This window comes from Geotrypetes seraphini, chromosome 2, assembly GCF_902459505.1.
Source record: "Geotrypetes seraphini chromosome 2, aGeoSer1.1, whole genome shotgun sequence".
In the NCBI taxonomy this organism is placed as follows: Eukaryota; Metazoa; Chordata; class Amphibia; order Gymnophiona; family Dermophiidae; genus Geotrypetes; species Geotrypetes seraphini.
In genome coordinates, this window is record NC_047085.1 from 123,569,560 (window position 1) to 123,641,648 (window position 72,089).

The window sequence follows — 72,089 nt, forward strand, 5'->3', positions numbered from 1 at the left end:
CTCTGCTGTTGTATATTGCTGATATTGTGCTGAAAATATGCAACCCACTGCACGGGTACTGCAAGCCTCTGCTGTTGTATATTGCTGATATTGTGCTGAAAATATGCATCCCACTGCACGGGTACTGCGCTCCAAATATATATGCAACCCACTGCACGGGTACTGCGCTCCAAATATATATGATATTGTGCTGAAAATATGCAACCCACTGCACGGGTACTGCGCTCCAAATATATATGCAACCCACTGCACGGGTACTGCGCTCCCAATATATATGCAACCCACTGCACGGGTACTGCGCTCCAAATCTATATATGCAACCCACTGCACGGGTACTGCGCTTCAAATATATATGCAACCCACTGCACGGGTACTGCGCTCCAAATATATATGATATTGTGCTGAAAATATGCAACCCACTGCACGGGTACTGCGCTCCAAATATATATATGCAACCCACTGCACGGGTACTGCGCTCCAAATATATATATGCAACCCACAGCACGGGTACTGCGCTCCAAATCTATATATGCAACCCACTGCACGGGTACTGCGCTCCAAATCTATATATGCAACCCACTGCACGGGTACTGCGCTCCAAATATATCTGCAACCCACTGCACGGGTACTGCGCTCCAAATATATATGATATTGTGCTGAAAATATGCAACCCACTGCACGGGTACTGCGCTCCAAATATATATGCAACCCACAGCACGGGTACTGCGCTCCAAATATATATAAGCAACCCACTGCACGGGTACTGCGCTCCAAATATATATATGCAACCCACTGCACGGGTACTGCGCTCCCAATATATATGCAACCCACTGCACGGGTACTGCGCTCCAAATCTATATAAATCTATATATGCAACCCACTGCACGGGTACTGCGCTCCAAATATATATGCAACCCACTGCATGGGTAGTGCCGTGGAAGCCTCTGCTGTGATAAGCCTAGCCAATGTAGAGCATTTGTGATGTGCTGATAAGCGGTGCCAATGATAAGCCTGTGATAAGCCTAGCCAATGTAGAGCATTTGCGATGTGCTGATAAGCGTTGCCAATGTACCGAGGAGCCATGCCATGTGCTGATAAGCGTTGCCAATGCTGTTAGAGCCGCTGATGTTGTATATTGCTGATATTGTGCTGCCGTAGAGAGGCCGTGGAAGCCTCTGCTGTGATAAGCCTGTGATAAGCCTAGCCAATGTAGAGCATTTGTGATGTGCTGATAAGCGTTGCCAACGTACTGAGGAGCCAGGCAATGTGCTGATAAGCGTTGCCAATGCTGTTAGAGCCGCTGATGTTGTATATTGCTGATATTGTGCTGCCGTAGAAGCTGGCGCTGCAGATGAGGCAGTGGAAGCCTCTGCTGTTGTATATTGCTGATATTGTGCTGCCGTAGAAGCTGGCGCTGCAGTTGAGGCCGCGGAAGCCTCTGCTGTGATAAGCCTAGCCAATGTAGAGCATTTGCGATGTGCTGATAAGCGTTGCCAATGTACCGAGGTGCTGAAAGCCTAGCAACTGTATGTGCTGATAAGCCTAGCCAATGTACACAAGCCTAGCCAATGCACCGAGGAGCAAATGCAATGTGCTGATAGGCCGTATAGATAAGCCTAGCAAATGTACGGGGGAGCAAATGCAATATGCTGATAAGCCTAGCCTAGCCAATGCACCTTCAATGTACTGATAGGCCTAGCCAATGTAGAGAGGAGCATATCTAATGTACTGATACAGAGGAGCATATCCAATGTACTGATAAGCCTAGCCAATGTACAGAGGAGCATCACCCATGCACCGATACAGAGGAGCATATCCAATGTACTGATAAGCTTAGCTAATTGTACATAGGAGCACAGGAAATGTGCTGATAAGCCTAGCCATTGTACAGAGGAGCATATCCAATGTACTGATACAGCGGAGAATATCCCATGTACTGAAAAACCTGATTCCATCTATATCCCTCTAAAGCCCTGTCCCTTCATGCATCGAACTTACCTCCCAGATGCTGATTATCGTACTGCCGCTGATTGCGAGTACAGGATTCCAGATGTCAGCTGTTGTGGTCTCTGGTAATGAGGTCGTAAGCAAGAAAGTATGAATAGACTGTGTGGGAAAGAAGACCGTTAATACCTGAGGTGTGCAGGAAGTGAGGCTAATGGAGCTCGTATAGCGTCCTCGTATAATGGGCCCGCAAAGGTCCAGAAAGAAAATTTAAGGAAGCCCCGTCAGATAACCCAGTAATGCTGTAACGGCCTCCTCCTTACCTCCACGCGAAAAGAAGATAAAGTGATACCATTGAAAAATGCCTGGATCTAGGTTGTAGGATTCATGAAAGACGAAACCACCCAACTACCTGTGCTCCCGTATGGAGCAAGTGTGAGATCCTATCCAAGGCTAAGCCATTTGCCCTATGCAGCTACAGTAGCTGCCGTATGTCAATGACTAATCAATGGACGAATACAGGATGTCCGGGGCAGTACAAGGGGAGATGAGAGAGACTTGTGTAGCGGTGACGAAGAGGGAAATGAGATGCCTCTATGGCGGAAGTCGGGTGTGTAGGGCTTGATGTATCTTGCCCGTAGCTTGCGGCAGGTAAAGAACCCGCTAATAACGATCATGGCTATCGTTTGTTGTACCGTGGATCGTAACTTGCGCCGAGAAGCGAATGGAGTAGGGTGGGACCAATAAGCATGGCATGTACAAGAAACCGAGAGGCCTCCAACTTGTGGCTTGAGTGATTGGGAGGTTAAGTTATATAGCAGAAACGTATTAAGGAGAACCCCTGTTCTCAATCATTAAATAGATGTAATGGCAGACGTTGCTTTAAATATTATATGTAAGAGCTTATGCATGTAAGAGCTTATGCATGTGATTTTAATGTAATCCGCTTAAGTTTTAAGCGGAATAGCAATTTAAAATTAATAACTATCTAGAAGTATGAATATCTTGTAACCAAGTTATATTCTTTTTAGTTCTATGTCCTTAACGATCATAACTTTTCTAACTGCAGAAGAAACAAAACACAACAGTGATCCCATTATTTAAAAGAAAGAGAGCGATTAATTGTTGAGCCAAAGTACTTTTGGCATATAATCATTTTCAACAATATATCGAGCCGGCTCTGCAAAGCAGCCTTTCCCTTTCTCCCTGTGGTTTACAGTAAATTGTTTATTAGAAATGTTGTGCATTATTAGAAAAGAAATTGTTGCTCGCCATTTTAAGGATGGTTGCAATAAAAAATTTAGATTATTCAGATTTATCAAGTTCATTGCAGGAGGCAGTAACCGGCACTTTTGTAACACCGTATGGTGTATACTTGAATGTTTGCATTTCATTTACAGACATAAATGAGAAGGTTGCTTACAAGGGACTTTGTTAAATATTATGGCAGCTTAGTGAATAATCTTTTTTCATGTATATTTTGAAACAATTAAGTAAGGCCTCGATTCTGAAAGCAGTACAGTAATAAGTCAAGGGAACATTAATTTAATATACTATTCAATTTTCCACAAAACTTTCATCATTAGGAAATAGCTTAGGACTTCTTGAATTCTCAAAGCCCTGGGAATGATTGGGTGCTCAAATTTAGGTGCATTCCTAAGAAGCATGTACGCGGCCAAAGCTTAGTCTACCACTGTGTCACATTAATTTAATTTTTCTAAGACAGATTTCCAGAAAATAACTTTCACATTGATTTTAAACAAGTTTGCAGGGCTTTTTCTAATTTGCTAGCAGGCTGTTTTCTCCTACTCCTTCAGGCTATCTGTTCAGTGAGAAGCAGAACTGCGACCTGGCTAAAAGAAAATTAGGACAAGTTCCTGGAGGAACAGCTCATGGCTGCTACTGAGACCGACATGGAGAAACCTGGGATTTGGCAGCACGGAATACCGTCACCACTTGGGTGCCCTCCAGATACCTGCGACCCAGACAGACCACTGTGGAAACAGGACTCCAGGCCAAATGGACCACCGGTCCGACCCTGCATGGCCACCCCCATGCTCCCACTCTGAAAGTGCACCCGCCACTGAACCCAGTCCTTGGGACGCATATCCAGGCATATGTATAGATATGAGTTTCTTAAATTATGCCGACACATTCTCTAGTACAGAGGGGGCAGCTGAATGCAGTGGACTTTAAATCAAGGTGCCAGGGTTAAAATTCAAATTAACTCTTAGTTTGTAACTATGAGTTCCAAGAAGAGAAATATATATAAAATGAATCTGAATGTACTCGCTTCGGTGCAGGTAACTAATATATTTAGGTTCAGTAGGTATTTGCTGTTTATGTACTGTGCACAATAAAATTATTATGTATTTATTTATTTATATTTATTTATATAATTTTTTTTTTTTTTTTTTTTTTTTTGTGTGTGTACTTTCCTCTCCTGCGTCCTCTCTCCGGCAGGTGCACACCGGAGTGTCTCGGACCGGCGTCGGCCTCCCCACGGGACTTCGGTGCAGCTGCCGGATGGGGGAGTCCTGGCGGAGAGGTAGCCGGGCCGCCGCACACGCGGCCAGGGGGCGCGCCGCCCTGGAGCGAGTCGCCGGCTCCGAGCGCCGGCGCCCCGGAGCGCCGGTCGGAGGCGGCAAGCGCCGCGAGCCGCCGCCCCAACGCGGCGCGCGGCCTAGGAGGAGGGGAGTCGTTGGCCTTATGGGCCGGCGCCCCGGAGCGCTGGTCGGAGGCGGTCAGTGCCGAGAGCCGCTATCCCCAACGCGGCCCGCGCCCCGGTCGGAGGCGGTCGGCGCCGAGAGCCGCCTGCCCCAACGCGGCCCAGGAGGAGGGGAGTCGTTGGCATTCAACGCCGGCGCCCCGGAGCGCCGGTCGGAGGCGGTCGGCGCCGGCGCCGCTTGCCCCAACGCGGCCCGCGGCCCAGGAGGCGGGTAGTCGTTGGCCTTTAGCACCGGCGCCCCGGTCGGAGGCGGTCGGCGCCGCGAGCCGCCTGCCACAACGCGGCCCGCGGCCCAGGAGGAGGGGAGTCGGTGGCCCTGAGCGCCGGTCACTGGCCGTCGGCGCCGCCGGCCCCGACGCAGCCCGCGGCTGGGGAGTTGAGTCGACGTCACAGCTCGGCCGGTGCATCCGCCCTCCCCGTCCGCTCGGCGCGCGGGAGGCCGGGCGGCGCCCCGCACTCGGACGCCCGGACCTCAGAAAGGCAGGAGAGAGAGCAGCAAAGGTGGCCCAGTGCGGCCGCAGGCTGCCATGCTGCCATGCAGCCTGGTTCGGGTGTGAGCTGCGCGCCGCTCCGTAGGGGTGAGTGCATGCCGGGAGCGGATCGAGCCGGCGATGCACGTGAGGAGACAAACCTGGAAATTAGGAGACACGTTGCCATGGTCTCCCGCGATCTCCCTTCCGCTCCCCATGGATAGAGGACTACTCCTTGCCGCGTGTGCAGCGGCCCCAGTCCGAGACACCCAAAGGACGCCCTGCCAGCCAGGTGAGAGACAAATCTATTATTGCAGTGGGTGAGCGGAAGGGAAACCGCGTCCGCCTCATGTGAAGCCGGATCGAAAGGGGCGACCTCCCCTCCGCTCACCCTAATCTATCCTACCCCCCCTTCCCCCCCCCCCCCGCACCTAGCCGATTGGCCCCCAAGGCTTCGGCCGATTTGTTATCGCTCCTCCCTATGTGGTTCGGAGCTTGTTCTAAACCCAAGGTTTAGTTTAGTTTAGTTTAGTTTAATGTTAGTCTATGGACACGTTAGCATTTAGCATGCGCTAATCGGTTAGCATACCTTAGTAAAAGAGGGGGAAAGTACCAAGAAAAGTGTGGAATAACTTGTTAGTTTCATAGCTCCATATCATTCTCTTCTTGAAGTTTTCAGCAGCCCCTTGCATTACAAACACAACTTTCATTAATATACTGTTAGTAGACATTATTAGTAGTAAAAAGCAAGCAAGATGCTTATTCAATCCCTATTTAGCCTGTTTGGAAATTAACTAGAGGAAATCTATTTTTTTATCTTTAAGAAATGTTTCCAATGAGTCAGATCCAAAAACAAATAAGACTGTCTCCCATGTGACCAAATATTTACAGGGAAATTTCATTTAAAAAGTGTCTCCCTTGCCAAAACTGTAGGTTTAAGGACACATCAGGAAACACCAATATTGTTTGACCATAAAACGGTACTGCCTATTTTTTTTAAAGCAAGTTTTCATAATCAACATGTTCTTGTCCACTGAAGACATAGTTGCCTAGGGTTACCAGACATCTGGGAAAATCTGGACATGTCCTCTTTTTAGAGGGCTGTCCGGGTACCTGGAGGGATTTCCAAAACCCGGCAGTTTTTGTGAGCTTAAGGCCACTTCTGGAGGGTCTCTGGGCATGTGCGGATGTCAATGTGATGATATCACATGCATGCATTTATACGCATGACATCATGCTGACGTCCGCATATGTGCGGAGGTACTCCAGACACGGCCCTGAGCTCAGGGAAGGAGACACGAGGTTTGTGTTTGGTGGGGCAGAGAACGGAGTGGGGCAGGGCTGGGGCAGGATGGGGTGGGGCTAGGGACAGAGTGGGGCAGGGCCAGGTGTCCTCTTTTTTTAAGAGGAAATCTAGTAATCCTATAGTTACCACTAAAGTAGATCATTTAGATATAGAATCTTGTGAAGACTAAAAAAACTTTGTGAGATTTTTTTTTGGGGGGGGGTTTAGTCTTCACAAGATTCTTATTATGACCGGGGTTGCCATTCAACAAATTACGTACAATTGGAAAAACTGGAGTAGGCTAAACTATAATTTTTGGTGGAATTCCCTATGTCATATATATAAAATGGAAAGATATAATGCAATACAGCGAGGGTGTTTTAGAAAATTTCAAGATGTGTGGGAGCCATTAACAAAATATTGCAATGATTGAATGATTCTTTTCCCTTGATTTACAGGTTCAATTACGAGGGGGGAGGGGGGATAATTTTATTATTTTGTTAATGTATATTGTACATTGTATTTGATTATATAATAGGAAGGGTTGGGGAGGGTAGGGGTTAATAGCATTCTATGTATACTCTTGATGACTATTAAGTGATATATTTATGATCTATTTGTTATATTATATTGATGCACTTATTGAACGTTTAAAAATGAATAAAGAATTAAAAAAAACAAAAAACAAAAAAAACCTTTGTGAGATCCAAACTATCAGGAGAGTTTATGTTATCTGTCTCTCCTTCCTGTGCTACCACTCTTGATCCCCCTGGCAAAATAATATACAATCACAATGACTTTATCATCAAGAATCAAAAGATGTCTTTACATATAAACAAATTATTCTGCAATGTTTGATCCATCTTCTTGATAGCCATCATTACATCTTTTAACAAAATCAGCACTCTCTTCCTAATCACTCCCATGGATAAAAAAAAAATTACTGCTGTTTCTTGCACAGCTAATCAATTGTAGGTTCTGACCCCCTCCCCCTCAAAAAAACAAAAAACCCACAAACCTCCTATGCCATAATTTCCCTTGAAAAGCCATTAAAGATCTGTTTAGCATTTGAGATGATTGCCAGCGCTCTGTTTTGGTTTGAGTACATAGACCCAGCTGCAGCTGCCATTGCTTACAGAAATGTAAGTGTTTACCAGCCACTTAAGAAAAGTTGAAGAAAACGCTCTATGCTGGCCTTCTATCAGTATGATATTCATGTGACACTTTAAAAAAAACAACCAACAACCTGAAAACAGAGTCTCGTGGGTCTTAGATGAATTGAATGACAACATTATCACATGAATAAGGGTGTAAAACCAGAAACCCTAAAAAATTAAGCAAGCTGCATTTGGTCATACATAAAATAGAAAAAGTGTTTAAAATGCCAGTGAACATCTGTCTAGTGTTTATGTCTTCTGTTTAATTTGGATGCTTAAGTTTAGTTTTAAAGATGGCAGTGCATAGAAACAAGTTAAGCCCATCAATTTACTTTAGTTTAGAAAATCTAGTTTTGTTTAGAGTTTCTCATATTAATGCCTCCTCTACTTAGACAACATGTCTCATGAAAATACATGTCTAGCACCACTCAGTAGCAAGACTGTTATTCAAACTTGGAAACGTTAGATACATTTCTCATACCTGAAACTTAAGTCACCTGCTTTAATTACTTCATTTCAAACTTCACCTTTATTTGATATACCGCAAAATCAAAGCAAATGTCTAAGTGGTTTACAATAAAATAAATGAAATAAAAAAAAGAGGACAAGATAAAGCGGATTACGAGGGGGGGCCGCTCAAAAGTTCTCAGTCCAACCAACAAAGTTGGGGGCAGTCAGCATTGAGGGTTATACACTTAAGGGCTGATTCTATAAAGGGTGCCTAACTTACTCCCCCTCCTTTTACAAAACCACAGAAGTGTTATTTTTTTTTTTTTTTTGGGGGGGGGTTAACGCCAAAAGGCAGAATATTAATAACTTAATTTTCTTGCTATTGGGAGCACACAAAAGTTGTCAGTGGAGAGTCCAGCTTTGAACAGCACGGATGGGGAATGAAGGCAGGCCACCGTGCTGAAAGCTCTGCATTGCTCCCAACACTCAGAGAGTTCCTTACTCCTCTGTCCTCCAACCCAATCCGCTGATTAACCGTTCCCCTTAACTGTATCCATGACATCCTGTTTGTCTGTCTTGCCTGTTTAGATTGTAAGCTCTTTCGAGCAGAGCCTGTTTTCTTATTCTTCACCCCCCCCCCTTCTACGAAACTGCGCTAGCAATTTCTAGAGCATGGAGCTGCGCTGAATGGCCTGCGTTGCTCCTGATGCTCATTGAGTTCCTTTGAACGTCGGGAGCAGCGCGGACTATTCAGCGCAGCTCCCCGCGCTAGAAATTGCTAGCGCGGTTTCGTAGAAGAGGGGGTTTGTGACTCTGTGTAACGCTGCGTGCGTCTGGTAGTGCTATAGAAATAATTAATAGTAGTAGTAGGTGTAGTAGAGCATTCAACGCACCAGCCTGCGCAAAAAAACGCTTCCATGGTTTTGAAAAAGGAAGGGGGCGGTTAATTGGAAAAATACCCTTAATAATTGGTAAAAAAAAAAAAAAATTAATTGGGTGATAGGCACCTATCCGATTCTATAAAAGACAAATACCTATCGCATGGTGCTTAGCAGCACCTAACTTTGACAGGCCTTGCTTCAACGTACCTTACCTCAGAACACCTATGCAGGGCAGAATTAATTCATCGAGGGCCCCTAGGCACACAAGTACACTGGGTCCCCTGCCCCGCCCCACCCCACCATGCGCCCATGCGGAAACAGGAAGCTGCGTCAGAGGGAAGCTTTGGGCAAGCAGCACCGCTTGCAAAATTACAGTTCCCGTTGCCTTTCTTACCCGCGTTCCTTGCTTGTCTTTCTTTCCATCGATGGGGAGGCCCGCATTGCCGATCGATGCTGGAGGGGCCCTTCGCCGTTTGGAAAAAACAATGTTGATTCCTTCCTTCATTGGGCCCCCCTGACCATTTCAGGCCCTAGGCACATGCCTACTTGGCTATGCCTGCTAACCAGTTCTTCTACTGTTCACTGCACATATGTTAATACCCATTTGTGACTCTATGATTTATTTTCTTAGATTCTGCAAAGTATGTGTACTTTGTCACATTCTCTCTAAGTTGTTAGGTATTGATTCTATAGCTTTGTGTTTTGATCCTGTAGCATGTTATTGACTCTGTAATGTATGTATCTCTGTTCCTAAAATCTTTGTGTATGTATTGTATCCTTGTAACCTGTTCTGAGCTCCTGGGGAGAAAGGGCTATAAAGATGAATAAATAAATAATGCCTAAGTGGGTATTTATATGGGTGGAGCATGATTTTGGTGCTGCTAAGCGTGATTTTCCAAAACCTTAGCCACCTGAAATATAGGGCTTTAAAACCCTCACTACATTTCAGGCGCTTACATTTTTACATAGGCATCACTAACTACGATTCTGTAAACAATGCCTAAAGATGATTAACATGTGAATGGTGCAATTTGTTCTAGGTTCTGGCTGATTTAGAATCAGCCTCTTAGTCCAGTAATTTTCCACTTATTTTGTTCCAGTGGAAAAATCCTGATACCACCAGATCCACCCAAAAATTCAAACTATCCTTCCCATGCTGGAAAACTAGGGACATCCCTCTCCTTCAGACTCACAGAGCTCTGGAATAACCTTACTATCCCACTTCGGAATCTGGGCTCCCTCCAACTATTCCGAAAACATCTGAAAACTTGGCTATTCTCAAAAATGTAATACTTCCTCTCTCTGTGGTATTTCATCTTTATACTAAGTCCCTCTAAACCAGCGGTCTCAAACAATCGGCCCGAGGGCCACATGTGGCTCTCCAAGTTTTATTTGCGGCCCGCGGTCTGGACTGGATCATTCCCTTCCTTTTGGAGCAGCAGCGGGTCTGGACAGTTCGTTCCGTTCAAAGCCGCGGGTTGGCGGCTCCTTGCGCAATTCACTCCTGCATCGGAAGCCTCTCTGACATCATAACATCAGAGAGGCTTCAGACGGAGGCACGGATCTCACAAGGAGCCACCAGCCACGGCTTTGAATGGAATGAGCCGGCCAGACACGCTGCTGCTCCAGTGGCGTACCAAGGGGGGGGGGGGGCGGTCCGCACAGCTGGTCACCCTCCACTGTTCTTCCTAGAGTGCAGCTCGCGGCTCGTCTAGAGCAGGGGTGCCCAACTGCTTCCCTTCCCTTCTCACCGTTGCCATCGGGGAACAGGCCGGCACCATGCTCTTTGATCTCCCTGCTTCTCTCGCCGCCCGACCTCAATTCTGACATCGAGAGGACGTTCTGGCTAGCCAATTGCTACCTGGCTGCCCGGAACGTCCTTTCCGACGTTAGAATTGACGTCGGGCAGCGAGAGTTGGTCGGCCCCGTGGAGATCTCGGCCTGTTCCCAATGGCGGCAGCAGCAGCCTATTCCCCGGTGACGGTGGCATGGGGGAGGGCAGGAAGGAAGAAAGAAAGAAGGGGGGCAGGGAGCCAGAAGGAAAAAAGAAAGAAGGGGGGGGGACAAGGAGCCAGAAACAAAGCAAAAAATGGAACAATGAATCAGAGAAAGACAGACATAGAAAAAGAAAGAAAAAGTTGGGGGAGGGAATGAGGTCTGGAGGAGAGGAAGCATACAGGAGGCTGAAAGAAGAGAAGAAATATTGGATGCACAGTCAGAAGAATAAAGTGCAACCAGAGACTGATGAAATTACCAAACAAAGGTAGGAAAATGATTTTATTTTGAATTTAGTAATAGAAATGTGCCAGTTTTGAGAAAGAAAAGATATTAAACTTTAAATGTGAGTGCTGCAGAAAAAATAGAGTACTTGGAGGGCTGCAGAAAAAAATAGTTAATGTCTTATTAAAGAAATGACAATTTTGCATAAGGTAAAACTGTTAAAGGAAAGTTTTATAAACTATAAAGAGTTTAACCTAATGCAAAATTGTCATTTCTTTAATAAGACATTAACTATTTTTTTCTGCGGCCCTCCAAGTACCTACAAATCTAAAATGTGGCCCCGCAAAGGGTTTGAGTTTGAAACCACTGCTCTAAACCTTCTTTATACTAAGTTCCTGTAACCCTTACTTTGCAGTTCATTCTTTATACTAGTTCCTGTAAACTGTGCCGAGCTCTACGATTGCGGAAATGATGCGGTATACAAACTTAAGGTTTAGTTTAGTTTAGAATGAAAAAAGTGGAAATTCGCCGGACTAAGAGCGGGAGGGGCAATCAGGGGTTCGGGAGAGGACAATGAGGGAGGGGGTTGTGTCGAGGGCAGGAGGGCCTGGGATCCCTCCTGCCCGTATTGTAGTGGGGAGTGGGGTATAGGGGGGTCCGCCTGGGCAGGAGGGGTTGGGCTCCCTCCAGCCCAATCATGTAGGGAGGTGGGGGGTAAGAGGTTAGGAGGGTTTGGGCTCCCTCCTGGCCTGATCGTAATTGGGGGGAGGTCCGCGGGGCAGGAAGGCTTGGGCTCCCTCCTGCCCCAAACGTAATCGGCGGGGGGGGGGGTCGCGGATCACTGGGGCCAGGAGGGCTTGGGCTCTCTGCTGGCCCAATGTTAATCGGCAGGGCAGGAGGGCTTGGGCTCCCTCCTGCCCCGATGTTGTCGCGGGGTGCCTGGGGCAGGAGGGCTTGGATTCCCTCCTGCCCGACCCTAATCAGGGGGGAGGGGGTTAGGGATTTTGGGGCAGGAAGGCTTGGGTTCCCTCCTACCCTGATGTCGGGGGGGGGGGGGTTGGGGTGGATTCTGTAACCAGTGTTGTTTTTGACAGACACCGGTTACAGAATCCAGATTTTAGGCGAAGGACTGGCTCCTCCTTCGCCTAAAAGCCCTTGTGTTGGACGTTTGGGGCTTAGGCGTTTTTTTGGTTCATTATGGAGTATAAGTGTAGACGTAGTGGTGGTTTGGGTGTTTAAACAGCTGAATGTAGAGGCAGGCCATTATCAAAACAAGGACATTTGTTTTGGTTATAGACACTTTCCCTGCTTCTGCTTTCAACATTTAAGGCCTTAGGCCAAAAAGGGACTTAGACATTTTTTTTTATTATGCCCCTCCACGTGTTTACAATAAGACTCCTGAGGCAGGCCACTTTGGCTGAAACACGTGCGTGTCGAGTCATCACACAAATAAAGCAGAACATTGAAATAAACAAGCACACTTGTGTTTTTGGACAACCCTAACTGTTTGTTTGCTTGTCAGGGCTTTATATCCTGTCATATCCCTATTATTCAGGTATAGAGCAGATTACATACAGTAAATTCATGGGTACAAATAAAATAATAATAACCCATCTAATCTATATGCATTTTTCTGATCTTAAAAATTATTCAAAATATGAAATACTTCATACAAAGAGATCAAATGAATATCTGATGGGAATAGATTCTGAACCTCAACTGTGTTATAACAGTAAGATCTCTGATGTATATATTTGTACTTTATAACAAGTAGCATAGTGAGGGAGGGAGGCACTTGGGGTGGTAGTGCCTAGTATTACCGAGCTGTGGGCCCCCTACTCTTCCCTACTGCTCAAGTACCCTTCCCGTGTGCCTCTTGAAATGTTCACTAGCACGAGCAGCATCTTCCACCTACTTTTTGACCCTGCCTCAGCCACCTTCTGATATCACATTCTGGTCCACCCTATCTGTGAAAAAGGAGGAAGGAAGACCAAATGGCAGCCAACATGGTTAACAAGTGAGGTGAAGGAAGTTATTAAAGCTAAAAGAGAATCCTTCAGAAAGTGGAAGAAGGATCTGACTGAAAATAATTATAAACAGCACAAGGAATCACAAGTCAAATGCCAGGTGCTAATAAGGAAGGCAAAAAGAGACCTTGAAAAGAAGATTGTATTGGAAGCAAAAACGTGTAGCAAATACCTTTTTAGGTATATTAAAAGCTAGAGGTTGAGAAAAGAATCAGTTAGGCCGCTAGATGATCAATGGGTATAAAGGGGTCTCAGGGAAGACAAGGCCACAGTGGAGAGATTAAATGAATTCTTTGCTTCGGTCATCACTGAGGAAGATGTGGGGGAGATACTGGGCCAGAAATGGCATTCAATGCTGATGAACCAGAGAAACTCAAACAAATCTCTGTAATACTGGAAGACATAATAGGTCAATTTCACAAACTGAAGAGTAGCATATAGCCTGGACCAGACGGTATACATCCCAGAGTGCTGATAGAATTGAAAAATGGATTTGCAGAGCTATTGTTATTTGCTATTGTTATTGTTTGCTTTGAATTTGCAGAGCTATTGTTAGTTAGCTATTGTTAAAATCCAGCATAGTACCAAAAGACTAGAGGGTAGCCAACGTGATGCTGATTTTTAAAAAGGATTCCAGAGGTGATCCAGAAAATTATAGACCAATGAGCCTGACATTGGTGCCAGGCATAATGGTAGAGACTATTATAATGAACAAAATTATAGAACATATACAGAAGCATAGATAAATGAGAGAAAGCCAACAGATTTAGTCAAGGGAAATCTTGCCTAACCAGTCTGCTACAATTCTTTGAAGGGGTGAATGAACATGTGGATAAAGATGAGCCAGTTGATATTGTGCATTTAGATTTTCAAAAGGCATTTGACAAAGTACCTCATGAAAGTCCTGGGGGACCACCGCGGGAGCGGACTGCTGGGCGTGATGGACCTATGGTCTGACTCGGCAGAGGTAATGCTTATGTGCTTATTATCGATTAAGAACTAGTTGAAAGATAGAAAACACAGAGTAGGTGTAAATGGTCAATATTCTCAATGGAGAAGGGTAAATAGTGGGGTTCCAAACAATACACAGACTAGAGGGTCCAATATATAACCAACACCTACAAAAAACCCTACCAATAAATATGATTAGTTTAATTTAAGTTTTGGCCTTATTCCCAAAGAAAGCCTATGATTGACAATTTCAACAAAAATAGTTTCAAAATTTTTGTTCACTGTTGTACGTTGAGTGACTATATTTCTTTGTAAGAGGAGGAAAAATCTCAAGCTCTGACCTGTTGCAATCAGTTTTTATGCAGACAGATAACAAAGGGAGAACTCTCATTCGCAGAAAAACCTCCTCTTTGAAAATATGACCCAACCTCATCTTATGTGAAAACCTTAAAATACAATGTCTGAAAGACATATAAAAATTGTCATTTATCAAAAACATTTGTGAAAGATCCTGCAAAATGCTGTATGGCCTCCATCTTTCACAAAAGTTGCTGATTTAGATTTGCCTGAATTAGAGATGAATCCTTTATATGCCCCACCCACACGTTTATGGAATTTTCCCTACTGCAACAGAGGTTCCAGAGAAATTAACATCTCATTGTTTGCTGTATGATGGAGAGAGATGTGATCCAGGAAAGAAAATACGCTGATGGGTGTTCCCTAGGTGTCCCGGAGCTCCAATTTTCAACACAATTACGCTACAGTGCCATATACAATTTTATTGGATTATGAATCAGAAGCTGCATTCACATGGGAAACATCAAGAAATGGTTCCATATATTTAGAGAATTCATATAATGGGGAAGAGATGGCCTGTGAGATCACAGGGAGATGGTATTATACAGTAGAATTTCAACTAAAGATGAGAGTAGAGCAGCTTACAGTGGATGTTATGGATGCAGATTGGTGTTTACTGCAGAGGTGTCAGATCTCTGTTACTTGGAAAAGCAAAGTACCAGTATTTGCTTTGCCTATAAGTGAGACTCATGCACACAAACCAATTCTAGTGTCTTTGACCTGGATGCTGCATCCTTTTCCTACAACAGTAACTATGAGAGCAGTAGATGTTAGAAGATATTGTATTGTACTATTCGATTGGATGTAAGTGCTATTCATTGTTTTACTTGTTTATAAATTTTTGCACTATATATGCAAATTGAAAACCAATAAAGAATTATAAAAAAAAAAAAAAAGCATTCAGAAATATTGGGACATAATAAAATATTTAAAGCAACATGGGGTCCATTAACAGAATTTGTTAGATCTGATTAATTGTATAAGCTTTCAATTCCTACTTGATTTTCAAATACATCCAGGGAGGGCGGGAGGGAGGGGGGAAATATATATATTGTATTATTATTTAATTGGATATAAGTGCTATTCAATGTATTTCTTGTAAAACTTTTTGCACTTTGTACTCAAATTAAAAATCAATAAATAATTTTTTTTAAAAAAAGAAGATATAAGATTTGTAGAGTTGGGAAAGGGAGACCTAGGAATAATTGCATCCCATTTATCATTTTCATCGCCTTTCTCTGAACCTTTTCTAATTCCACTATATCTTTTTTGAGATTCTTTGACCAGAACTGCACATAGTATTCGAGGTGCAGCCGTACCATACAGCGATACAAGGCCACAATAACATTTTCATCTTTGTTTTCCATTCCTTTCCTGATAATTCCTAACATTCTATTCGCTTTCATAGCAGCCACCACACACTGAGCTGAGGGTTTCAATGTATCCTCAACAATAACATCTATTTTCTTTTCCTGGGCAATGACTCCTAACACAGAACCCAGCATCTCATAGCTATAGTTTGGGTTCCTATTTTCCACATGCATCACTTTGCACGTCATCTGCCATTTTGAAGCTCAGTCTTCTAGTCTCACAAGGTCTTCTTGCAATTTTTCACAATCATCTTGCAATTTAACAACTTTTAACAACTTTGTGTCATCAGCAAATCTAATTATCTCACTTGTTATTTCCATCTCTAGATCATTGATAAATATGTTAACAAGCAGTGGTACCAGCAAAGACCACTAGGGAACCCAGCGATATACCCTTCTCCATTGAGAATATTGACCATTTAAACCCACTCACTGTTTTCTGTCTTTCAACCAGTTTTCAATCACATGACTTTCTATTTCCTCAGAAGTCTTTCATGAGGTACTTTGTCAAATGCCTTTTGAAAATCCAAATACACAATATCAACCGGTTCACTTTATCCACATGTTTATTCACCAATTCAAAGAAATGCAGCAGATTGGCGAGGCAAGATTTCCCTTGACTAAAGCCATGTTGGCTTTCTCTCATTAATCCATGCTTACGTACATGTTCTGTCATTTTACATAGAAACATAGAAACATAGAAATCGACGGCAGATAAGGGCCAAGGCCCATCCAGTCTGCCCACCCTAATGACCCTCCCCTGCCTTTACTTTGCGAATAGAACCCACGTGTCGATCCCATTTGGCCTTAAAATCAGGCACGCTGTTGGCCTCAATCACCTGAAGTGGAAGACCATTCCAGCGATCCACCACCCTTTCGGTGAAAAATAATTTCCTGGTGTCACTGTGCAGTTTCCCGCCTCTGATTTTCCAAGGGTGTCCTCTTGTTGCCGTGGGACCCCTGAAAAAGAAGATATCTTCTTCTACCTCGATGCGGCCCGTGAGATACTTGAACGTCTCGATCATGTCTCCCCTCTCCCTGCGCTCCTCGAGCGAGTATAGCTGTAATTTATCTAACCGTTCTTCGTACGGGAGATCCTTCAGTCCCGAGACCATCCGGGTGGCCATTCTCTGGACCGATTCCAGCCTCAGCACATCCTTACGGTAATGTGGCCTCCAGAATTGCACACAGTATTCCAGGTGCGGTCTCACCATGGATCTATACAAAGGCATAATGACTTCAGGCTTACGGCTGACGAAACCCCTGCGTATGCAACCTATGATTTGTCTTGCCTTGGAAGAAGCTTGCTCCACTTGATTGGCAGCCTTCATGTCCTCACTGACGAACACCCCTAAGTCTCGTTCTGCAACTGTTCTTGTTAGGCTCTCGCCATTAAGGGTATAAGTCCTGTATGGATTCTGGGTACCCAGGTGCATAACTTTGCATTTTTTGGCATTGAAGCTGAGCTGCCATGTCTTAGACCAGCTCTCTAGTAAGAGTAGATCATGCATCATATTGTCGGGCATTGAATTTTTATCTATTGTGCTTTTGCCCACTACATTGCTTAGTTTGGCGTCATCGGCAAATAATGTTATCTTACCTCGGAGCCCTTCTGCCAAGTCCCTTATAAAGATATTGAACAGTATCGGGCCCAAGACAGAGCCCTGGGGTACTCCACTGATCACTTCCGTCATTTCAGAGGGGGTTCCATTCACCATTACCCTTTGAACCCTACCTCCAAGCCAGTTCCCAACCCACTTCGTCTATGTGTCGCCCAATCCTATGGAACTCATCTTGCTTAGTAACCTGCGATGAGGCACGCTATCGAATGCTTTGCTAAAGTCCAGGTATACGATGTACAGGGACTCTCCAACATCTAGCTTCCCCGTCACCCAGTCAAAGAAGCTGATCAGGTTGGATTGGCAGGATCTCCCCTTAGTAAATCCATGTTGACGGGGATCCCGTAGGTTCTCTTCATTCAGGATCATATCTAATTGGTGTTTGATAAGAGTTTCCATTAGTTTGCTCACTATTGATGTGAGACTCACTGGTCTGTAGTTTGCCGCTTCTGTCTTGGAGCCTTTCTTGTGAAGTGGAATGACGTTAGCCTTCCTCCAGTCCAACGGGATGCTACCTGAACTAAGGGAGAGGTTGAAAAGCGCCGACAGCGGCTCCGCCAAGACATCACTCAACTCCCTGAGTACCCTGGGGTGCAGGTTGTCCGGTCCCATTGCCTTGTAAACCTTGAGCTTGGACAGCTCAACATGGACACTGTTGGGCGTAAATTTGAAATCGCTAAATGGGTCAACTGAGTCAGCCCTTGTCTGTAACTGAGGGCCATGCCCCGGAGCTTCTCGGGTGAAGACAGAGCAGAAGTATTCATTTAACAGTTGGGCTTTTTCTGAGTCCTTTTCCACATAGTCTCCGTCTGGTTTCCTTAGACGTACTATTCCCCCTGAGTTTTTACTTCTGTCGCTGATATACCTGAAGAATGATTTATCTCCCTTCTGGATGTTCTTTGCTAGAGATTCCTCCATGTTGAATTTAGCCTCCCTGACTGCTGTTTTGACGGCTTTTGACTTGGTCAGATATTCTGCCCTGGAGTCCTGTTCCCTTGATTGTTTGTAAGAAATGAATGCTTTTTTCTTTTCTTTGATGAGGTCTGAGATCTCCGCAGTGAACCACTGTGGTTTATTGTTTCTACGGCGTTTACTTACTAGCTTAACATAACGGTTTGTCGCTTCCTGTATGGTGGCTTTCAGAGTCGACCACATTTCATCCACACTATCAGTTTCTGCTTGGCTTTGTAGCATCTGGTGAACAAAGTCACTCATCTCTTGGAAGTTTGTGTCATTGAACCATATCATGTTATGGTCGCTTGAGGCCAATGTGTCTCCCACCGAGACCTCAGTGACACTTTCACCATTGGTAAGCAACAGGTCCAGTATTGCCTGATCCCTTGTTGGGTCCAACACCAATTGCCTGAGACGTGCTCCCTTCAAAGAGTTTAATAGCCTCCTGCTGCTGCCGGAAGCAGCGGTAAGTGTGCCCCAATCCACATCAGGCATGTTGAAGTCACCTAACAATACCGTGTCCCCACGCAAGGTGATATTTTCTATATCTCCAATCAATTCCATATCCAGGTCATCCTGTTGTCTTGGGGGTCTGTAAATAACGCCGAGATACAGGCATTTGTCCTTCCCTCTGGCCAAATTAACCCAAAGGGATTCCCCCGTGTATTGGACATCTGTGATCCTTGTGACCTTAATGTCATCCTTTGTATATAATGCAACACCACCTCCCAATCTACCCTCCCTGTCCCGGCGGAGCAGGTTGTAACCTGGTATGACCATGTCCCACCCATGTGAGTCTGTGAGCCAGGTCTCAGATATTGCCACCACATCCAGGTCGGCATTCCTTATTTCTGTTTCCAGATCCAGTATCTTGTTTCCCAAGCTGTGTGCGTTAACATACATAGCCTTCCATGTTGTGTTTTTATTATGTCTTAGTGGGGATATTCCTGTTTGAGTTACTTGGACACTTTTAGCATTATTCGCATATTTGGTATTCTCTCTAGACCCAGAGCTATATCTTGTACCTGACCCGGATTCCCCAGACCCAGAGCTACAGTGTGTACCTATCTCAAAAACGGAAATGTGTGTATCCTGTGGGGGAGTTCCCGCATGGGCTACTTGAATTCCTTTCACAAAATTTGCAATGTGTATACCCCTGCTGAACCCAGGATTACAATGTGTACTGCCCTTAGTCCCGGAATTACAGTGTGTATACTCCCCGGACCCAGAATTGCAATGTGTACCGTATTTTCGCGGATATAACGCGCACCTGTGTAAAACGCGCACAGGGGTATAGCGCGCAGAAATCACGATGATATGTACCAAAACTTTTCTATACCGTGCTCAGGCATATAACGCGCATGATGCCCGACGCTCCTTTCGCCCGCCCTGACTTTCCGTGCGCTGTCCCGACTCTCCGTTCACCCCCCCTGACTTCCGTGCACTGCCCTGACTTTCCGTGCGCTGTCCTGACTCTCCGTTCATCCCCCCTGACTTTCCGTGCACTGTCCCCCCTTGAAGTCCTGTCCCCCCTTGAAGGTCTGTCCCCATCCTGAAAGCCTGATGCCCCCCCCCCGGCAGGACCACTCGCACCCTCACCCCGAAGGACCGCCGACTCCCCAACAATATCGGGCCAGGAGGGAGCCCAAACCCTCCTGGCCACGGCGACCCCCTAACCCCACCCCGCACTACATTACGGGCAGGAGGGATCCCAGGCCCTCCTGCCCTCGACGCAAACCCCCTTCCCCCAACGACCGCCCCCCCCCAAGAACCTCCGCCCGTCCCCCAGCCGACCCGCGACCCCCCTGGCCGACCCCCACGACACACCCACCCGCCTTCCCCGTACCTTTGTGTAGTTGGGCCAGAAGGGAGCCCAAACCCTCCTGGCCACGGCGACCCCCTAACCCCACCCCGCACTACATTACGGGCAGGAGGGATCCCAGGCCCTCCTGCCCTCGCCGCAAACCCCCCCCCCCCCCCAACGACCGCCCCCCCCCAAGAACCTCCGCCCGTCCCCCAGCCGACCCGCGACCCCCCTGGCCGACCCCCACGACCTCCCCACCCCCCTTCCCCGTACCTTTGGAAGTTGGCCGGACAGACGGGAGCCAAACCCGCCTGTCCGGCAGGCAGCCAACGAAGGAATGAGGCCGGATTGGCCCATCCGTCCTAAAGCTCCGCCTACTGGTGGGGCCTAAGGCGCGTGGGCCAATCAGAATAGGCCCTGGAGCCTTAGGTCCCACCTGGGGGCGCGGCCTGAGACACATGGTCGGGTTTGGCCCATGTGCCTCAGGCCGCGCCCCCAGGTGGGACCTAAGGCTCCAGGGCCTATTCTGATTGGCCCACGCGCCTTAGGCCCCACCAGTAGGCGGAGCTTTAGGACGGATGGGCCAATCCGGCCTCATTCCTTCGTTGGCTGCCTGCCGGACAGGCGGGTTTGGCTCCCGTCTGTCCGGCCAACTTCCAAAGGTACGGGGAAGGGGGGTGGGGGGGTCGTGGGGGTCGGTCAGGGGGGTCGCGGGTCGGCTGGGGGGGCGGTCGGAGGTTCTTGGGGGGGGCGGTCGTTGGAGGGAGGGGGGTTTGCGTCGAGGGCAGGAGGGCCTGGGATCCCTCCTGCCCGTAATGTAGTGCGGGGTGGGGTTAGGGGGTCGCCGTGGCCAGGAGGGTTTGGGCTCCCTTCTGGCCCAACTACACAAAGTACGGGGAAGGCGGGTGGGGGTGTCGTGGGGGTCGGCCAGGGGGGTCGCGGGTCGGCTGGGGGACGGGCGGAGGTTCTTGGGGGGGGGCGGTCGTTGGGGGGAGGGGGTTTGCGTCGAGGGCAGGAGGGCCTGGGATCCCTCCTGCCCGTAATGTAGTGCGGGGTGGGGTTAGGGGGTCGCCGTGGCCAGGAGGGTTTGGGCTCCCTCCTGGCCCGATATTGTTGGGGAGTCGGCGGTCCTTCGGGGTGAGGGTGCGAGTGGTCCTGCCGGGGGGGGGGATGTATCGGACGTCGGGGAGTCGGCCGGGCAAGAGGGCTTGGGCTCCCTCTTGCTCCGATCGTGGATGCGGGTGCGGGTGGGAGCGCGTGCGAGCGGTCGTTCGGGGTGGGGGTGCGAGCGGTCCTGCTGGGGGGGTGAATCGGGCGTCGGGCGGGGTGGGAACTATGTTTAAAAACTTTTCTATACCGCGCTCAGGCATATAACGCGCGAGGGGTATGCGCGGTAGGTAAAATCGCGTATAACGCGCGCGTTATATCCGCGAAAATACGGTAGTCCTCCTAGATCCTGAATTACAATGTGACCCCGAATTGTAATGTGAACCTTCCCTAGACTCGATAGTGTGTATACTACTTATCCCAGCCTCATAAAAGTATTGACAGTTTAGCACAACAGGTAGGTAATTTGTGCCCGTACTCTCCCCCAACTTACCTAGTTTAAAGCCCTGTGAAGTAGGCGGGCTAGACGGTGTCCATGGACATTCTTCCCTCTTCTAGTCAGGTGTAACCCGTCTTGTCCCAGTAGTCCCTGCAATGCATCTCCATGGTGCAGGAATCCGAAATTCATCTCCCTGCACCATCCCTGCAGCCAGTCGTTAGCCCTCTGGATGCGATCCTCCCTGGCACTGCCCTTGCCCCTTACCGGGAGGATCGAGGAGAAGACCACCTGCGCATCCATTCTCCTCAGCTTCTCACCCAGGGCCCTGAAGTCTTCAGGTAAGCTGTTCGCGGTGCTCCTGGCGGTGTCGTTGGTCCCGACGTGGATGAGGATCATGGGGAAGTGATCTCGGGGCCTGATGAGTCTGTCAAGGCAAGCGGTTACATCCCGGATCCTGGCCCCTGGCAAACATCAGACCTCTCTTGATTGCAGGTCCGGCCTACAAATTGGTCCCTCGGTGCCCCTTAGCAGCGAATCCCCAATGACCATCACTCTACGCTTCTTAGGGGTGGGTCGAACTGTTGACTCTGGAACCATCTGCTGAACATCTTCCTGTACCTCTAACATTTTGCCCGACACTGACACCAGACTCATCGATCTATAATTTCTAGGATCACCTCTGGCACCCTTTTTAAAAATTGGTGTCACATTGGACACCCTCCAGTCTTCTGATAACATTTCAGCATCTGTCCGTTCATCCTGGTTCAGTAGTCATTAGGTATACTCCTATCACTAATCTTTTCTCCCTTACACATGGAATTTCAACCCATAGGGATTCTAAGGTGTGTTTCTGCTCATGTTGAATTTTCAGTCCATTCGATTCTAGGCCCTCCTTAACATGTAACGCTACACCTCTACCGATTCGATCCACCCTGTCACTATAATAAAACTTGTACATTGGCATGACAGTGTCCTATTGGTTATCTTCCTTCCACCAGGTTTCAGAGATACCTATTATATCTATATTTTCCTTTAGTGCAATATACCTGGATATTCTATGCAGAGAGCCATAAATGCACATGAGCCAAATCTCTTTCATTTGAAAGGAAGCTCTGGAATGAGAGGGCATAGGATGAAGTTAAGAGGTGATAGGATCAGGAGTAATCTAAGGAAATACATTTTTATAGAGAGAGTGGTAGAGATGTGGAATAGACTCCCGGTAGACTATCCCAATTAATAAAATATTTATTTATCTTATCATCTTGTGCAATCAGTTCATAAATATGCTTACAAAACACTTTATATCAGGGGTGTCCAACCTATGGCCCGAGGGCCGCATGCGGCCCCGTGAAGTATTTTGTGCGGCCCCGGTCGAGGGGCCCCTCTGCTGCCCCCAGGTGTTTACCGTCTTGCCAGCTCCTTCCACTGTCTTGCTGCAGCGTTTGCGCGGCCCCAGAAACATTTTTTTTTTTGGCCAATTGGGAAACCAAAAGGTTGGACACCCCTGCATATCATACATAACAGTATATCAGGAGCCCATTCCTAACCATTACATTTGAACAAGCATTGTAATTGTCCATGGTGAAAATATCCGCAAGAACCCTTTAATGTATACAAGTTCTTATCTCAGAGTTGTGTTTTCTGAATATGGTGTGTGCTTGAATAGATTTACCGATTGGGATGTATCCCCTCTGAAGCTGCATACAATGAAATGAGAGGGAGTGGGAGCCCTTACCAGTCTTAGCTCCTAAAGACGCCTGATAGCAAAACACAGTTCTGTGTCAAGCAAGGCTGCTCATGATCCAGTAAAACAGTCTTCAATTTGGCAGTAGGATACATGAGAGATTATCAGAAGACTTGATGGGAAAACAACAGGAAGGCGCTCCTGATATATTGTTATATATGATATAAAGTGTTTTGTAAAAAACAAAACACAAACTGCAGACAATGTACAGGATGCAGGCATTGTTTATTATACCGTTAATAAAATGCAGTGAATATACAACCTTATTACCAACCAAGGGACCCGACACGGTCCGTGTTTCGGATAACACGCCTTCCTCAGAGGTCCATGGTGGATAAGGTATTGAAACAAACCGCAATGCAGCACCAGGAAGGAACTGGGTTTCTCAAACAGTTTGATACCTTTTTATTGCGGTTTGTTTCAATACCTTATCCACCATGGACCCCTGAGGAAGGCGTGTTATCCGAAACACGGACCGTGTAGGGTCCCTTGGTTGGTAATAAGGTTGTATAGTCACTGCATTTTATTAACGGTATAATAAACGATGCCTGCATCCTGTACATAGTCTGCAGTTTGTGTTTTGTTTTTTGCTTGCTGCTTGGTTTACTGCAGATTTTGTTGGATTCCTTTTTTTGTGCTTTTATAAAGAGTTTTGTAAGCATATTTATGAACTGATTGCACAAGGTGATAAGAAAAATAAATAAATAAATATTTTACTAATAATATTTATGGTAGTTGATTGCTTCTTTATTTTTGATATATTGATTTAACTGGCGCTATAGTATAGGTACATTTTTTGTCCCAAATACTGTGTGATTTGGTAGACTATTCCCGGTAGACAGAGATTGTGTCTGAATTCAAGAAAACATGGGACAGGCACATGGATGTTGTGGATGGGCAGACTGGATGGGCCATGTGGCCTTTATTTGCCATCATGTTTCTACTGTATGTTAGCCCACAGCTGGGAGCAGCATATGAACTGCTTACCATTGCCAGCTGAATATTAGCCCCCCTTTTTTTTTTTTGTAAGGCTTATCTGATGTGCAAAAAAATATCCCTCTATGGAAGATTTATCAATGATTTATTTTGGAAACTGACCTGCTCAGAGATATTCTGTGGAATAATGCTCATCGAAAGAATGTCTAACAAAAGAAGCAAGGTGCAATAAGAATTTGCACTATTTGACTAAAGAGACCTTTGCCTGGACTTGATTTCATACCTGTTTTCAGCTTTTCACATACTTTGGTCACCCATGACAGCATTCTGATAGGGATTCTCTGGCTGCAGAGTGACGATTGGACAAGTGAGAGGAAACAAAGCATTCTCAGAATGATAGCAGCCTGGGGCCAATCTCATTACAAGTCCCTGCACTCAGCTGACATGCCTGAACTGTACAAAGACCTTTAAGTGAACTGTTATATAAAGCATAAAGCATCACATGGTTTTCAGGCAGCTGCTAGATCTCACGGTAAATGAGGCAAAGAATTGGTAAGTCACATACCCTCATAAACAAAAATGGTCAAGGAGTTGGGGGAGGGGGTGAAGAAGTCTCTCTACATATTTTTGTATGCCTAAGGCTAGGTAAAATGAGGAGGGCGAAGGGTTTGACTGAAGATGTTCTATTCTGCATCCATGGTTTGATTAGGCCTAGTGACTGTTCAGACAACAATTAGCAGATATATATGGTAACTGTCCCATCAAGATCAGATCTCAAAAGTATGGATTTTTTTTAAACTGCCGTGTCACATTATACAAGGTCTTCAAACTTATAATAAAAATCTACTTTAAAAAATACATAATAGAGCTACCATTTATTCACTTTTTTGGAGAGTTGGCATTCCTGTGAAAACCAGTAGAGACAAACACAAGAATAGTTATTTACATTACAGATTTTTTTTCCCTCTCCTTTTATAAACTGAAGTTTAAAAACTGTGTTTTCAGAAAAGAGTGATGAGTGCAAACTGTAGTCTATTTTATGTGACAGCAGTCAGCTGGCAAGTTAAAATAGCAACTTTCTTAAATAGTCTGTAGATAAATTAAACCTAAAATCTGTTGATTTGTTGTTCCTCCATATTAGAAACCACTGAATGGTTATCTGAGTGGGTGGTCTTTCCACTCTGTGCCTATGCTATGGCACATATCTTATGAAAGACCTATTTTAGGATGTATATATGTATAAAAATAGGCACTCAGAAAATATAACACCTACTTTTGACAATGTATGTGTAGGAGTTCCCAGGATAGGTGGAAGAATTCACAGAGCAGGAGTCGGATTAGTCCTTAAGAATATATTTTGTAAAATATGAACAAAAAAACAGAAGTAGTCAGGATCTGTAGACAGTCCAGAAATGTAGAAGCAACAGCAGATCACCAGGAGTAGAGAAGAATGTTGCTTTGTTAAAATCACATAACAGACCCAGTGTAGCCATGTTTCGCCCTTCCAGTATCAGGGGTCAACAAACATGTAGATATAGATATTCAGCTTCATCCACATATGTGGCCACATCGGCTTTTAATGCGATCCTAATAAAGCAACATTTATCTACTCATTTTGTTTCCACCCACAGAGACACACACAAAGTTATACAAGTGTAACTGTGGGTGGGAGCTTTAGATAGGCCATCTTTTAAAAAAACAAAAAAACAAGAGGGTGTTTATATTACCTTTGCAAAAAAATATATCATATATACCTATGTGCCTTTCCTACCTAGGTGCCCTATCATAAAATTACCTTCGTTAATTTTAAACTCTATAAATCTTATCAAGGTGTAAAATATGCAAAAAAATAATCAAATACATATGCTTACAATTGGCATTCAGGTCAATTCTTAAAACCTGATTTCTAGACATATCTGCCATTTACGTACTGTATGTAAAAGGTGCTGTTATTTAGAAATATAGAAACATGATGGCAAATAAAGGCTAAATGGCCCATCTAGTCTGCCCATCCGCTATAACCATTATCTCTTTCTCTCTCCGAGAGATCCCCATGTGCCTATCCAAGGCAAAGTTAAGTGCCTATGTGCATTAGGCACCATTCTATAAATGCAAGTGGGCATATACATGGATAAGCTATGGGTATGTTTCCCAGTTATATACACAGTTTATAGTATACTATAAATGATATGCATCACTTGGAACACCTGCCATTGACATGGTGTAAGAGAACTTGCCTAAACATGAGCACGGCAATGCCAACATTGTGCTTATTCTATAATCATATAATGAGTCAAAATGTTATGTGATCGTGGCACCGAGGTACCCTCCTCTTCAAACCCAGCATGCACTCAAAAAGAGGGAGAAAAAGCCTCAGACTAATATAGCAGTATGGAACCAAAAGGCAGTGGCGTACTAAGGGGCGGGGCGGGGGGGCGGTCCACCCCGGATGCATGCTCCAAGGGGGTGCACAGCCGGCTGGATCCGGAACTAGAGAATGACACGGTGGCTGTTATCCATGGCTAGCCGCGGGTAATCTGCCACAACGTGAGGAAAAACCTGTGCCCATCTTGGCTATGGGGACAAGGCCATTCACCGCCCCATGGAGCGGTGAATAGCCTTGTCCCCGCAGTTAAGGGAGGGAACTCGTGCGGTCACCTATCGCGCTCCCTCCCTCCTTACTGCTGCCGCCGAGTTGAAATTGAAACAGCTCCCTTTCTCCCTCCCTGCCCCTTACCTTCGTGGCCACGAGTCTAAATTGCCTTCTTACAGCAGCCAGAGCATTGAAGCTGCGTGTGGCTGCCGTAAAGGTCATCTCTGACGCAACCGGAAGTTGCATCAGAGACAACCTTCATGGCAGCCATTTGCAACTACAACGCTTTGGCTGCTGTAAGAAGGCAGTTCAGACTTCGCCGGCCACAGGTAAAGGGAAGGGAAGTTTGTCGCACTGGGCCTGTTGTCCGGGGGGGAGAGGGGGGTGAAAGCGCCACAAAGGTAAGGGGCAGGGAGGAAGAAATGTGGGGTGGAGAGGAAAAGACGCTGAAGGGAAATGGGTAAAACAGAGTGGGGAGATGGATGCTGAAAGCACATGAGGATGACAGGGGGGGAGAAGGATGCTGAAAGGACATGGGGAAGACAGGGGGGAGAAGGACGCTGAAAGGACATGGGGAAGACAAAGGGGGGAGAAGGACGCTGAAAGGACTTGGGGAAGACAGAGGGGGGAGAAGGACAATGAAAGAACATGGGGAAGACAGAGGGGGGAGAAGGATGCTGAAAGCACGTGGGGGAGAAGGACGCTGAAAGCACATGAGGATGACGGGGGAGAAGGACGCTGAAAGGACAAGGGGCATACAGAGGGGGGAGAAGGATGCTGAAAGGACATGGGGAAGACAGAGGGGGGAGAAGAATGCTGAAAGCACATGAGGATGACGGGGGGGGGTGAAGGACGCTGAAAGGATATGGGAAAGACAGGGGGGATAAGGATGCTGAAAGGACATGGGGAAGACATGAGGATGAGGGGGGAGAAGAATGCTGAAAGCACATGAGGATGACGGGGGGGGTGAAGGACGCTGAAAGGATATGGGAAAGACAGGGGGGATAAGGATGCTGAAAGGACATGGGGAAGACAGAGGGGGAGAAGGATGCTGAAAGGACATGGGGAAGACAGGGGGGGAGAAGGACGCTGAAAGGACATGGGGAAGACAGAGTGAGGAGAAGATGCTGAAGGGAAATGAGGAACAGAGAGTGGGGAGAAGATGCTGAAGGGAAAGAGGAACAGAGAGTGGGGAGAAGATGCTGCAGGGAAATGGGGAAGAGAAAATGGGGAGAAGGACACTAAAGGGAAATGGGGAAGAGAGAGTGGGGAGAAGATGCTGGCAGGGAAGAAGACAGAGGTGCCTGACTATGGGGGGAGCAGAGGGAAGAAGGGTGCCAGACCAATTTGGAAGGGGGGGGGGAGAAAGGGAGAGGCACAGTAACAGAACAAATGAAAGATGCAGAGAGAAAAGAGACAGTGGATGGCAGGAATTGAATGAGAAGATGAGAAAAGCAGAAACCAGACAACAATTCTATTTCTTTTTCTTTTTTTCCCTTCAGGATAAAGTAGTATATTAGTTGTGTTGATAAAAATGTATAAACAAAGCCCTGCCAGCTGAACATCTCTTTCTCCAGTTCAGCAGCCAAAACTTTGATTTATAAGGAAGGAATAAGCTAAATATTGCAGGACTGAGGCTTGTATGGATGCTGTGGGGACAGTGACGGGGCTGTGAATGGGATGGCGGTGACGGTGACGGGGTGGTGAAGGGTATGGTGGGCTGGGGACGGTGCAGTGACGGGGACAGATTTTTTTTCCCTGTGTCATTCTCTCTCCGGAAACTCCCTTGCTGCTCCAAATGGCACCTCAGCGCGGCTGCCATACTTATAACAGAGCAGAGTCGGCAGCCGCGCTGAAGTGAACAAAGGTCCCGCGATGTCTGCTCCGTCTACCGCCTCTGTTCCGGAAGAGCGGGATCTTGCCACAATTCCCTGCATCTGCCGGCCCAGCCCACTCCAATGTCACTTTCTTCTTCCATCCAGAGCAGAAGCAGTCATCGCGGAACCTTGCTGATTTGGTATGGAGAAAGAAAGGAGCATAGTAGGGTGGTGAAGGGAGAGAAGGGAGGTCAGGGTGTTATGAAGGGTGTGGAGGGTGAGAAAGGGGGGTCAGGGTGGTATGGAATCATGATGAAGGGTGAGAAAGGGGGTCAGGGTGGTATGGAAACATGGTGAAGGGTTGAAAGGGGGTCAGGGTGTTATGGAAGGGTGTGGAGGGTGAGAAAGGGGGGTTAAGGGTGATATGGAATCATGGTGAAGGGTGAGAAAGGGGGTCAGGGTGGTATGGAAACATGGTGAAGGGTGAAAAAGGGGGTCAGGGTGTTATGGAAGAGTTTGGAGGGTGAGAAGGGGGGTCAGGGTGGTATGGAATCATGGTGAAGGGTGAGAAAGGGGGCCAAGGTGGTATGGAAGGGTGTGGAGGGTGAGAAAGGGAGTTAAGGTGGTATGGAATCATGGTGAAGGGTGAGAAAGAGGGTCAGGATGGTATGGAATCATGGTGAAGGGTGAGAAAAGGGGTCATGGTGGTATGGAAGCGTGGTGGAGGGAAAGAAAGGGGCAGATGCTGATGGAATTGCGGGGAAAGAGACATAAGGGGGAATGATACTGCATGGAATTGGGTTGGAGGGAGAGAAAGGGGGCAAATGCTGATAGAAGTGGGGAGATGGGAGAGGAGAACGTGAAATGCTAGACCATGGGGGTGTGGGAGAGGGAAGAAGAGGAGAGGAGAGAGATGCCAGACCACTGGAGGAGGGAAGGGAAGAAGATGGATGCCAGACCAATGGGAGTGATGGGAGAGATGGAAGGAGGAGGCATAAAGTTTCTGGAAGGGAAATAGAAAGAGAGAAGATGCCATATAGAAGGGGCAGAGAGGGTAGACAGTGACAAAAAGATGAGGAAAGCAGAAACCAGAGAAGACAAGGTAGAGAAAAATTATATTTATTTATTTTTTGCTTTAGGTGAGATGCATCGCTGTTTCTGTGATGTTGCATTATATTGCTTCACAATTACTGCATCAACATTCTGAAAGTGTTTACTTTTTCATACATTTGGTTTTCATGATATCTGTGTTATCTGTGGACATATGCTAGGTACGCCACTGCCAAAAGGTACAAATCAAAACTGCTTTAAATACTTTAACTGGCAAAATCTCCCTCACAGAACAGCTCAGGTTTAGAAAAGGGCAAAGTCACCCGGAAGCATATTCAAGGATTTAGCTGACAAAATACGACTTGAGCTCCAACGCTGTCATGTCTTCTCCAATCTTCCCAACAAGCGACCTTGTTTCACCAATGTTTGGCTCATCAGGGGAACAAACAATACAGCCTTGAAAAGTGCAGCCAGCTGGTCTCAGCTAAATCATGGCAGGTGTGACTACCTATGCTGCTGCAAAGTATAAAATGCAGCTGGGGAAGAGAGTAGTATGGAAAGGCTGCCGGAACTACAGTACATACACAGTTGCACAATCCAGAGCTCCAGCAGGCCCAAACTGAAGCCAAGGCCTCAATTAGATTCCCTGTCTGACAAGCTGCCATGAGAGATCATGGGAGATCACAGGCAGGCCTCAGCAGCAAGGTAAGTCCATTCAGACACGATCCAGAAGTGATGGTCACCTTGAAAGCATCCTAGGACCCAAGTAAAATGTCCTTTGGGCTTCCTGATTTATTATTTTAATTTTAAAATATGGTTTTCGGAGTAGCAGGGTGCGTGTTCCAGAGTTAATTTTAAAATTTATTTTTCATAGTTATGGGTTCTGGAGGTCCTCAGAACATAACAGAACATTACCAAGCCAGTTTATCTAATCTAATCTAAACCTTAAGTTTATATACCGCATCATCTCCATGAGAATGGAGCTCAACACGGTTTACAAGAACTTAAAATAATGGGTAGAGAAGAAGAAAAAGGATTACATGAACTTATGTGTAGAAGGGGGGAGAGAAAGGGGGGAAGGATAGAGCTACAATTTGCTGAAAAGCCAGGTTTTCAGTTGTTTGCGGAATAACTGAAGGGAGCTCAGGTTCCGCAGTGGGGTGGTGAGGTCGTTCCAAAGACCTGTGATTTTGAAGAGAAGGGATTTTCCCAGTTTGCCTGCATAGTGGATGCCGTGTGGAGAGGGGAAGGCTAGTTTAAGCCTTTGGGCAGTTCTGGAGGAGTCGGGACTGTGACCAGTTCATTCTTTGCTGCTTCATATAGCTTCATCAAACAGTTTTTTGGCTAAAAACAAAATTGGGCAGAAAAAGGATTTGGGGCCAGTTTCAAAACTGAAACCAAAATATGATCAGCCCCTACTGGAAATATGGAAAGGCTTAGTACACTGGCAGTGTCACATCTTTTTTTTTTCTAGTCACCAATTCTAAAATTGTTGACTATTTTTCATTCATTGTCTTCCTCTGTGACATACCTTCTCTCCAGTATCTTATCCTGGGTGTGTCCTAGCTCACATCATATTTCAAATCATAGAATATCTAGAAGCAGCTGTGATACAAATTAGATATCCCATATAGTCTATCTATTAATTAGCTGTTGGCATGTAATTTCCCTGTTTCTGGAGTTTTCCAGGGAGAACCAGTCCTATTTAGCCCTTTCTGCAAAAATACTTCTCATAGTCACAAAATGGCAAGTATTCCGTCCTGATAAGACAGGGTTCTTGCTTTATTCTGTCCTACCCCAAAATTAAACAAGCATATACTACTCTTGTTTGTGCATTTGGCCAGCCCTCATAACCAGCTATAGCGTGCGCTAATTTGGTGCGTGCATTAAAAACGCTAGCGCACCTTTGTAAAAGGAGCCCTTAGTTAACTTCTACACACAATATCTGCCACTTAGGCCTAATATCACATGCAAAAATGTATTCAGCATACAATACATCACCAAATACATCATTAGAAATTCAAAATAAGAACATAATTGCCTTACTTGGACACATCGAAGGTTCATCAAACCCAATATCCTGTTTCTAACAGTGGCCAACCCAGGTCCCAAGCACCTAGCTAGATCCCGAGTAGTAAAACAGATTTTATTCTGCTCATCCTAGGAATAAGCAGTGGATTTCCCCAAGTCCATCTCAATAATAGCCAATGGTCTTCTCCTTTAGGAAATTATCCAAACCTTTTTTAAATCTTGCTATGCTAACTGATTTCACCACATTCTAAGGAGCTGGAGCAAACCACATTACAAAGCTGAAATAATATCAAAACAAGATCCACACATTAAGGATCCAATTTTCAAAGCAATTTAATTAGCAGAAGAGGATCCTGCCCAATTAAATCACCTATGATATACAGCAACAATTAACTGGATAGTGCCACTGAATATCTTCACTAAGGCCCTGATTCTATAAAAGGTGCCTAAAGTTAAGCACCTAGATTGGTGCATTTAGTCAATCTAGGTGCCTAAATGATTTAAATAGCCTTAATTGGTGCCATTAATAAAAAGTTAAAATTAGGTGGTAGGCATCTTCTCCAGGGCACTTATCAGAAAGTAGGCATGGTTAGGGGTAGATTTAGGCATAGTTTGACTTAGGCGTACTCATTTAAGCCAAGAAAACCCTGGCATAAATAAAGTGAGCCTATAGTTTTAACACCTACCAGTACCTAAGATTGTTTTATGCACTATTACGCATGATTCTATAAATGGTGCCTACTGTAATTTGTGATTGATATTTATGTTCCTTGGTTCCTACATGATAGACATTTAGGGCCAGATTATGTATAGGAACCCCTGTCTCAGCAGCCACCTAAGCGGTTTTTGAGAATCGCACATGGGCGTCCTATATAGAATCACATCTGTCCTGATGGACAGATGCCTAACCACCCTGATTCTATAACCAGCGAACATGTCAAAGGCGATGGTTAGAGAATCGCATTGGTGCTGAGCTGATCATAGCAAGGTAATCTCCCTGCCACGATCAGTTTAGCAGCTACAGCAGAGAACCCGTCCGTACTCCCACGAAGTCTACCGGCAGGAGGAATGCCCAGTCCCTCCTGATGCCCCCTCCCCCCTTTTAGGCATGCCTCCAGACCCCCACCCCCACCCCATTGCTTCATGGGATGCACCGGGGAGGGTCCTAAGATCCTGATTGGCCCAGGTGCCTAAGGTGCATTCTGGGATGCACTGGGAGTGACTTAAAACTCCGATTGGCCAGATGCCTTAGGCTACTCCCACTCTGTGGCTCCTCAATATCTTTCCTCTCTTATCTCTCCCTACACTCCACCCTGGGAACTCCATTCATCAGGTAAGTCTCTCTTGCCTGTACTCTTCTCTTCTACAGCCAACTCCTGACTCCATCCTTCTGCCTTGCTGCACTATATGCCTGGAACAACCTAACTGACTCTGTATGACAGGCTCCGTCTCTGGTGGTAATCAAGTCCATGCTGAAGGACCTACCACAAGCACATAAGAATTACAATTCTTATGTACACAAGCACATAAGAATTGCAACACTGGGACAGACTGAAAGTCCATCAAGCCCAGTATCTTGTTTCCAGCAGTGGCCAACCCAGGTCCCACATCTGTTTGTCACAAGGTTTGGGAGGTCTCACTGGGGGCCCCTGTATACCTTCTCCCTCCACCCCAGTCAGAGTCAGACACTGTGGTTAAATTTCCACTAAGGAAGTTTTATTTATGGCCACAGCATGGTTACAACGCAATGACATTAACCATAAACAACATTCTGTTTATACATAACATATTGAAACAACAATAATTTGTCAAATACCGTACTTCAACTCAGCCTAACTTCTAATAACCTCACCCTCGGGGGAGGGACCTATCACCATACCAAGCAGGGTCCAAGCTGGGGGGGTCCATCAGCACTGCATATAAGTAGGCACCGCAGTTCAAGCGAATGCTCTACTCCCACTTGGCCCGAGCCGCCGTCCAAGCGTCCCTGTTGGCTGTCCCCCCTGATCGCCGTCCAAGAAATTGGGGGTAGCGATGGTCCAACCTCTGCTTGCCCCTCCATCCGGGTCTTATCCATGAAGGGGTAGGAGCTCTCACTTTAGAGTGGCCAATCCTATTCCCCTCCCAACTGCTCCCCCTCCCCGCTTGTGTTGGGTCCCCCCCCCCTTTTCTTAAGCACTATCCCTGCCACAACTCGCGGCAGTGACACCTCACTTGCTGCGAGTTACCCACCGAATGTCTCATGCTGTGGCCCTTCACATTAATAAGGTATCAGTCCCGTCCTGCATGTCACTAATAAAATTGCCCAGGCCTATATCTGAAAGGTGCACCCCATCTGGATGATATAAGCCCGGACAATCCTCCATGATTAATTCATGCCCTATACTGACACCCCCTAAGGAGTGCATAAATTTGCCTCAAAAACCGACGAGGGATGATGTGGGGCCACGTGGGACCATACTAGCTGCATACACCTGCACACATCGGCTATTTCAAACATGTCCCGTTGCATCTTTTTTATGAGTTCAACACTGTGTGTGGAAGTGATATCATTACCTACTTCAAAGTAGGTAATGGGACAGGGCAGTGGCTGCGCTGGGAGAGTTTCCTCTTCAAATCTCCCGCTGCCCCTCCCCTCCACCTATCCCTGCCTAGCCCCTTTCCTTCCCAGCCTGACCTATCCCCCTGGAACTCCCCCCCCCCACCTTGAGCCCGCCCCCCGCTACTCGCTCCAGGGATTTCTTTCCCTCTGTAGTCCCCTACCCTCTCTACCTCTTCTCCCTTTGTATTTACCTACATCAGCAGTATATATTAATGCATCATTTTTTTCTCAGTGTTATGTTAATCAGGTTTTCAATTCCACCTTTACCTATTCAGTTCAAGGTCGGATTAAATTACAAGGGGTTGGGTTAGTTACCCAGGAAGTTACAATGGGCAGGTTGACATGAGCATTCAATATGGTTGCTAGTACAGGTAGATTGGTACAAGTATTTATACAGTTAGGTCATAGTTTCAAATACATTAATTGTAAGCTCTATCAAGCAGGGACTCATGTGTATTTTAATGTGCAGCGCTGCATGCATCTGATAGCACTATAGAAATAATAAGAAGTAGTAGGGTGAGAGAGCGATCCAAGATGGCGACGGAGTAAGTCGCGTCGGCGAGAGGCTCCTGCACAATTGGCAAATACTTACTTGTTTGCTTTCTTTCCTATTTCCGCTATGCCTAAGCGCAGGGGGAGACAGAGGGGCGTTCTTCCAGCTTTCTCTGCCTCTTCGCCGTCGAGGCAGATGGCGATTACCTCCTACGCCGTCCCAGTTGGAGCCGGCGTATCCGCTGACCGAGGGGGGCAGACCTCGATCTTGGAGGGCGAGACGTCGCTCAGCCCGATGGGACCTGGAGTTCCTCCTCGCCCCGGGATGAATTCGGGAACATTGCTTGCAGCACAGGAAGCTCCGGAGTTGATGTCTCCGGCGGCGCTGCAGATTTCCCCTCTGACCCCGGATGGGGTACATGGCTTGCCGACTTGCTTGCAGCCGACAATGGAGAATGGAGGAACGGAAACCTGTTATGTAACAGAGAAGGAGAAGGCGGAATCCAGTGGAGTGATTCCTGGTATAACTTTGCTTCCTCCTTTGATAAGACCAGAAGTTATAGACATGGAGGCTATTTGGAGTGGCTTGGAATCATTATACAAGGTATGCTCTCAATTCGTCACTTCAGTCCAGAGTACTAACACTCAGCTTAAGACTTTTGAAGAGAAACTTCAAAAACAATCCGATAGAATAGACAACTTGGAAAAATCTGTGACTGAAGCGAAAGCTTCAATTAACTTACAATTGAAGGATAAAAATTTACTTTTTAGAAAATTGGAGAATTTGGAAAATGCTAATAGGAGTCTGAACCTTAGACTTTTAAATTTTCCTATTTCCAAATTCCAAACGGCAAGAGAACTGTTTCATTCCTTCTTGAGATTAGTACTTAAATTTCCTGAAAATAATTTACCACCGTTACATAAATTATACTATTTAAATATTCCTAAGGAGGAAAAAGGAAAAGGAACCGTAGCAGGAGACTTAGATGTCACAGCTATCCTGGAAACATCTCAACAAGAAGAAATTATGGGAAGAGCAACTTTATTGGTAACCTTTGTTTTTCATCAAGATAAGGAAGCAGTTCTTCGTCTATTCTATAGGACTGACAATTCAGAATTTCATGGTTCAAAAGTCTTAATTTTCCCTGATGTATTGAAATGGACCCAAGATAGACGAAAGAAATTTTTAACCTATCGCCAGTCAATTTTGAGTATGGGAGCAACCTTTCAGTTACGTTTTCCCTGTAAATGCTGTGTTACCCATCAGAATATTAGATATATATTTTATGAACCTGATCAGTTGAACTTTTTTCTTGAGGGTAAGGCAGCTGGTTAAGCTCCAGTTCCCTCCATGGAACTTCTTAATTAACCAGGATGATAATTTAATTTAATCCAACTGTATGATCTCCTAAATATGAAAGAACTTTTTCTTGAAAACCAACTTCCCTTGGAGGTGAAGGATTTTCTCTCCTCAGTTTGTGGACTGTGAACTTAGTTAACTTTGTGGAATTTATAATTTATATGTTTTGTTTCTTTATAATTGTTTATTTCTATTATATTGTTGTTTAACAATTTGTAAAACTTATAAATAAATAAAAATAAAAAAAGAAGTAGTAGGGTGCCAGCATTTATTTATTCAATTTTTTATACTGTTCTTCCAGGAGAGCTCAGAATGGTTTACATGAATTTATTCATGTACTGAAGCATTTTTCCCTGTCTGTCCTGGGACAATGGGGGGATTAAGTGACTTGCCCAGGGTTACTAGGAGCAGTGTGGGTTTGAGCTCACAATCCCAGGGTGCTGATGCTGTAGCGTTAACCACTGCACCACACTCTCTTCCGCTGGGGTTACACTGGGTTTCAGCTGGAGTACATTTGGTGCCCAGAGTGAGGGTGTGGGAATAAGTGCTATAAAGGGTGCCTGCTCTTTATAGAATAATTAGCATCAACCTTTGCCAGTGCCAATTTTAAGCACCATTTATAGAATCCAACCCTTAATGCCCATAATACCTGAGGCTAATGCAATGTCGTTTAATGACCATTGTATAATGCTTGCGTACCTACTTAAAAAGAGTGTGCTCTGCAGGAAATCCTTAAAATGTATATTAAAGGGGTCTGGAAGCAATATTAGTGAAAGCGTACTAAAATGTATGTGTCCCTACAAATGATGGGCTGCCAAACTCACACTTAATTCTTTCCTCCCGCGTCATTTAACCAGTTCATTAGATGCTATTTATTACCTAACAGAACCTGGTGAAAAGTTAACATTTTATATATCGAGGGCAAGCCAATTAGAGCCGCATTGTTTTAGCAGCACTTCAGAAGTAATAAATAGCAGCAGTGGTCATGGCCATGCTAAACTGAGCATGTTCAAATGAGGCTCAGCTAAGTGGAAACAGGGCACCGTGAAGAATGAAGCCTATGGCCAGGAAAGGGCACTGTCATACAGTAGGTCTTTAAGCATGAATATACAAGAGTTCTTCAAAAAAAGTTTCCGTACTTTCATATTTTCGTGGGAAATGGTTGGAGCCGGAGAGCGTGGCAAGAGGGCGTGTCATAGAATGTCATGTGACTAGTCAGTTAGACAAGCCGGCTCACCTTGCGGGTAGTGATGTAATTTGCTTTTGAAATATTTAATAAATAATGTTTTTAAAAAAATAAAAGTGTGGAAACTTTCTGAAGATCTCTCGTATAATTACATTTTTCTGTTTGTTTAATGAAATACAGACAGCAAATGCCCTTTTCAGCAAATTTTTACGTACACATACTCAGACACGTGTATTCACACTGAATATAAGACTTACAAGCATGAGAAGAATATGTCACACAGGCATTGCTCGTTACTTCGCAATTTAAAAGGTGCAGCAGTGTTAGGGATATCTCTAAAGGGCAACTTTCATGATATTTCCATTATCCTTTGGATAATTTATTATTTTATTTATTTGGATTTATCAACCGCCTTTATGAAAAGATTAACCCAAGGTGGTGATTACTGACATTGCTGTGGTTGGTAAGGCCAAGAAGCCCTAGGTATTCCAAGTCTGGATCATGAACTGATTTGTTTTGTGCAAATTTCACTAGCTTTGTTATGTTTGGGAGAATGTGGCACAGTGGTTAAAGCTACAGCCTCAGCACCCAGAGGTTGTGGGTTCAAACACATGCTGCTCCTTGTGACCCTGGGCAAGTCACTTAATCCCTCCATTGCCCCAACTACGTTAGATAAATTGTGAGCCTGCTGGGAAAGAGAGGGAAAATTGCTTGAGTACCTGAATAAATTAGTGTAAATTGTTCTGAGCTCCTCTGGGAGAACGGAATAAAAAAAAATTTGAATTGAATTAAAAACGCATTTGGGTTTTCAGAGGCTTGGCTTGACTCCAAATCAGTGCTTCTCAACCTAGTCCTTAGGTCACACCCAGTTCCCTCTAAGCTGAGCAGGAGTCCTCTGGTTTTGCTGACATTGGGGGTGGTGCTTCAATATTTTGTTTTCAATTGTTGGGGACAAGCATGTTCCCTGGGATCCTGCCTCACTATTGAAAACTTGAAAGTAAAACAGCACCCTCTACTGGCCAGAGTGTAGGTGGAGGACTCCTGCTCAGCTTAAAGAGAATAGCATCTACAACAAATATGCATCAGTTAGATTTACATACCAAGGAGGCAGTGCATATAAATCTATATCACTGCTATGGGAACCAGCTTTGTGGGTGCTGTGGATAACTGAGCACCCCCAGTAATGGAACAAATTCCTTGACTGTGTTCAGAAAGAAGTCATTTCTGTTGGATTCAGTAGCCCCAATAATTTTGAAAAGTTGGCTTATGTGATCACCGCCATGGGTGAATAAAGGCGATTAGTAAATCTCAGTTAATAATAATAATATATAGATATACTCATTGTGTATATCCTGAAAACCTTACTGGCTAGGTGCGCTGCTCTAAATGACTGCAGATAATTCATGCACACTACCTTGCTCATCACTTGAATAAGGGCTCCCCCATGGCTAGGTGACATCTGATCTCCTTGGACACACAGATCTGGCTCCCCCCTTTATTTATGTCTTTTGTGTGCTTTCCTTATTTTAAACATTCTAACACTGAAAATCCATTTAATATCTTAAACCCATTTTAAAACAGAACTCTTCTCAAAGCAGGTTACTAAAAACCAATAATTAGTGTAAAAGGTGGAGCTGGTTGTTTGCTGGTCGTTTTCTGCTCCCCCCCCCCCCCCCCTTCCCAGTCCCATAACAATCTTTGCTTTTATGTCTCACTGTTTAACAAAAACATGATCCAGCCTGGTGCTTGCTAGTCTGCTGGAATTTTCATGTTCTTTCATGTTGTGGTATGAGCCTAGTTCCATAAAGAAAACACCACCCGACGGCACTAATGTTCTTTATGCGGACGAATGGCACACGTCTGCCTCTTGTGCAACATTGGAACTTGAACCATTGATGTTAATGTGGTGCATACATAAATTAGGAATGAGCGGGGAATTTCCAACAGTGGGATGTATGGGATAAAGTGATCCTTTGTATAAAAGGAAGGCACTGACTGTAGTAACTGCTGAGAAATGTAGGAATGCAGACACCTGTAGCTGCTGGAAAACAAAATAGCAATCACCTGTCTCACCCAGTTTGCCCAGAAGGAATGCTATGTTTGGTTATGGATCACAACAGCATGCTGGCTGTAAGGCTTGAACAAGAGCAAATAAATTGTTTCCTAGTCTGGTATTGTCTATCTACAAGTACTGTTAAATATTTAGCCCATGGGGGAAAAAAAAATCAATTGGATTGTTCAAGCATGTCAATGGAAAAAAGTACGTATTCAGAATCATAAGCGAGTTCTGTCCCTGTCCCTGTCCCATTCCTGCAAGCTGTGCCTTAACCGCACAAGCCTCGAACACTTATGATTTTAACGTTTTCAGGCTTGTGCAGATGAGGACAGAGTTTGCAGGAATGGGGCAGGAACAGGGAGAGAGCTCGTGGGGACGGGATGGGGACAAAGAGAACCCGCGGTGATGGGGAAAATTTGTCCCTCGTAAGCACAAATCCCCTCATTCCATAATGTGAAGCCCCAAATGTATGTGCCAGTTGATGCTCAGATTATAAAATACTAGCTTTTACATGCATGGAGGTTACAGATGTGCATATAAAGTGCGAGCTGGGCACTAAGAAGTATCCTATACTTTGAGCACACAACTTCTATAGTGCCCAAATGCAAGGGGGTGGGCCATAAAATCTCCCACAATTGCATATACATGTTATAAAATAGTGTCATTCATGCTACAGTGCCACATTTAGGTGTGTGCATTAACACTTGTCATTGACATGGCATAAGTGGGGGGACCTAAATGTTGGCACATATCTGGGCACTCAGATCTTGCTATAGATTATGCACTTGGGCCCAGATTCTATAAAAGACACCTAGATCAGTGCGCCTAGCCGATCTAGGCACCAAGGGCTAGATTCACTAAGGCCATGGATCAGATTAGATCCGTGAGCAATCCGATCCATGGCTGAGGGGCTAATTCACGAAGCGCCTTCATGCAAATGAGGGCGTTTGGAATCACGCCCCCAGCTGACCACCCGGATCGCTCTACAGCAATCCCGATGCATTCGCACACCATCTGTAGATGGTCTGCGCATGCGCTAGCCCTCCATGCCCGGCATAACTTCTGTTTTTAAAAAAACTTTTTTGCTAACCCATGGTTTTAACCCACTTTAAACCCGCGGGTTAAAACCATAGGCTCGCAATGCGGGGAAGGCGATCAGGGCAGAGAGCTGGAAAGTTGGGGGCAGAGAGCAGGAGAGTCAGGGCAGAAGCAGGGTGGCGATTGGGGGAGAGAGCTGGAAAGTCAGGGAGAGAGAGGAGGAGAGTTGGGGTAGAGAGCAGGCGATGCAGTCGGAAAGACGTGAGCGACTGATCCCCAGCAGTCGCTTGTTTTGGGATCGGCCAGCCTAGTCGGTATGCCTCATTTTTTTTAGGGAATCGCTGCCTGCCTATATCTGCATACCGTTCCCCCTCATTTGCATGCGTGGATCGGAGGATGATCAGGACAGGGGTTAGGGAATCAGGTTGGAGGAAAATCGGGCCACAAAGGGGTCGCTAAGTGGTCGGGACTTGATCGGTGGGATTAGTGAATCTATCCCTTAATTATTTAAAAAAGCTTAATCAGTGCTGATATCGAGCAATTAGCACCTCATAATTGGCTTAAATTAAAATTAATCAAATAGTAGGCACCTACCATTTTCAGCTAGGTGCCTTGTCCAAGACATCTCCAGAAAGTAGGCATAGGTAGGGACGGATTGTGGGCGTGTTTTTGCACATAGGCACCTGTTTGGACATTGGCGCCATTATTTAGACCAAGAAAACCCTGGCATAAATATGGTGCGCCTAAGTTTAAGGTGCCTACTGGCACCTAAGTCCACATTATGCACCAATAGACTTGATTCTATAAATGGCACTGAACTTAAGACTGACATGTGCTATGCACTGTGCTCCTTGGCGCCTAAGTTTTAGACACAGTGTATAGAATCAGGGCCTTAGTGCCCACTAATTTGACACCTATCAAATTGCCCCTTTAAAGGATAATTCAATAACAGGACACCCACATTTATACACTGTCCCTCAGTTTCTATATATCGCACCCAAATTTTTACATCCAACTTTGTGCATGCATCAGAGATTGGCTAATGAGCTTGGAAACATCAATTGGGCACTAAAAACCAATTATTGATGTTAATTAGCAGTCTTAATAGATTGTGCGTGCATCTATCTGTACACTATTCTATAAAGCATGATACCTAACTTCAATTGCACATATCTGAAAATGGGGTGTGGCCAGGGGCATGCTGGGAGAATTCTAAAAGGTTGCATGCAGATTTACAGAATTAGTTCGAAGTGAAGCTACGTCGGATACCGGTATTTACACCTGCTTTTAGCAGGCATAAGTATAGCACCCAGACATTAGGCATGGGATCCATGTTGAATGCCATTCTATAAAATACACACTCTCTTTATGGAATAGCACTTGGTGCTCAAGTTTTTCAGCATTGAATTTTTAGCAGCATTTTTTGAATTCCCTCCTATAGGACTTCATAAGTATACAAAAAATTTGTCAGCTGTGGCCTAGTTAGAGAGCTGCCGCCTCTGTAGCCAGAGATTGTGGGATCAAATCCCAGGGTTGCTCCTTCTGATCCTTGGCAAATCACTTAATCCTCCATTGCCCCAGTTACAAAATACGTACATATATATAAGTAAATCACTTTGAGTATGGTTGTATAACTTCAAAAAGGCGGTATATCTGTCCCAATGCCTTTCCCTTTCATGTGTAAGTGACAACAAAACATCTAAGCACTATTACATAAGAGTGCACATAAATAACACAGCAGGAAAATAAAAGGGAGGGTCACATGGATAGAGCAAGTCATATGTGGGACCACTCATACAGGCAACTTATAGAAAGCAAGAAGTTACACATGTTCTTGTCACATCTGGCCACTCACAGGGAGTTGCTCAAAAGCTTGTCATGCAAGTATGACTGGTTATAACCTATCTTACTTGCAAGGTAGTTCGGCCTCCAATGCACAAAAAGGTTCTTGGGTGCTTACACCAATAGTGGTAGCAGCCACGAATGGAATACAAGGAGCTCATTAGTATTAAAATGAGCACTCTTTGAAATGCACAGGAGGGAACGTCCACCTCTTACCATGCAAAAGTTTCTGGCAGGTCTCTAGAGCTGCTGGTAGCTGTTTGTGCTTGTCTTATGTGCATGTGTGTCCTGCACCTAACAGCTGCATTTTGAGCATAGGCACGGAACGCACATGCAGATAAAACAAGAACAACAGCTGCATCCAAATTGTGTAGGAAACTTAAAAAAAAACTAAAAGCAAAAATAAACTTGCTCATGAGCTCCGGCGATCACATATTAACATAGTAAATGATGACAGATAAAGACCTTAACGGTCCATCCAGTCTGCCCATAAGTTATACCCATTAAGGGGAGAGTGTGGCGTAGCGGTTAAAGCTACATCCTCAGCACCCTGAGGTTGTGGGTTCAAACCCACGCTGCTCCTTGTGACTCTGGGCAAGTCACTTAATCCCCCTATTGCCCCAGGTATATTAGATAGATTGTGAGCCCATGAGAACGGACAGGGAAAATGCTTGAGTGCCTGAATAAATGCATGTAAACTGTTCTGAGCTCCCCTGGTAGAATGGTATAGAGAATTGAATAAATAAAAAATGCATGATTAGATTAACTTGTCTCTTCTTTGATATTTCTGGGCTGTAGACTGTAAAGTATGATATTGTCCTAGGTTCCAAATGCTGAAGTTGCCATCCAAGCTCACTCCAGTCTAACTAACCATCCCGTTGTTTGCAGGATATCTACCGTAAAGTCTGGCCAGTAACATCCTCATGTTCCATATTGGTGGAGTTCATATTGATGCCCACCCCAGCCCATCCTACACCGAATCACCGTATATGGGACACAGACCATGCAGATCTGTGCAATACCAGCCTTAGTTCTTTAATTTACATCATTTGTTTTCTAATTAGAGATCCTCTATTTTTATCCCATGCTTTTTTGAATTCCATCCCCGTTTTCCTCTCCATCACTTCCCTTGGAGGGCATTCCTACCACCCTCTCCGTAAAAAAGAATTTCCTAACATTGCTCCTAAGTCTTCCTCCTTGTAACCTCAAATTATTCCCTCTAGTTTTACCATTTTTTCTTCTCTGGAAAAGATTTGATTCTCCATTTATACTTTTCACAAGAACTATACTGGGCCTGCGCACAAGAGCTGTGCCTACCGCTCAAATAATATAAATTGCAAGGAGATTGCAATAAATAAATTATATTCAGAGATGAACAGGTGGTATTAACTTGTAATGTGAAAAAATGCTGTGAATGTGCATCCATAAAAGAAGCTGCTTCTGTCATCATTTCACACACAGAACATGAACCACATTTTTATTTCCCCCAATGTTGTCTTTCCACATTAATTGCCTATTCCTTATCTCTGGCATGCATAATTTATACTCGTAAGAAAAAACGTGGAGGGGTGGTTTTGATAGGACATCTAAGTCTGAGTTTGGACATTTTGGGAAAACATCTAGAAATTAAGTAGAGAAAATGTCCATTTTCAAAACAGTAAGACATCTATCTTTTTCTTTTTTTTTTTTTAATGGCCTATCTAGATATTTTGGGGAAAATTCTGTCAACTGCATCCCAATTACAGGCAGTGCTAGGCATCCTACCACTTTCTAACCTGCCAATTGGGAGGCACATTTTCCAAAACAAAAGCCCGAGGCAGGCTACCTACACCATAGGCATCTGTTGTGGTGCAGGGAGATGCACTGGGACACTTAAGCTCACCCAAGGCTGGCATGGGCATGGTTTTGACCAGAAGTGGCCTTGAGTGAGCTTAAGCGGCCCTAGGTGTCTCCCTAGGGCTGCAAAAAATGCCTGAAATATAGGCAAGCAAAATGCTGGCCTAGATTTCAAATAGACATGACCACTGAGCTGATCGCAGCAAGGGAATTTCCCTGCCACAATCAGCTGAGTGGCAGTGGCTGCAGCAGGAGACCTCTCCCCCCTCTGAATATCTGTGGCAGGAAGGATGCCAAATCCCTCCTGCTGCCACCCCTGAAACAACCCCCCAAATATCCATGGCAGGAGGGATGCCCAATCCCATGGACACGTTTTTTTCACCCAAAGAATTGTTAAGCTCTAGAACTTGTTGCCAGAGGATGTGGTAGTAGCAGTTGGCATATAAGAACATAAGAATAGCCTTACTGGGTCAGACCAATGGTTTATCAAGCACAGTAGCCCGTTCTCACAGTCACCAATCCAGGTCACTAGTACCTGGCTAAAACCCAAGGAGTAGCAACATACCATGCTACCAATACATGGCAAGCAGTGGCTTCCCTCATGTCTTTCTCAATAACAGACTATGGACTTTTCCTCCAGGAACTTGTCCAAACCTTTCTTAAAACTAGCTACGGTATCCGCTCTTACCACATCCTCTAGCAACGCATTCCAGAGTTTAACTAATCTCTGAGTGAAAAAATATTTCCTCCTAATTGTTTTAAAAGTATTTCCCTGTAACTCATCGAGTGTCCCTCTAGTCTTTGTAATGTTTGATGGAGTGAAAAATTGATCCACTTGTACCCGTTCTACGCCACTCAGGATTTTGTAGACATCAGTCATACCTCCCCTCAGCTGTCTCTTTTCCAGGCCGAAGAGCCCTAACCATTTTAGTCTTTTCTCATACGAGAGGAGTTCCATCCCCTTTATCATCTTGGTCGCTCTTCTTTGAACTTTTTCTAGTGCCACTATATCTTTCTTGAGATAAGGAGACCAGAATTGAATGCAATACTCCAGATGAGGTCGCACCATGGAGTGATACAGGGGCATTCTTAGTCTTGTTAACCATCCCTTTTTTAATAATTCCCAGTATACTATTTGCTTTTTTGGCTGCGACCGCACATTGGGTGGAAGGTTTCATTGCATTGTCTACAATGATACCCAGATCCTTTTCTTGGGCGCTAACCCCCAAGGTGGCCCCTAGCATCCGGTAACTGTGATTCAGGTTATTCTTCCCAATGTGCATCACTTTGCATTTGTCCACATTAAATTTCATCTGCCATCTGGATGCCCAGTCTTCCAATTTCCTAAGGTCCGCCTTCAATTTTTCACAATCCCCATGCGTTTTAACAACTTTGAACAGTTTAGTGTCATCTGCAAATTTAATCACCTCACTCGTCGTTCCAATTTCAGATCATTTAAAAATAAGTTAAATAGCACCAGTCCCATCACAGAACCCTGTGACATACCACTATTTACCCTCCTCTACTAAGGAAAATGGCCATTCAACCCTACCCTCTGTTTTTTGTCCAATACCAGTTTTTAATCCACAATTGAAAATTGCTTCCTGTCCCATGACTCATTAATTTTCTCAGGAATCTCTCGTGAGGAACTTTATCAAAAGCTTTCTGAAAATCTAGATATACTATATCAACTGGCTCACCTTTATCCACATGTTTATTCACACCTTCAAAGAAGTCAAGCAAATTTGTGAGGCAAGATCTCCCTCGGCTGAACCCATGCTGACTCCATCTCATTAAATCATATTTGTCTACGTGTTCCACAATTTTATTTTTTATAATCGTTTCCACCATTTTGCCCAGCACCGAAGTGAGGCTTACCAGTCTGTAATTTCCTGGATTTCCCCTGGAGCCCTTTTTAAAAAATCAGCGTAACATTGGCCACCCTCCAATCTTCAGGTACTACAGACGATTTTAGCGACAGGTTGCATATCACTAACAGCAGGTCAGCAATTTCAAGTTATTTTAGTACCTTGGGATGTCTACCATCTGGTCCTGGTGATTTATCACTTTTTAACTTGTCGATTTGGCTCAGTACATCTTCCAGATTCACCAAGATTTCTTTCAGTTCCTCCGCATCATCACCATTGAAAACCATTTCCGGTTTAGGTAGATCTCTTACAACTTCCTCCGTAAAGACGGATGCAAAGAATTCATTCAGTCTTTCCGCTATGGACTTATCCTCCCTGACCACCTCTTTCGCTCCTTGATCATCCAACACAACCACAGATTCCCTCACAGGTTTTCTGCTTCTGATGTACCTAAAAAAATTGCTATAAGTTTTTGCCTCTTTTGCAATTTTGTCTTCATATTCTTTCTTAGCTGTCTTTATCAGTGCTTTGCATCTAACTTGCCAGTGCTTGTGTTTCTTCTTATTTTCTTCATTTGGATCCTTTTTTCATTCTTTAAAGGATTTTGGGGGGGCTGTAATAGCCACTTTCACTTCACCTTTTAACTATGCTGGCTCTTGTTTCCCCTTCTTTCCACCTTTGCTGATACATGGTATACATCTGGTCTGGGCTTCCACAACGATATTTTTAAATAATATCTATGCCTGATTTACAGTCCTAACCTTTGCAACTGATCCTTTTAGCTTCTTTTTAACCATTTTCCTCATTTTATCATAGTCACCCTTTTGAAAATTAAACGCCCCTACAGTAGATTTCTTTTGCGACGTTAAAAAAGGTTTGGACAAATTCCAGGACAAAAGGTCCATAGTCTGCTACTGATTGTCCTGGGATCTGTAGCATGGGATGTTGCTATTATTTGAGTTTCTGCCAGGTACTTGTGACCTGGATTGACCACTGCTGGAACAGGATACTGGGCTAGATGGACCATTGGTCTGACCCAGTATGGCTATTCTTAAACTTTCATATTGCTTCCTTTAGTAATTTTTGTGTAAAAAAAATGTCTTTCTTCTTCCCAAAGAGTGAGAGAGCCAGTATTTCTTGGTGATTGCTAAGTTCCACAGTTTAAGTCATCCAGTTGGATGGATGCCATTGCTTATAAATGGAATTTATCCCCTTAATTATCTGCTGTTGTTTAGTGACACGGTGCAAGGTTGTAAGGATATATGACTTTGCAGTGCTTCACAAACAATTAAATTAATTGACTCTGCTCTTCCTATGTGCTGGGCAAGTACAACATTTATGCCAATTTGGAATAATGCCTTTCTTAAAATCGGAAACAAAGTTGTAAATTGGAAAATGTGGCAAGTAGCTGATATTTGGACTCTTCAACAACTAAGGTCTGATGTTGGCTGGTTATCTTTCTCAGAAATTCAAGAAAGATTTAGTTTGCCAAATAATCAGTTATTTAAATGGATTCAGTTACAACACTGTATACATGCCTATACTAAAGTTTTGCAGCCCACTAAGTCTATTAGTCTTTATTAACAAAATATCTTCCAAGAAAGGTGCAGCGTCTGCTTGGTATAAAATTTTGCAAGATAATAAATTTCCTAGACCGGTTGGAACCGAATCCACATGGTCACATGAGCTAAAAATAGAATTGTCTGTTAAGCATTGGGAACAAGTATGGCTTTCGATACATAAAGCTTTAAAGTCTATGGCTATGACCCAATCTATATATTTTGTTGTACATAAAGCCTTATGGACTCCATTGGAAGATATTTTGTTAATAAAGACTAATAGACTTAGTGGGCTGCAAAACTTTAGTATAGGCATGTATACAATGTTGTAACTGAATCCATTTAAATAACTGATTGAGCAAAATCAAAATTAATGAATCAAATAAATGCTGGTCCTGTGGCAAAGATACAGGTACTTTAGTTCACTTACTTTTCCAATGTGAGCATGTACAGTACTTTGGAAACAAGTTTGGGAGTCCATTTGTTTGTTAACATTCAAGAACAACTAACCATACATGTTATTCTGTTAGGCAGAATAGGTCTAAAGGCCCCTATCACAGATGAATTGGCTAAATTATTGCAAATATTACTATATTTAGCAATAAAAACAATTCATAGCCACTGGAAAGATTTTACGAGGATAGAGTATATTACTTGGTGGAATTCTGTATATCTCATAGCTAAATTCAAAAGGGCTTTTGCTGAAAAAGAGGTAGTTTGCACACATATCGTAAGATATGGAAACCTCTCATAAAATATAGTGACGTAGCAGATTTATTTTGTTGAAATTTATTAATGCTCATCCATGCTGTTAATTATATGTTGATTATTGTTATTATCTATTGGTAGTTGCTAGTGAGCTGCCTTTATTTGTGCTTTGTTTTAATTGTGTTACTTTTTTTCTGATGTATTATATAATTGTTATTGTATAGGACGATTGTTGGTTCCTATGTATAATGTTATGACCTGGTTGTATCTATAAGTATTATATAATAAAATATATTGAACTTAAGTCATTCAGACATTTACAGACATTCACATGAGATCTTACATACAAGCTAGCATTTTTACAGACTGTAGGAAAACAGTCCCAGATTCTATAAATGGCCCCAATATTGGTGGCCACCTAAAAAGCAGCTACCGATCGCATGCCAATCATGCATTGGCGCTATTTAAAGAATTGCACCTCTGAAAAAGATAGGCACTGAAAATGTAGGCCAGGGTTTTCAACTCCTACATTTCCGGCATCTGTCTTTGCTATGAATTATGCCTGCATATGAGCTTAAGGTACCTGATGCCACTTCTGGTATTAGGCGCGATTCTGGTGCCTTTTGTTTAGGTGCCAGTAGGCACTTTAAATTTAACATTGCTTGCCATTTCAAACGGTGTTTCTCTCTGAGGGCCTAATTCTATATATAGTACCTAAAAAATTGGTTTTGACTGGAACAGCACTTAGTGCAATTTTAAAATTTATGTGTATCTTTTATAGAATCATGCTAAATACCAGCATGTTGCATAACTTTTAGATGTACCCATTTAGGCCAGCTAAAACCAAGCCTACATGCTGCATATAAGTTGTGTTCTGATTAGGTGTAATATGCCTGCATAACTTTTAGAAATGCCCATGATCTTCTTATGTTCCTCTCCTGACCACGTCTCTTTTTTCAAATTCACATACTATTCACATACTGTGTGTACTATTTATAGAATCACACTTTCCAAGTTGTATGTGTGACTTTTAATTAGTAATAATTAGCATCAATTATTAGGTGTTAATTCCCAATTATCAGTACCACTTAGACCAGGGGTCTCAAAGTCCCTCCTTGAGGGCCACAATCCAGTCGGGTTTTCAGGATTTCCAAAATGAATATGCATGAGATCTATGTGCATGCACTGCTTTCAATGCATATTCATTGGGGAAATCCTGAAAACCTGACTGGATTGCGGCCCTCAAGGAGGGACTTTGAGATTCCTGAGTTAGACTAATCGATTAAGTTGTATGCGCAACTTGGCTGTGCATACTGATTTACGTACATAACTTATGATGTCATAAACAGATTTTGGGAGTGAGTGACTGCACCTCTTAGCATCAGGTTGTCCTAGGTTTCCCAAATGGAAAATCTGATTATAGCTCTCAGTGCTATCCTGACCCCATAGCCTTCATAATTTCAGCTAGGTGCCCTTCTCCTGAAGAATGTCCAGTGTTTTTGTGCGTGTGTTTGAAACTATAATTCCCAGAAAGTTTTTCCCAAGAGTGACATCATCTCTTCTCAGGCATCCATGATTTCCTCCAGAGCAGCCACTACCAGCTGTCTGCAATTCCTTCTGAAGGCTTATCTAAATCCCAGTAATCTGCAAATTCTTTCAGGCTCCTCTCTTCCCAATTTTCTTTCCTGCCACCCTTTCAAACACTTCTTTCATTCTCTATCCCCTCTCAAGTTATTTTCTCCTTATTTTCATTCTTTCCTCTTCTGTCTTTCAGACCACAGCAGTAAGAATAGTACCATATTGGCAATATAGGACACTACAAGTGGATATGCCCAGTTCCTACAGCTATTGCTCCTTTTTACTGATACAGTAGGTAGAAGAACAGTTGCTTTGAAGGCAGAGAGTGCTTGCTAAGTGTCTCTGCTTTGTTGGCCTGTTACTTCCTTGTCTGCTGTGAGGGAGGAGTAGATAAGATGGTCCTTTTAAATCAGCAGTTTATGAGCTTTGCTTCACTGAGCCACAGTCCATCTTTCATCCTGCAATTACCGCTAAGCAGTCAGTGAAAATCCTATGTTGAGAACCTATCTCAACCGTGAACATTCCTTTTTTTAAATCCCAGACACAATCTCCACTTACAAATATTTTCTTCCCTTCAAAGTGAAAACTATATGCTGCTTTGCCATCACAATTGTAGGTGCATTATTTAAATTTGTTTTAAGAACATAAGAATAGCCTTACTGGGTCAGACCTATGGTCCATCCAGCCCAGTAGCCTGTCCTCACGGTGGCAAATCCAGGTCACTAGTACCTGGCAAAACCCCCAAAAGTAGCAACATTCCATGCTACCAACCCCAGTAGCCCATCCTCACGGTGGCCAATCCAGGTCATTAGTATCTGGCACAAACCCAAATGGTAGCAACATTCCATGTTTTCATAGTTGTAGCACATAAACCAAATCAATAACAATTTCCTGATAGAGTTTGTAATCTCTGTTTTTATAGGTCAACCTTTACACATGACCCATTTTCATCAGTCACTGGGAGATCTGCCAGGTTCAGGCTTCAACTCAATGTACATGCTATTAACCTAATGATCATTTCTATACCCCCTTAGCCTTTAGGATATTCTTTGTACCCCCTCCCTTGAGAGCAGATGGACTGAAGGGCAAGCAGTCCATAAAGCATCTCCTCCTCTAGAAAATGTATCTTCCTTGTACATAATGCCCAATATACTTCTCTCATTGAAACCCAGCATCCATCTGGTCCAATAGGCACACATCCTTCTCTCACTGAAGCTTAACATTCATCTCTGCAATATTTCGGTCACTCAATATCTACCCATTCAGTCTGACAGCTTGTCAGTCAACTGATCAACATGCAGTTACAAAGACTCATCGTGTCTGGGCCAAACTCTTGTTTCAACTACCCGTGTATAGTAAATTAATTGCTTTATGTATTTTCTGGAAATCACGAAGAGAGTCTTCCTTTTAGATATTGGACTGGTTTAACTATCTGTTTAGTAATGCATGGAATACACATTAGGAGAATAGTATATATACTACTATATACTATGGGGCTCATAATCAAAACATCCAGACCAGAGGCGTAGCAAGGGTAGGCAATGCCTGGGGTGGTAGTGCCCCCAGCTCTCTTCTCTGCTCCTCATTAATTTTCTCCCCCCTCCCTCCCCCCCAAATTATGTGCCTCTTACCTTCCTCATGTATCTCTTTAACTTCGCCGGCATGAGCAGCATCTCCAAACTGCTGCCCGTGTCAGCCTCAGCTCTCCCTCTGACGTCACTTTCTGGTCCTGCGACCAGGAAATGTCAGACTGAGAGGTAAGGCCAGTACGGCAAAGAGTTAGAGGCACAGGGGGAAGGACCGGGGGGCCGAGAGGAGGAAAGGTATCAGCACCTCCACCAAGATGGCATCTGAGGTGGTCTGTCTCCCTGCCTCCCCTCACCTTACTACGCTAGTGACCCAGACATCCAAACACCCATCTAAGTCAGCACTTGGACATCCTGATCAACAGGATGTACAAGCACCAAGTTTTGAAACCAACATTCTGGATGTCTAGTAGGACTTCTAAGCCGCTGTGCATCTAGAGCTCAAAGGGGTGTGTTGGGAGGAGTGTTATACGCGGCGTTGGGGCAAGCTCTAGGCAGGTTTAGACTTAGATGTCCTGTAGGGAGAATGAAATGTTTTGGCAGATGTGCTGGACAGAACTTATATATTTTGAGTTAGACCTGTTTTAAAAGGGTATAAGTGTTAAAAGGTGCCCAAAGTGACCACATAACCACTGCAGAGATAAAGACCCCCACACACTTCCCCAGAGCTCACTGACCCCCTCAAATCCCACAAAGATCAGAATACAAAAGTACATACCTATCTCTAGAACAGCAGCACCTGGTATAGGAAAGGCTAGAAGACCTACACACAGGTGTCTTAAGTAGCCTGGTGGATGGGCTAGTGAACCATAGATAGGAATAGCACGTCCCATAAGCCACTCTAACCATTACATTTAAAGGTGGTAAAGAAAGTGTGAGCCCACCAAAATACACCCCAAACCTAGGGTGGTAGACAGGTGGATACTTTAGGTTTGAGGGGAGTTTTGGAGGGCTCACCATACACTAAAAGAGGTTTCTGGTGAAATATGTACCTGGCACCCTTTATGTGAAAGTTCACTGCAGTGCTTTCTAAGGTGCCTCACTTCTGTATTGGGATGTCTGTGTGCCAATCCATTAAGATGCTGATCCCTCCCACTTCCAAATAGGCTTGATTTTGATGTTTTGAATATGGATGTTTTTGTAATTGAAAATGGTCAAAAAAGTTGGATGCACTAAGGATCAAAATGGCCAAATAGGTAATTTTCCATAAAAACATTTGGATGTCTAGTGGTTTCAGAAATGGATGTTTCCCCGCCCCAACTTTTGGATATCTTGCAAGAAACGTCCAAAGTCGGACTATCATAAATGCCCCTCCACATTTTTAAGACACTGTCTCTCTCTGTCCCTCTCTGCTGCTCTTTCCAGGTTTAAAGAGATGAAGTTGTTTTAAAGTGGATCTATTTAATCAGGTCTGGTTTTCTTTATATATTTTATGAATTATGAAGATTTTGAAGACTGGTTCTATTTTTAAATATATGTAATACTGTTTAATGTTTTTAGATGAGATTGTTTGGTCTTAAAATTGTGTTTGTTGAATTGTGTATGTTTAATTAAAGGGTTAAAAAAAATTTTAAATAAATAAATAATACATTTATGTATTTGATTAGTTTTCTATCCCATTCTCTCCAATTATCTCAGAACGAGTTACAGGTTAACATATATAATATTTAGTTAACAGGTTACAATCTTCATAGTTACAATACACGTTTTTATCCTAACTCGACATACGTATACTGAGACACATACTGGGACACATACCAATATATATTTCTTTGTAATCCACCAGCTGTAGGCAGGTTCATAATCTCATAACAGGTTCCTTTTTACCTACCCCCCCCCCCCCTTGTGTTTGTCTATTGCCTCCTTCCCTTGGGTTGCCAACTTACTCTCCTTCAGGCATGTTTCATTGTTCTGTACTCCTTAAATTCAGCCAGAGCTATCCTTCGGCTGGAGCGAGGCTTGATGTGTTCATGAAATGCTAGGCTTTTCATAGACCCCCATGTCTCCTGACAAACTGCTGACGCTGTGCTTTCCTGGTAGAAAATATTTGTAAACCTGAGACATACTGGGCCAGACTATAAAAATGGTGCCTAGGTCAAGCACCGCTAGGTGCCCTAATGGACAATGTCTAGCTGTGTTTCAAGAAGAACTCAAAATTGAATAATGAGCTCAACTGGCATGGTAATTGATCACGGCATTAAGAGCTCATTTAAAAAAAATTAAACTGCAATGTAATAAGAGTTCTGTGCAAAACATGGAGCGGTGCCTACCAATGCTTAAGTCTAGGTACCTACTGGTGCCTAATGACGCCTACCTGAAAAGTGGACATGATTAGGGGGTGGAGAATAGATGTGCTATGACCTAGGCATCACTAGGCGTTTTGTTAGATGCCGGTAAATTGGGCCAGGATAACCCTGGCCTAATAAACCAGCACTTATCATTAGGATGCCTAAATCAAGTTAGGCATTGATAAGTGCAATTTTGTAAACAGCGCCTAGCACTTGATTGACAAATGCATCAAGTGGTGCCTGGGGACTGGTGCTACCAGGCACCATTTATTGAATCAGGCCCACTGTGCTCACATTTAACCTGGCTGAGCAGGAGAAATCCGATTAACTTGTTTGCCCTTTCCAGCTTGTAAATCCTTTCTACATTCGATATATACCGTGTTTCCCTGAAAATAAGACCTACCCTGAAAATAAGCCCGAGCATTATTTTTGGGGTAGGTCTTTATATAAGCCCTACCCCCAAAATAAGCCCTAGTTGAGCTGGATTCACCAGAAGCAGCACTTCCCCCCCCCCCCTTGTACCTTTCCCCCACCGACCCTTCCATCTCTCCCTCCCCACGCCGACCGCGAGACCGACATGCCATTACGGTATCTTCAACAGCAGCGTCGCGGCAGTAATCTAAATGGGCTGTTTTGGGCCTGCTCCCACCAGGGCGTTCCTCTGCCGCATCACTGATGATGTCATTAGCAACGCGGCACTCAGAACACCCTGGCGGAGCAGGCCCGAAGCAGCCTGAAGAGATTACTGCCGCAACGCTGCTGTTGAAGGTACCATAATGGTATGTCAGTCTCATGGTCAGCGTTTGGAGGAAGAGATGGAAGGGTTGGCGGGAGGAGGGTTTGACATTCCCGGCATTGACATCAATATTGGCAAAAGTGAGATAATGCCAGAAGCCAAACATTGCATTGAATTAGTATTACTATTGTTAAATGTCCATTCCAGTTAGAAGTATTGATACAAAAAATAATTTATGATGTTTTTAATATATTACTGATTGATACGAGTTGAAAAAAGTACCATCTTAAATCTGGTGAAATTATTACATTTTGTACATTATGAAAATGGAAAAATTTGCCAGCACTCTGAAAATGATTATTAGAAAGATGCTGTGGGTTTTGATTGGCCATTGTTTCCACGAAAATAAGACCTAGTGCATTTTTTTGACCCAAAATTAATATAAGACAGTGTCTTATTTTCAGGGAAACACGGTATGTATGTAAAAGAGGACCATATAAGCCCTTCACTGTTCTATTCTGCTGGTTTATTTCTAGTATATGCGGCTTTCTGAATATTCTACAAATAGAATAAAAACATCATTCCTTCACCTCTAAAACAAGAGAAGGAACATTCGAGAAATTGTGTGCTCTTATACATATAGGCACGGATTCTTTAAATGGCGCCTAAATTGTCCGACGCCTAGAAAAACGGCACCAACCGCATGTCAACCACAGGCTTTTATAGGCCTAGTTTTCCGGTACCTAGCGGTGTCCAAGATCATCTCTGCCCTTAGGCACCATGCTGTGGGTGGAATTCCAGCATCTACTTTTTAAATGAGTTTTTAATCAGTTTTAAATGGTGCAGTCAGTTACCGCATCAATTAAAGCTGATTAATGCAATTAAGTTAGGTGTCATTTACAGAATATGGCCCATAGTGATTATAATCTGTTGCAGAAAAAATAAATGCAGTAACATGAATGCTGTTGTAGGCAAGAGGTGAATTAAAACCCAGCATGATTTCAAACATTTAACAAATGATACTGTATGTGACCCAGGTCTAGCTGTAAGCTTGCCACCAAATAGCATTTCTCACTGCTCTGGAATATAGGAGCATTTCACGGCGTTACATATAACAGCAGTTATATGATATAAAAAATAAAATAAAAAAACAAAGCTAAAAAGCAAAGGCACCCAAGAGCTTTCCTATCCAAATACTGAATTCCTCACATTTTCAGCGTTGCAGAATTAGGATTGTATTTAGAAATGACCTTTACTCATTCTGTGCCTAAGGGAAAAATTTTCATGGACCAAGGCCTTTAATCTCTGAGGATCCATTTGTTCAGCAGAATTTAGAAGGATTTTGAACTATTGCTAATGCCAAAAGTATTAAGGCTTCACTGTTCATTTCCTGGTTTCATATGTCTATAGCATTTCCTGATCTGTCATATGTCAGATTGGTGGGGCTGAAGGATACCCCAGAGACAGGTGCATAAGCCATATAAGTAGGAACTGTGACCAAAACTGTACAGTATACTTTCCCAAAAACCCTTTCCAATATACACTACCAACAATGATGGTGGTGGTGGTGGTGGTGGGGGGGGGGGGGAAGGATATTAATTAATATTAGATAGGCAACGTATAGTTGAAAGCATAAACATAGCTAGGAGACAGTTCTTATCTGCATGTAAATTCTGATGTCCTATAATCTGCACATATAACTGCTTCACAGACCTCAGGCCTATCCATTCCCCTCCCAAGTCTACACCCAACTGATATTGCACACTCTGGAATTTGAGCACACAGCTTATAGAATAAGGACTAAGGGTAGCTACATATGTTACTGCCAATTAAGAACATAAAATTTGCCGCTGCTGAGTCAGACCAGTGGTCCATCGTGCCCAGCAGTCCACTCTCACGGTGGCCCTTAAGTCAAAGACCAGTGCCCTAACTGAGTCTAGCCTTACCTGCGTACGTTCTGGTTCAGCAGGAACTTGTCTAACTTAGTCTTGAATCCCTGGAGGGTGTTTTCCCCTATAACAGCCTCCGGAGGAGTGGTCCAATTTTCCACCACTCTCTGGGTGAAGAAGAACTTCCTTAGGTTTGTACGGAATCTAGCCCCTTTTAACTTTAGAGAGTGACCTCTCATTCTTCCTACCTTGGAGAGGGTGAACAACCTGACTTTGTCTACTAAGCCTACTCCCTTCATTATCTTGAATGTTTCGATCATGTCCCCTCTCAGTCTCCTCTTTTCAAGGGAGATGTAGCCCAGTTTCTCTAATCTCTCACTGTACAGCAACTCCTCCAGCCCCTTAACCATTTTAGTTGCTCTGTGACCTTCTTCATGTACAGCGACCAGTGCTGGACACAGTATTCCAGGTGGGGGCGTACCATGGCCCAGTACAGCAGCATGATAACCTTCTCTGATATGTTTGTGATCCTCTTCTTAATCATTTCTAGCATGCTGGTCGCCCTTTTCGCCGCCGCTGCACATTGCACAGATGGCTTCATCAACTTGTCGACTCCCAAGTCTCTTTCCTGGGAGGTGTCTCCAAGTACTGCACAGGACATCCTATATTCGTGTATAAGATTTTTGTTACCGATATGCATCACCTTACATTTATCCACGTTAAACCTCATTTGCCTTGTCTATCTGCCTGTTAACTCCCTCGAAGAAGTGCAACAAGATCTTCCTTTGCTGAAGCCATGCTGGCTGGTCCTCATCAGATTGTGTCCATCAAGGTGGTCAATGATGCGGTCCTTTATCAGCGCCTCTACCATCTTTCCCGGTACTGAGGTCAGACTCACTGGTCTGTAGTTTCCCGGATCTCCCCTCGAACCTTTCTTGAAGATCAGCGTAACATTTGCCACTTTCCAGTCTTCTGGAATCCTTCCTGATTTGATCGACAGATTGGTTAATAGTTGAAGCAGTTCAACTCTAACCCTTTCAGTTCCTTGATTACCCTCAGATGGATGCCATCCGGTCCAGGGGATTTATCATTTTTAAGTCTATCAATCTGCCTGCATACCTCTTCTATACTGACCATCATCCCAGTTAGTTTCCTGTCTTCGTTTCCTGCATATAGCCTGTCAACTTCTGGTATTTTGTGTATATCCTCTTTGGTAAATATAGATGCAAAAAAATGTGTTCAGTTTGTCGGCGATAGCTTTGTCCTCCTATAGCACTCCCTTTACTCAAAAAAATCCAATGGCCCCACCGCTTCCTTCGCGGGTCGTTTCCCCTTAATATTTTGAAAGAACTGCTTGAAGTTTTTTGCCTCCTTGACTATTTTTTCCTCGTAGTCTCTTTTGGCCCCCCCCCTTACCACCTTATGGCACTTGCAATACCCCCACCTTTTTGACCCTCTCTGTCTCTGCGGTATAGCTTGTATCCCGACAGCACAGTGTCACAGAAGTTTTCTTCGTTCCATCATGTTTCCGTGATGCCGATGATGTCAAGGTTATCTTTTTGTGCCATAGCTTCCAATTCCCCCATCTTATTCTTTAGGCTCCTTGCGTTCGTGTACATACACTTGAGTTTGCAGCCTGTTACTTTTTTGCATTTCTTTCCCTCTTGTGTCTGTTTCGATCTGTCAGATTTCTGCTTTGTCTAGTTTTTCCCGCACGGTATCCTCTGGATATACCATTTCCCGAACCATTGACTCTTGGTCAACTGTCAGCTTTCCCCTTCTTCCTAGTTTAAAAACTTCTCAATTTCTCACTTGATGTTGCTTGCAAGTAGGCTCGTTCCATCTCCGCTGAGGTGGAGTCCATCCTTTCTGTATAGCTTGTTCTTCCCCCTCATAACGTCGTCCAATTGTGCACAAAGTGGAATCCTTCTTCCTCACACCAGCACCTCATCCATGTGTTGACTGCTTGCAGCTCCATTTGCCTCTTCTCATTGGCCCTGTGTACTGGCAGGATCTCTGAGAACGCTACCCTCGGCGTTCTGGTCTTCAGTTTCCTTCCTAGCATCTGGAACTGGTCCTTCAGTACTTCCCTGCTGTAGTTCCTGTTGCTAATGTTGGTTGTCCCCACATGGATCACCACCGCCGTATCTTCCTCTTCCACGCTGTTGAGGATCCTGTTGATGCAACTCACTATATCTTCTATCCTGTCTTCCTCCCGCTATGTGGCTGTCAACTTGTCTGATGATGGAGTCCCCCATGACAATTGCTGTCCTTTCTATCTTCTCTTATCTCTCCAGCCACAGGTCCATGTCCCCGATGTATGTCCATCTCTCCAGCTGTAGGTCTGTGTCCTCTGCGCACTTCCATCTTCCCTCATCCTGGCATTGGCTTGTACCGGACTCGTCTTCCTGTGGGTTCCCTCTGCTGTTTCCAGGTATCACTGCTGTGTCACCCATTTCTTCCTTGTGGTTGTCCTCCAGATGGTCCTCACTCACTGTAGGTATATCTTGGCAGTTCCACTGTTGCTGGTGATTTTCTATGACCTCCTTGTATGCCTCCTCGATGAACTTCTCTAACTCCCGGGCTTCTTCCTCTATGGTTTCCTCTGTCTTGAAGTTTTCTGCCTCTCTGTTCTCCTCCTCCACTGGTGCCTATTAAAGCTGATTATAGCCAATAATTAGCTGTTAACTCCAATTAACAGCCAAATATTGAATTAAATGGATCAATGCTCATAAGAATTCTATGAGTATCAGAGCAGCACTGGAGCATTTATCTCTCCAGGCCACGGTAAAATTGTCTACCGTGGTTTAGTAAAAGGGGAAAGGGGGAATAGTTTGGCATGGTTCTGAAGGTAACATTAATAATTTGTATTGACTGCACCACAGAGTACATGGATGTTCAAAGCACTAAAAACAAAGAAGCCACTGCAGTACCATGAAAAAAATTTAAAAATTCAACATAAACATTTAAACTTCATCCAAAATTTTACAGGTAGCCAGTGTAATTCTTTCACCACTGGCGTAATGTGTTCAAACTTCTGATCCCATTAATGAGACATGCAGCTTTATTTTGGACCAGCTACAAAAGCCCAAAATAACCATGAAGCAGCAAAACTAATAGTGCTGGTGTAACAGTCGGTAGCTTAAACGTGCAGCCCCAGCTTGAATTTGGACTGATATCCAACCTAGGTCAAAGGGCCATGTTAGCTTCTCTCATACTCATGATTCCGCATGCATACTCTCACATGAGCACAGAAACAATATTCTCCCTTTATTCACTAGAACAAGATTATGCCATTATTTGAAGAATGGGAAAGCTGCCACCTCCACTGGCTACAGCGCGCTAAAGCAAAATCCTCTGGGTTGCCTTCCTTCACTAAGAACCACCCTTGTTGGCACTTGCTGACAACCATGTCAGTTCTCTCTACTGCACTGTCTTCAGTTTCCACCATGTATGGCTTGTTTTCTTTTCTTTTCTTTCTTTCTTTTTTTTTAAGTAGCCCTTTTTAATCTAAACTTAATCCAGTCAAGTGCTGTGTGTAATGTATAACGTCCACCCTGCTGATTCAGCCTCATGCAAGCCTTGATTTGGACAGTCATGGAGATGTGGTGGCAGTGGTTAGTACCTCACCCTCTGTTCAGAAGTCAGTGATTGTTGCACCATAAACTTCAAACCTTGGGGAGTAGGTAACGATTAGACTCTCTTTTTAGTCATATCCTTTGCTTGGAAATAAAAATTGAGCTTGTTGAAGGCAAAAATGATATTGGGAGTACCATTCAGATCTCTTATTGTGGCATGGCCAGCATTTGCTCCTTCCCCCCCCCCCTCCCCCATTCCTTTGAAGATGAGTTGGTGGCCAAAAAAAACTATTCCTAGACTTTAAACATCTGCAGATTGCTAGCTTGACACATTTAACACTCTCTTTTTTTTTTTTTTCTTCCCTACTGCTTTCAACTCCCCTCCCCCTCTGTTCTGGCTCCTGTCTACCTGGGTATTGCCCAGTTGGCTTCTACTCCATAGGATTCCACAATGTATATTTAACAGTGTCCCTTTATTTTCCCACTCCTGAGGCTAATTGCCATCCTTTTCCTTCCTCCCACTTTTATGAAGAGTACTAGCATTTGCAGCATTCCTCTTTATAAAAGAGCTACAAAGAACTAAGCCAAACATTAGGCAAAACTAGGTGGTCATCTAGGATGGCTGCAAAAAGCAGCTGCTATCAAAACCTTAAGGGACAGATTCTCAGAACTCACTGTGCATTCAGTGATGATCACTAAACCGGTTCTGGCCGGCTTAGCGTGCAAATATTTTACTTGCCGCTTCTCAGGTCTTTTCCGAGCTTCCTAACAGCCTCCGACTCTGCCATGCAAATGTAGTACAATAAGGTCATTACTATTAAAATGATAGTAAAATGGGCTCATTAATATTTAAACAAGCACTCCTGGCAATTCTCTATCATCACCGGGTGATTATCCAAATGAAGCGCTGGCTTTTAACGACCCCAAATCACTGGCTGCTCTAGGAGTGCCGGTACAGTAAAAAGCACATCTCAGGCGCGTATATCTCACTGTGTCTTATGATAAAATGTTTAAAAAACACACTATTTACATAAATTATAGTAATATAGTCATGGCAAAAAAAATCTCAAAAGCACGCATCTTGAGCATGTGTATTAAAGGCATGTCTTATACGCGCTTGTTGAAAGCTGAGTATTGCACCTCTGCTCCCCTCCCTTCCTCTCCATCCAATAGCACTGGCACACCTATGATTGACACGACTTAGGGCTCCTTTTACTAAGCTGTGTTAGGGCCTTAACGCGCAGAATAGCGCATTCTAAATTGCAACACGCGCTAGACCTTAATGCCAGCATTGAGCTGGCATTATTCTAGAAGCGTAGCACGCGGTTTAGCGTGCGGTAATTTTGTACATGCGCTAAAAACGCTAGCGCACCTTAGTAAAAGGGGCCCATAGTGTTTACTGGTAGTTCCCTGCCCCACTTATCCACCCACACCTATGATATGCGTGCGTAGCTGTTCCCGGCACATGCGCACATTTGTGCCTCTGTCTGTGGACTATTCTGCGCATGTGCCGATTGCTATCACCAGCGACTGGTCTCATGTAAATTTGGTGACCCTCCACAAACTTCATTTGCACGTGCAGTTCTTTGAGAATCACTCATCTGCTTTGAATCATTAAGATTTACAGCTGCTACAGTCACCTGTTGGATTTCACCAGCAATATTAGAGAATTTGGCACTAAGTCCTGACACTCAAAATAATGTAAGGAAAAACAAAACTCAAATAAGGTGATGCTATATTAACTCACAAAAAATGATCACCTTTGTCCATAAACAATATACAACCAGTGGCGTACCTAGCATGTGACATCCGGGGCCCATCATTTTTTGACACCCCCCCCCCCCCCATCTGTACGAAAAACATGATTTTTAGTAACAAGCCACATGTCACACATGAGTACCTAGGAAAAGCCAGCATCTTACATACTGCAGTGAGCAGTACAACATCAATACACCCATTGTAAAACTAAACAAGCCAGACTAGTACAGATCAATCCTGCAGTCAATCCTAACAAAAAACCATGTCTTTCGAACACACAGAACACAGAAAACACCTTCGCCTAGCATGGAATATGTAATCACAAACTAACCCCTCCTTCTTTTACAAAACTGTAGTGTGGATTTTAGTCATGGTGGTAACAGCTCTGACGCTCATAGAATTCTGAGCATCAGAGCTACTACCACCACAGCTGGCGCTAAAAAACGCTCCACAGTTTTGTAAAAGGGGGGATAAAATAGAAATACATAGACAAAGGTTAACTTGAACCAGCAAGAAGCTGGACTCTGCATACAATGCTCCACAGAAACAGTGACACATGTCTCCTAAAGCAATAAAAAAATAGAAATTTTTTTTCTACCTTTGTCTTCTGTGGTTTCTGCTTTCCTCATCTTCTTGTAACTCTCTTCTTTCCATCCACTATCTGCTGTCTCTCTTCCCCTATATGGCATCTTCTCTCCTTCTATGCCCCTTCCAGAAACTGTATGCCTCCCCCTTCCATCTCTCCTTTCACCCTCATTGGTCTGGCATCTCTCCTTCCCTCTCCCACACCTCTCCTCTGCAATCCCTTTCCCTTTTTTTCCTCATTTTCCTTTTCAATTTATTTTCTGCATCTGTCTAGATTACGTTCTTACTACCCTCTCTTCAATGTCCTTTTTTACTGTCTACCTAAAGCTTTCCACCTCTTTCCCTCACCCCTCCAGTGTTTCCCTAACTCAATCCTTTTCTCCCCATCATGTGCCCTCCTTTTATTTATCCCCTCCTTCCATCATGTACCCTCTTTCTCCAACCCTTCCATCTAGTACCTTCTCTCTCTGTCCACTTCCACCAAGCGTCTGCTCCCCTCTTTCTCTCCTCCCATTTCCTTCCTGCATTTGCTCCCTTATCTCTCCCATCTGCACTTCCATCCAGCATAGGCTCCCCACTACCATCCAATGTCTGCCCTTTCTCTTGCCATCCACCCCTCTTCAATCAGCATCTGCCCCCTTTCTTTCCCTCCAATATCCTTCCCCCTTATGTTTCTCTCCTTTCTCTGTACATCAATTTTATCAGCACCACCCTTCCATACCACCCTACCCCCTTTCTTTCCCTCCATCACTCTTCCATTCCTCGAGTGAGTACAGCCGCAAATTTTTCAGCCTTTCCTCGTACGATAGATCCTTGAGCCCCGAGACCATCCTGGTGGCCATCCGTTGCACCGACTCTACTCTCAGATGTGCTGAGAGTAGAGTCGGTGCAACGGTTGGCCACCAGGATGGTCTCAGGGCTCAAGGATCTATTGTACGAGGAAAGGCTGAAAAATTTGCGGCTGTACTCACTCGAGGAACTTAGGGAGAGAGGAGACATGAACGAGATGTTTAAGTATATTACCGGCCGTATCGAGATGGAAGAAGAGATTCTCTTTCTCAAAGGACCCTCAGCCACAAGAGGGCATCCGCTCAAACTCAGGGGCGGGAAATTTCATGGCGATACCAGGAAATATTTCTTCACCGAGAGAGTGGTTGATCCTTGGAACGAGCTCCTGGTGCAGGTGATCGAGGCAAACAGCAAGAATTTAAGAGCAAATGGGATGCCCGTGTGGGATCCCTTAGAGGGTTAAGCCAAGGGAACCTGTCACCAGGAATGGGATCCCTAGGATAGTAGACTTGGGGGTGGGTCAGTAGAGTGTGAAGACCTGATGGGCTATGGCCCTTATTTGCCGTCATCTTCTATGTTTCTATGTAATCTTGCTCCTTTCTCTCCCTTCATTCAGCAAGGTCCCACTATGACTGTAGCTGCCGGCTGCCAGTCCACCCCACTCCGACGTATTTGCTCTGGAGTGGACTCAGCAGCCACATGCTAGAAGGTCCCGCGATGACTCGTCTGCTGGCTCTGCTCTGAAAGAAGTAAGTTACGTCAGAGGGGGTAGACCCGGCAGACGCAGGGAGATGTGGCAAAGTCCCGCAATGACTGCGTCTGCCGGGTCCACCCCTTCCGATGTAACTTACTTCTTCCGGAGCAGAGCCGGCAGATGAGTCATCACAGGACCTTCCTGCACCTCAGCGCAGCTGCCGACTCCGCTGCAGAAAAAGTAAGTCAGAGATAACGTGACCATTTATTTTTTCATCAAAAGGGGACATCTATTAATTGACTGTGTATCCTTTCTTTCATTTCTTTCTTTCTGCACTGAGGCCCAACAATTGTCCCTTTCTATTCCCTCCCTCCTTCCTTCCCATGTCCATGGTGCCCCCAGTGCCCCGTTCTGTGTCCTTAGTGCCCCCAGTGCCTCCTTCCTATGTCCATAGTGTCCCCAGTGCCCCATCTTGTGTCCTTAGTGCCCCAGTGCCTCCTTCCCGTGTCCATGGTGCCCCAGTGCCTCCTTCCTGTGTCCATAGTGCCCCCAGTGCCTCCTTCCTGTGTCCATGGTGCCCCCAGTGCCCTGTCCTGTGTCCTTAGTGCCCCCAGTGCCTCCTTCCCGTGTCCTTAGTGCCCCCAGTGCCTCCTTATGTCCCCCTCACTGCCTTCCAGATTTTCTCCACCCCCAAAGCCAGCCTGCCTGTCTGCCTACCTCTCTCCCTCCCTTCCTGCTACGCTAAAGCCAGCCAGCTTGCCTGCCTACATCCTGCACTACCTACCGCGGAAAAAAAAAAAAGCACCTCTCCCCTTACTTTCTCCCGGTCCGCGCCTGCAATCTTACCTCCACCCGCCGACAAGAAGTCTTTCCGCCGCCAATTCCAACGTCGGAGAGGACATTCCGGCCCAGCCAATCACTGCCTAGCTGGCCAGGAACGTCCTCTCCGACATCTAAATTGACGTCGGAAAAACTTCTTGTCGGCGGGGGAGGTAGGATTGTAACGGCGCGGCTGGGGGAAAGGAAGGGCTGGCCGGCTGTGCACCCCCCCAAGCCGTGCACCCGGGGCGGACCTCCCCCCGCCCCCCTTGGTACGCCACTGTTTACAACATATATATATGTGCATGTGAAAAGCTCAGACCCACAACCAACCTATATTGATAAATAAGGAGCTGGTTGTTAGCGAGACCATCACAGCTGATCACTATCTCAAACCACCGTATTAACTAATAAAACTGAAACACTGCAAAATAGACTCAGTGCTATGATATATACTTAGCTGTGATGGTCTCATTAACAACCAGCTCCGTGTTTTTTGTTTTGAACTTTATTTAGTTTTTAATGCCAACAAAAAGTGCAATACAATTTATATACAAATAATGATAATCAACCAAGCACTTATAATCAATCAGTATCTATACAAAAGATAGAAATTCCCTGCCCCATCCATCATCATCAGGAATAATACCAAAACAAAAGATATACCCCCATCCCGCTCCCACCCCACCTGGATGTGTGGTTGAAAAACAATGGAAAATAAAGATAAAGATAAAGGACAACTATAGCAAATCTACAAAAGACGTCAATGGACCCCAAACTAATTTGAATATCTTATTATGCCGAGCTCCGTGTTTATCAATATAGGTTGGTTGGGGTCTGAGCTTTTCACATGCACTTACACAAGTATGTTGTATATTGTTTATGGACAAAGGTGATTATTTTTTGTGACCTAAGTCCTGACCGTCATACAAACTGAAAGAACTATCAGTGCCTACTTTAACCTGCAAACAAATTGTAATGCTTAAAAGCATGATGACCTGTGATTCATTTTTATGGATGTATCTAGCCTGCATAGATAGATAGAATCCACTTTTCTCTTCCAGGACTATAACAACTACAACCAGGTTATATCAAATGCAAAACGTAAGTCTTTTTTCCCTCTGTCCCACTTTTCTACTACAGACTGTTTTTGTTTTCTGTTTATGATCACATGGAACTAGATGTACTAAAAATGATCATTAAGACTGTGCAAGTCACTGTGGTCTGATTTTTGGCCGATTTCTAATTGGCGATCGATGTTCAAACAGCTTCCCATACAAATTAGTTTTGTGGAGGTCTGCTGTAATCCCATTTGATCAGTTGTTTAGACATCGGCTCTCACACATGCACAGAGTCAGTTTGGGGAAGCCCGAATAGCTGAGCAGCAGGGGAATCCCAAAAACAGTCTCCTGCCACTCTGATGTTCTGGGCTTTTTTCTTTTTTAATGTCATAGATGATGTGTGTGTTTTACACATGCACAGTATCTGTCCCATTTAAAAAAAAAAAAAAAATGAGGTGAGCTGCCCCCCTCCAGATGATGGCCTCCCCCCGGATGACTCCCTGAAGAAAAATAAAGAAAGGCAGGAGGGATGCCCACTCCCTCATGTCGCTGTGACCCCCCCCCCCCCCCACACACACACACACACACTAAGCTGAATCAATCCCCCTGACAGAACCCATATCTCTTCCCCACTCCCCATCCTTAGAAAAAAATTGGCAGGAGGGATGCCCTTTCCCTCCTGCCACTACGAACACCCCTGCCAAACTGAATGGTCCCCCCCAATCCACTCCCTCACTCCCTATATTTAGAAAAAAAAAAACAGCAGGAGGGATGCCCAGTCCTTCCTGCTTGCAGGCCCACCACTCCAAAATGGCAGGCCTTCCTTTTCTCAGTGCATCCTGGAATGCATGGGGATGGGCCCTGATTGGCAGTAGGCCTTGGGTTTAGGACATCTAAGTCATCCCATGATGTACCAGGAAGGGGAAAGCCCACCATTTTGGAGTGGCAGGCCTGCGGGCAGGAGAGACAGGGCATTTCTCCCTCTGTCATCTTCACTCAGAGGTATGGGAGTGGAAGTGGCCATTCCTCCTGCTGATTTTTTTCTAAGGATGGGGTGTGGGGAAGGGGAGGGGAAGAGGGTCCTGGAGGGGAACATCAGTTCAGTAGGGGAGTTCATGGTGGCAGGAGGGAGTGGGAATCCCTCCACCCTCCTGATGATTTTTTTCTAAGGACGGGGAGTGGGGAAGGGGAGGGGGGTCAGTGCTGCAGTGCATTTTGTGGCAATAGGAGGGAGTGGGCATCCCTCCTGCCATATTTTTGTTCCGGGTCATCGTCGAGAGGGGAGGGGGCAGTAGAGCATGGCATGGCATTTAATGGGGCAGATATTGTGCGTATGTTACACACACATAACATCTGTGCCCATAGGAAAAAGAAAAAAACACGGAATACGTCATTTTGGGGGGGTCGATATTAGGCAAATTCAGTCGGTCGCTAAACCAGTCAAATTGGTTTAGTGACCATCGACACACAATTGAAGCGTTTAGTGCATCTAGGCCTTGGTCCTGACCATCTAGACCAGTGGTCTCAAACTCACAGCCTGGGGGCCAAATGCGGCCCACCAGGTACTATTTTGAGCCCTCGATATGTTTATCATAATCACAAAAGTAAAATAAAACAGTTTCTTGATCATATGCCTCCTTAGCTATAAATTAAAATATTATTATTAAGACATAACAAAAAGGAAAGATTTATAAACTATAAAGAGTTTTACCTCATAAAAAATTGTCATTTCTTTAATAAGACATTAACTATTCACAAAATATAATGAAACAACCATTTATCCCCCTATCATTCAACTATTAATACCTTAAATCCTATTTTTATTACAAAAATATACTCATATAATTAAACCTTCAAAATATCCCTCCCTCCCCTCCCCCCCCCCCCCCACCCTGGATGTGTAAAGAAATCTAAGAAAGAAAAACAACAATTACAATATCCTTATTATTTGTTAACAAATGCAGTCAATAGGCTCCATATTTTATTAAATGTATTATTCAAACCTAAGCATTCCGCGTTCATTCTTTCATATTTATATGTATTGCACACACTCGCCCACCAGAACGTGTAATTAAGTCTTTTCATGTTATAATTTCTGTAATGCACTGCCATTATTTAAAATTCAATAAAGTTAAAAAAGAAAAAGACATTAACTATTTTTATCTGAGGCCCTCCAAGTACCTACAAATCCAAAATGTGGCCCTGCAAAGGGTTTTAGTTTGAGACCACTGATCTAGACCCTCCTATTCCTAAGTAATAGCTGTGAGTCCTGCTTTTGTTTTCTGCTGGTTGCCACGACACACCCAGTGACTGCAGAGATTTAACTTGCAGCACTTACAACTTGAGCAGGTTTTCTACACAATCCATTTTGAACTTAGAAAAAGAGCTATTAAGTGACAGGTAGAATTAAATATTATTACCATTCGAGGTGAAAATATAACCTCCAGTAGACATTTTGGCTGGTGAGTCTGCAGGGTATCGACATGGTATTTGAAGTATGGCACTTGGAATATATTTCAATAACACTGAATGAACTAACATGTTGTACAACCTTACCAAAGTATTTCAGCTGTTGGCAGGTTATATTGAAACACCATTTTAACAAAAAGGCATCTGTTTTCATCCAGGAAGAAAATATAAACTACATTTATATATATCAACAGAAAGGTACAAGTAAGAGCCTGTCAGTCAATTTAGCGTGTGTCTGCTGGATAAACCGCTTAGTTTGAATTTCAACTTAATTTGTGCTGTACAAGACAGAACGGTGCAACTTTTTCTAGAACTCCACAGAGGTTCTGAGGAAAGAAAAGAAAACCAGCAAATAAACAGTTCAAGTAACTGCTGCTGAGGGAGGAGAGAAAGTAAACTTACACAACCACCCATTTTGCCTTGTTTTGTAATTTAGCAATGTGTAAACGGCTCTAGACTTCAGACTCAAAGAACTGACGTTTTCAGTGATTCTAGCCTGAGGACGCATAATTGTTTGGAATCTGCCTCCAGAAAATGTGCAGGAATGCCAATAACTCATCCTTGTCGGAATTAGACTTTCTTTTGTGCAATGGCGAGATAACCCTCGCAGCTACACGTCAGCATGGGAAAGGAGATCCTCCTACTGGGGTAATCATCAGGATGCTTCTGAATGAGAGGTTGCATCCCAGTGATTCACATCCTTTAAAAACACTTGTGATACATCCTCTGTGAGGTAATTCACCTGCCCACAGTATTGCGTTTTGAAATGTAAAAGGCACCAATTTTTGTGTGGGCTGACTTATAAAGTTGATAGAGTATAAGGGCAATTTTACAAACTGGCACCTTGTTTTTAGACAACCACAAAAATGTCCAGGAGTATGTGCTATAAAAATCTCATATACGTATTATTTGGTTAACCACACAAAACTTGAAATATGGGAAATAAATCTTGAACAATAATGATATGATCTATTATATATATTTAAATTGGTGTATATATGAAGTGTTCAGAAGAAAGAGGCAAGAAATCTTAGATTGCACTATTTGTTGCGCATGTGGTGGGCACTGAAAGGAGTTTTTCCTGCTGAGCCTCTGGGATATATTATAATATCAATGAAATTGGAGCGACATACAACATAACTTTGCAGATAAGTGCCTTAGCTCCAATTAGTAGTTTCAGTAATATGATTGTATTGTGAAACTGGATTGATAACGGGAACATCGAAATATGATCATTTTTCACCCTACCTCAAACAGTTACATTGGTTGCCAGTTGCTTTCAGAATTCAGTATAAAGCAGTAATGATTTGGCATCAGTTTTTCTATGGCATTATACCTGAATTATTCAAGAGTAAGATGACTAATTATTTACCAAATAGATTTCTGCGTTCTGAAAATTTAGCTTTATTGAAAGCAAATGTCAATCCAAAATATGTTGAGACCAGCACAATGACCTTTTGTTGTGCAGAGGTTAAACTGTGGCATTCACTCATAAGTCAATTACAAAAATGTTGTAAAAAAGGCAATTTCAGAAAATTACTTAAAACATAGTTATTTGTAAATGCCTTTTTCTAGATATTGATCTCTCATGACTGCCGAGCTTTTAAATTTTTTTTCATGATTCTTTGTATAAGCCTTTTCTGGCTTTCATCCTTTCACTGCTGATTCTCTGAGGATTATTTGTTTACTAGTGTTTAAGCCCGTTACATTAACGGGTGCTAGAATATATGTCTATCTGTCTTTCTTTCTTTCTGTCTCTCTCCCTCCCACTGTCTTTCTGTATGACTGTCTCTCTCCCTGCCCCTGTGTCTTTCTTCCTTTCTTTCTGTCTCCCTCCTGCTGTCTATCTATCTCTTTTTCTCCTTCCCTCCCACTGTCTGTCTGTCGTTCTTTCTATCTGTCTCTCTCCCTGCCCCCTATTTCCCTATGCAGCAGAATTTCCCTCCCCCACCCCATTTCCCTGTGCAGCAGCAGCAGCAACAGTATTTCCCTCCCCTCCACTTCTCTGTGCAGCAGCAGCATTTCCCTCCACCACTACCCTGTGCAGAAGCCGAAGCAGCATTCCCTCCCCCTCCATTTCCCTGTGCAGCAGCAGTATTTCCCTCCCCCTCCACTTCTCTGTGCTGCAGCAGCAGCAGCATTTCCCCCTACCCCCTTCCCTTCCCGCAGTCTGGCCGGCTCCCTTAGCCCTTGCCGGAGTTTATTTTTAAGGTTAAAGGTGCTGCGGCGGCTCCTCTCATGATCCCCGCCTGTATCGGAAGCCTTCTCTGACGCAGGTACGGCTCGTGAGAGGAGCCGCCATCACGGCTTTTAACTTAAAAATAAATTTCAGCCGGTAGGGCCTTATTCCTGGATAGAGGACTGCCGCTTCGATGGCTTGAGGAGGTGGAGAGCAGGGAGGCCAACGCTTTTCAATTTCTCTGTCGGCCACGGGCACAGCTAAGCGCGCATGCGCACTCCTGTCGGCCACAGACCTACAGATCACGCAGGTAGGAGTGCACATGCGCACTTAGCGTTTTATTATAGTAGATGCTTGTCCGGTTTTATTTGTTTTATAGAATTATGTATGTAACATTATGAAAACCGTTTAGGATTTAAACGGTATAGAAATTAAAAAAAATATATAAATATAGGAACTTTGGAGTATGGTGATAGTCCCTAATTGACTCCTTTGTGGCTCTGCATTTGTCCTTAAAGAAACACAGAACTCGTCAACGAGAAGGTGATAGATAGATTGAAGAAATCTTTAAAAGTGAACTCAAACAGTTGTTTGATATTTCAAAAAAAGATGTTATGACTGAACTTAAAAATGAAGGAGATCAAGGATTCCTACAGAAGCAAAGGCAGAGTGTGTTTTCTTGCGTTGACCTTCGAACAACTGGACAAGAATGCAGAAAGAGGCAGCGCAAGGAAAAGAAAATCATGATAAAAATGAGGTATGAGGAAAGGCAAACCAAAGCAGTTACCCACATAACATCGGGCGCTGAGTTGGAGTGGTTCTTGTGGACCGCAGCTTTCTTTTCGTGCTGGCAGGACTGCATTGTACCTGATGGCTGCACTGTTGGCTCCGTCCAGCCGGCGCCAGAGATTGTTGTGCACCACTTTTCTGGCGGGCCGGGACCAAGGACAGTTGATGGAGGCTGTGTTGTTGGCTTGCATCGGTGGGGCCTGCCTGGATGGTGTGCAGGGGGTTGGTGACAGCGTCGGATGACCTTTCGTGGCCTGCCTCTTCTTCCTGGTTTCTTTGCCTTCTGATCTTGGGCCCAGATTGCAGCCATTGATTCCTTCACCTCTGGCAAGGATAGTCCCACTACCCACCATCACTTCTCTGTGTCGATCCTTCCTTGCAGATGTGGAGCTCTATTGGACCAGATTGATGATTGGACTTAGCACCAGATTGGAATTAATTTTGCTCAGTCTCCAATTTCTTAAACTTTATTCTTTTTATTTCTTTTATCTTTTTTTAAATTATTATTTGAATTGTACCTTTCCCTCACAATTTTGTTATATCTTTTCTATTTTAATAATTGTTTACTCAGGTACTTTAGCTAAATTGTGAGCCTTCAGGACAGATAGGGAAGCTCTAAGTACCTGTATTTTATTGTAAATCGCTTAGATCTGTAATATGCTTAAGCGGTATATTAAATGTTAATAAAACATAAACATCTGAATTTTCCTGAAGAAATATTCCACAGATTGAACTGATGATCCAGTTTTCAAGGACCTTTTGAATCGGGGCATCCAAACTGAATGTTGTTAATGATGCAACAGCACAAGG